General features: G+C 44.3%; 2 protein-coding genes and 1 non-coding gene across 6 annotated transcripts in view; 2 read left to right on the forward strand and 1 right to left on the reverse strand.

Annotated features, from left to right (window-relative positions):
• The first annotated feature begins 411 nt into the window (after positions 1 to 411).
• Limd1 (LIM domain containing 1) lies at positions 412 to 46674 on the forward strand. Of its 2 annotated transcripts, XM_087562548.1 has the most exons (9): positions 412 to 556; positions 644 to 2272; positions 21267 to 21368; positions 36095 to 36162; positions 36844 to 36906; positions 42230 to 42360; positions 42804 to 42855; positions 43396 to 43464; positions 44373 to 46674. In XM_087562548.1, the coding sequence occupies exons 2-9, from the start codon at positions 904 to 906 to the stop codon at positions 44508 to 44510; spliced, it is 1992 nt and encodes a 663-aa protein (XP_087418674.1). In that variant the 5' UTR covers positions 412 to 556; positions 644 to 903; the 3' UTR covers positions 44511 to 46674.
• A 7163-nt stretch (positions 46675 to 53837) lies between these two features.
• Trnar-acg2 (transfer RNA arginine (anticodon ACG) 2) lies at positions 53838 to 53910 on the reverse strand. The gene has a single exon. It is a non-coding gene; the product is annotated as a tRNA-Arg (tRNA).
• A 308-nt stretch (positions 53911 to 54218) lies between these two features.
• Positions 54219 to 71135, forward strand: part of Sacm1l (SAC1 like phosphatidylinositide phosphatase) — a 62745-nt gene continuing 45828 nt past the window's right edge. For 2 of the 3 annotated variants that reach the window (NM_001357497.1, NM_053798.3), the window contains 4 exon segments: positions 54224 to 54347; positions 65364 to 65461; positions 69045 to 69119; positions 70763 to 70890. In NM_001357497.1, coding sequence (NP_001344426.1) covers positions 54316 to 54347; positions 65364 to 65461; positions 69045 to 69119; positions 70763 to 70890 — 333 coding nt within the window. In that variant the 5' untranslated portion in view covers positions 54224 to 54315. 3 annotated transcript variants of the gene reach the window in all.

Here is a 71135-nt window from a genome sequence, read left to right on the forward strand (position 1 = left end):
CCTAGGTTTGCAGTGAGGCTCCTGAGAGTCTGAACTCGGCTCATTGGGGAAGCGGCGCTACAAGCAGCCAGGGGCCTGGACACCTTGTTCCCTCCCTGGAGAACCTCCCCCACACCCCAACACTGTCAGGGTTAGAGCCCGTGGGATATACTCGAGGGGACCCGAGGGAGGGTCGGCTCACCCTTGACTCCCCAGCAGCGGCGGGAAACTGAACAGTCGGGGCATGAGAACTGCAAGGACTCTCCGGGTGCCTAGCCCGAGACTCCAAAGCTGGGCGTGCGCGTCACTGGCCTGCAGGGGGCGCCCGCGCCCCGCCCCGTCCCGCCCTCCACGCCTCCGCCCGCGCCCCTGCGCGTCCCGGGGCGGACGCAGCCGGCCAGCCAGCTCCGGGGATTGACTACTCGCGCGCTCACTTCCGCGTCCCGCCGCCGGCCGCCGCCATCGGACAATGGGCCGCGCGCCGCGGCTGCAGTGAGCTCCGCTGGACCCTGCCGCCGGCCCCAGGCCAGCCAGGGGCTGTCCAGCGCGTTTGCAAGTTCGGTTGCCCGACGTGGATGTGAGTTTACTTTTTCTGTGTACATTCTCTGTCTTCTTTCGCCTGTTTTTGGTTTTGTGACTTAGAGGAGAGAACTTTTCTAAGCAGGCCGGGCACGACTGAAGGCTACTCTGCCCCCACGTGGACGCTCCCCTGGGGAAAAGAAGTCTGAAAGTAAACTTAGCCTCGCCGGCCTGAAGGCCTCAACTTTGGCTGGACTGTAAGTTTCGGAGTCATGACCTTCTCGCTGGGCAGGTGGGAATCTTTATCTATCTTGGGCTGGACCTGAAACCTCAGTCAGCACCCAAATCTCCCCCACCCCATTCACACTTTGTACCAGGGGTAGGCCCCGGACACTGATCTACAACATGGATAAATATGATGATCTGGGCCTTGAGGCCAGTAAGTTCATTGAGGACCTGAACATGTACGAGGCCTCCAAGGATGGGCTCTTCCGGGTGGACAAGGGTGCTAGCAACAACCCCGAATTTGAGGAAACTCGAAGGGTGTTCGCGACCAAGATGGCCAAAATCCACCTCCAGCAGCAGCAACAGCAGCAGCTCCTACAGGAGGAGGCCCTACCTAGGGCAGGCAGAAGCCCCATCAACGGTGGGAACCGTCAGGGTGTGAGCAGCAAGCTGGCTGCAGATGGGGCCGCTAAGCCTCCTCTTGCTGTGCCAACAGTAGCACCTGGACTAGCTACCACCACTATGGCGGTGCAGTCCTCATACCCAGCTCAGGAGCAGAGGACCAGGCCATCTGCCCACGGTGCAAGGCCTGGCAGTCAGAACTGTGGTTCCAGGGAGGGGCCTGTGAGTTCCCAGAGACCTGCTTTACACGGTCTGGGTCCCTGTGAAGACCCTTCCTGCCTCACTCACGGAGACTATTACGACAATTTCTCTTTGGCAAGCCCACAGTGGGGTGATAAACCAGAAGAGTCCCCTAGCATGAGTTTGAGTGTAGGGAGTGGATGGCCTGGTTGCCCAGGAAATGATTCCCTGTCGCACAGATCCTGTGGGGACAGTCATCCTTACCACCCACAGCTCTCCATGTGCTCTGGCAGGTCTTTTGAAAGTGGTCAGGACAGTGGCATTGGTGGCCATAGCAGTGAGAAGCCAACAGGCCTTTGGTCCACTGCCTCCTCTCAGAGAGTGAACCTGGGCTTTTCTTCCACGGGCTTGGAGAATGGGACCCCAGCTCAACCCAAGGGCACAACCGTTTCAGCACCAATGGTCCCTAGCAGCACTAGCCAAGGCGCTTGTCTGAGAAGAGATTCGAGTCTGGGATATGAGGCTCCAGGCAGGGTCTTCAAACCTCTTGTGGACACTCAGCCTTGGCTCCAGGATGGGCCCAAGTCGTACCTCTCTGTTTCTGCTCCACTATCCTCAACAACCAGCAAGGACAATGCCCAGACAGGTATGACCGCTGGACTGGATCCTAAGCTTGGATGTGTGGAGTCTGGCACTAGTCCCAAGCCCAGCCCCACCAGTAACGTCCATCCGGTAATGTCTGCTCCGTCTGAGTTATCTTGTAAAGAGAGTCCTCCCAGCTGGTCCACTGACAGTAGCCTGGGACCTGTGCTCCCAGAGAGCCCCACCCCCTCCAGGGTGAGGTTGCCCTGCCAGACCCTCACGCCAGGCCCCGAGCTTGGACCCTCCACTGCGGAATTGAAGTTGGAAGCCCTCACCCAGCGTCTGGAGCGAGAGATGGATGCTCACCCCAAAGCAGACTACTTCGGTAAGAAGTTCTGTAGCCGCCTGTGGTGAAGTGACGGTGTCCCCACGGGGTGCTCGGGCTGATCTCGAAGTGGCCTGCTATTATTTTTCTCCTTCCTCTTTCGGTTACTTCTGTTCCTTTAGAAACTTGAAAGCAGCCTTTGCATATGGGAGTTACCCGTGTGTGCAGGGTGAAGCAGGGTTGGATTGTTCACAACTGCCCTCAAAAAAGGGAAATGAACCTGGGAGGTGCTGATGCTTGCCTTTAATCCCTGAGGCAGAGGCAGGAGGAGCTCCCCAACCTGGCCTATAGCATGAGTTCCAGGACAGCCAGGGCTATACAGAGAAACCCTGACAAACCAAACCAACGTCCTCCCCACTCAACCCCCCCCCCCCCCAGAAAAAGAGGGAAATGCTGTGAGTTTGGGTTTCAAGAGTCTGAGGTACCACCTCAAGCCTTTTGCAGTGACTGGCTTGAGCTGGACTTGGAGTATTTTTCCCCAGGGCCAGGTTTGTGGTTGTTCTGCGTGGTGTAAGTGTGTGGAATGTGTGGCTTTTGGTTCTTGTCTTCTGTTCACTATGGTGGTTCTGCAGGTGGACCTGGACCAGTATCATATCTTTGCCTAATGCTGGTTACAAAAGGAATTTAGCCCCTCCTTGGATCTGCTGCAGCAGGAGCTCAGGGCAAGATCCAAGGAGGAGAGATGATTCTGCAGGATCACAAAAACAACTGGGCCAGGAGCCTCTTGACTCAGTCCACACCCAGGCACCAGCCAGCAGCAGGTGATACCCACAGGTGTGGCCTGAAATAAGAAGAAGAAGGTGCTTCTTGAGGCTTTTTTACCCAAAGTTGCAGATTTCATTCTCTCTTCTAAAAACAAAACAAAACAAAACAAAACCCACAAACTCTTTACAGACTATTGGCTTCAACTTTTATTTCTGCATGGGGTTTGGAAGCAGCAAGAAAGTAGCTGTATTCCTTTGTTGAAAACAGTGGCCTGTCTCATGGGAGGGTGGCTTGGAAAGACAGCCTGTGCTTAGGACTCTGTGGCTTTTTTCATCTTTTAATTTCTCTCTCTCTATTTTTGGCCTCTTGAGTAATGGGTTCATGATTTCTCCAAAGTCCAAGTCCTACCAAATAGTAGTTTCACCGGTAGTGGAGGGCTGGGTCAGGGAAGGCCCTCGAGGGAAAGTTGCAGGCTTCTCCCTAATATCCGAATGAACCAGTTTGTCCTGAGGCCTTAGGAGGGTCACAAGTCCAAGGAGACGGGCCATGGGCATATGCAGTCCACAGTAGTACTGGGGTCTGCTTATCATGAGCAGCTCAGCAATCGGAGGTCATGGTTGCTGTTAACTGGGTTTCCTCTTAGATTTATTTATTTTATTCTTTTATGTATATGAGCGTTTTGTCTGTGTGTATGTATGTGTACCACATGCATGTCTAATGTTTGTAGAAATCAGTGGAGGGCATCAGATTGTTTGTCATTGGAGTTGCAGATGGTTATGAGCCCCATGCGAGTGCTGGGAATTGAACCATGGTCCTCTGCAAGGGCAACAAATGCTCTTTTTTTTTTTTTTTTTTTGGTTCTTTTTTTTGGAGCTGGGGACCGAACCCAGGGCCTTGCGCTTCCTAGGCAAGGGCTCTACCACTGAGCTAAATCCCCAACCCCGCAACAAATGCTCTTAACTGCTGAGCTAACTCTCCGGCTCCTTGTTTATTTTTTAAAAGCACAAAGCACCCTCCTGCTGTGAACTGCCCCACCTTGTTTGCAAAGCACGGCCTTGAAAAATATTATTTAGCTGGATATGTGGTGGTTCCTTTAATTTAAACTTATTAAGTTTTTAATTTAAAGCTCATAGAAAAAAACATTTATTTATGTTCATCATCAGAGCAATGAGGTTGACCCATATTCTGTATGCATTCAGCCTCCAGCCACTGATCACCTGTCTGGGGCTGTGCTCTGGGCTGGGCCTTGGGGATACATAGTGGATAGACAGTCAATACAGTACAAGCAGTAGGAAATGATCAAGTACTAGGGAGAAAAATACTAGATAGAGTATATGGACGAAGCCTTGTCCTGTGGGTGACCTTACTTGTTTTGAACTGGGTCATAAAGTGAGGTCTCAACTGATTGCATTTGGGCAGAAGCTTGGAGGGCAAGGGATGACAGGACCACTGTGTACCTTTGGAGGGAAAGGGTGGAGTTTGCGGAGCTCATGCCAGGGGAGAGTCTGCCCTGTGGCTGCCTTGATGGTGGGGTGTCTATCTCTGACTGATCATGTGCAGGAAAATTCCTCCCTTTAAGGCCTCAGCAGGCAAGTTTTAACAGACCATGTGCTTTCCTAGGCAGCCCCTCCCTTGTCTGTAGAGCCAGTTGACTAGGCCTTTCCCCCTCCCTAGATCTCGTAGCCCTTGCATTAAGTCATGGTTTACTTCTAGGTAGAATGTTATTTCATGGCACTCTTGCCAAAGGGAGCTAAGGTCTTCTCCCACTATCAGTCAGTAGAACTCTAGTTAGAAGTAAAAAACAGACTGATGTTCAGCTGTTGGATTCTGAAGATACCCAGTTTCTGGTTATTTAATGGTTTCTACATTTTTATTAACGGGGGAGGGATGGGTGATTACCATGGTGATGGTGTATGTGTCAGAGGAAAGCTTGCAGGAGCCAGTTCTTTTTTTTTTTTTTTTTTTTTTTTTTTTTGGTTCTTTTTTTTTCGGAGCTGGGGACCGAACCCAGGGCCTTGCGCTTCCTAGGTAAGCGCTCTACCACTGAGCTAAATCCCCAGCCCCGCAGGAGCCAGTTGTTATTCTACCCTGTGGGCCATGGAGTCAGGTTTGGCAGCAAGTGCCCTTATCTTTTGAGCCATCTTGCTAGGACTGGCTTTTGATTATTTGTTAGCTCTGCACTTAGGGTAATTCTGGAACTTTGCAGGGAAGTCATGCGTGTGTGTGCATGTGTGTGTTCGTGTGTGTGTGTGTGGGTGCATGTGTGTGCATGTGTGTGTGTGTATGTGTGTGAGAGTGTGAGTGTGTGTGTGGAGTGTGTGTGTGTGTGTGTGTGTGTGTTGTTTTTGTTTTTAATTAATTAATTTGAGACAAGGTCTCACTCTATAGCTTAGGCTACAGCTCTCAATGACCTTCCTGTCTCGGCTTCCTGAGTGCTGTGACTGTGGATATCGGCTACTGCATCTGGCTCCTTTGTGTATCCAGGCAGTCCTTATTTCTTTCCACTCATCCCACTGTGCCTCTGTGTTCTCTGGGACTCTGCTGTGGTCCTTTCTTGTCCACAAGGAAATACGATTGTGCATATTTATGAAACAGTAGACAGCCTACCATTTCAGCGCAAAGGACAGGCCGCAGGTGGAGGCACTGGTGTTGTCATTCCTTAGACTTTTATCATTTCTTTGTGTTTCACAATCCTCACTATTAGGTCTCTGGAAACATTTAGTCATCTGTCCCCAGCTATTGTCATCAACCCCTCCTGTCCAGTCCTGGCCCATCCTTTCCCATCCTACCCAGTCCCTGCTCTACTCTGGTAACCACTGGTCTGTTCTCTTCCGTTTTGAAATCAACCCTTAAACCTTTATGTCTGCATGACAGTGTGTGGTGTTTGTCTTTCTCTGCCTGATTTACTTCATTTCGTATGGTGAAAGCTGCTGAGGCTCTGTCAGGGATGCTTTCGGGCTCCCTGGTGCTTGTTGCTCTTAGAAGACACTGTTCTTGCTTTACAGCTTCTGTTCTCATGATGCTGTTCATGCCGCAGAGAGGAGATGAAGATTCAGGGTGCCATGGCCTTGTTTTCCTCATCACTCTGGGTCCTCTCCTCCCTTGCTAAGGCCCAAGCAAAGCACCCATTCCAGTCTGGCTTTCTCGGAAGCTAACTCTGAGACTTTACTTTAGAGGGTGCTCACCGAGTGGTACTCTTGGGGTCCACATTTAGACCCATAGGGAGGCAGCAAAGTCCAATGTCGTCCTGACCTGGTTTTCACACACTTCCTCCAGGGATTAGCCACTAGATCTGAACTGCTCTGGGAGTTGGGTGACCTCTGGTTGAGTGATTTGTGTAGCTAGGGTAGTCCCCCTAGGGCTGATGACAGGTGAAAGCTACCTGCCAGTCCCACACTAGCATCTGGGTCACTGATCCATCAATGAAGCACCCATCACAACTCCACTTCTGGTGCTGGAAAGGACAGGTGACCTTGGGCACCCTGGTTCTGATAATAGCTACTGTCTGTTGAAGGCCAAGCATTGGGAGACACTGTTGCCAGCTAATCTTCACAGCTTGTCTTCCGTTATAAACAAGGAACTGTGGCAGAGGTTCAGTGACTTGCCCCCGGACCACCCAGATTTTTCCTCCTAGGTGGAACTAGCTGGTCTCCCAGGTCTGGCTTAGATATCCTCTGCCCATCTACTCAGGAGAATGCAAGCTCTTCCCTAGCTGGGAGAAGGCTCTGTCCCCCTCTGCTAGGTACATGAGCGAGGGTCTAAAGGTTGAAGAGTCTCTTTTCCCCAAAAGTAGAGAATGGACTCCTCCCCACCTACAAAAACACAGAGAGACTGACTCTATTTTCAGCTTTTCATGACTTGACCCTCTACTTAGGCACCAGAACACGGGATATGATTTCCCCTGGGAATGGCTCTGTCCCTGCCTTGGCCCAGCAAGCCCCACTGGTTTCATTTTAGTGTCTATGTAGGAGGTATGTTGACCAGCATAAACAAGAAGCAGTCACAAACTGCCCCGTCTGTTCCTCTGTGTAGCATTTTTATTGTCTTTCTTTTTACTTTTTTTTTTTTGAAACAGGGGTCTTATGTAGACCAGGCTAGCCTTGAGCTTTTTATGTAGTTGAGGATGACCTTGGCCTGCTGGTCTTCCAGCATCCATCTCCAGAGTACTAGAATTACAGATAACGCAGGCCAACCTCTCTGTCTTATGACCTTTTAAGCACATCTTATCTGACTTTGTTAGTATCGGTGTGAAGTGTGGGTCTGAATTCCAACCTGGGTGTAAATGACAGGCAAGATATGCAATAGAGGAGCACCTGCAGAACAGGGTAACCACGCACAGAACAAACACAATCTGTCCTTCAGAGCACTGCATTACCCCAGAAGCCTCTGGAGGCCTTAGAGTCATTGTTGTCCTCTGGGATTCAGAGCAGAAATCATGTGATTTGAGGTAGCAGATCATGACATGAGAAAATGTGAAAAACGTTGTCTGTGGTGGTTTTGGCAGAAGCGTTACGTGCAGGAAAAGTAGATCCAATACCAGAATAAGTATCTACTCCAGTAAGAACAAAACGTTGTCCTTTCCACAGAGGAGGTGGTTCAGTGTAGTCAACCTGTGTCCAGGTTGCTGGCTGGTCATCTTGGGGAGTGGTGCCATATCTGGGGCTCAGTGTTGGTCTCTGCTGATGTCAGATTGGCATTCAGCCACAGCTGTAGCCAGGTCAGCCTTGGTCAGTGGAAGTCCATGTTGTTGAACTCAGGAATAACTACACTCCTGGCACCAACCTCTGTGTTATTAGTCAGGGTTCTCTAGAGTCACAGAACTTATGGAATGAATCTCTCTCTCTTGAAATATAGATCAAATCATCCTCAGCACCAGTGTCACACACACGTGCACGTGCGCGCACACACACATATTTTTGGAATGATTTATTTATTGGAATGATTTATAGGGTGCAGTGCAACTAAGCCAACAATGGTCACCTGTGAATGGGGAGTCCCAGAATCTAGTAGTTGCTCAGTCCCACGAGGCTGAGTGGTCCAGCTGTCTTCTGTATAAAATCCACCCCTTGTCAACTTGACACAAATCATATCTCCTTATGAAAGAAATGAAAACAGTAGCCAGGTCATAATAATGCCTAGATATAACTAACCCTTGTTCAACTGCAAACATATCAACATTAAGCTAAGCTGGGTGGGATCTTGCGCTGAGGGTCACCACTCCCTAAATCCGTTTATCTCTTGTTCATAGGATTTAGCTCCATTCTACTTCCAGGTGTCCCTTTACTCTTTGTTCCACACATTTTCCTTTCTCAGCTTGCTATGCTTGAGCAAAACGATCCTCCTCATAAGAGTGAACCGTAGGACAAGGTCTAAAATAGGTAGTTCTGAGACTTCCTTTGTCACTGCAATTAGTCTGAATCTCTTCACCTTAGCCACAGGCAGACTCTTTGGATGAGGGCGAAAAGCAGCCACATTCTTCACAAAAAATATCACGAGAACGATCTTTAGGCAACATACTATAAAATTCTTCTCTGAACCCTCTTGAGCCCCCACAGTTCAAGTCATCCTCAGCAACAATGTCTTCCATGTTCCTACTAGGATGGCTCGTCAAGCACTGTTTGAAGCATTCCACCACTTTCAAAATCCAAAGTCCCCAAATCCACATTCTTCCAAACAAAGCATGGTCAGGCACATCACAGCAATACTTCAGTACCATTTTCTTTCTTAGGGTTATATTGTTGTGAAGAGACACCATAGCCAAGACAACTCTTATAAAGGACAACATTTAATGGGGCTGGCTTGCAGTTTCAGAGATTCAGTCCATTGTCCTAGTGGTGGTGAGCATGACAGCATTCAGGCAGATATGGTTGGTGCTCTAGAAGGAGCTGAGTGTTCTATACATCTTGATCCAAAGGCAGCCAGAAGGAGACTGTCTTCCGCAGGCAGCCAGGAGGGTCTCTTCTGCATTGGGTGGAGCTTAACCATAGGACCTCAAAGCCCACCCCGACAGAGATGCACTTCCTCCAACAAGGCCACAGCTCCTAATAGTGGCACTTCCCATAGGATAAGCATATTAAAAACAACCACAACATCACGGTGTATGTGGGAATGAGTGGAAATTCCATGGGTCATCTGAGTGAAATGAGGTCTAGGCATGGCCAAGAGTTGGTGACACTGGTACACAGAAAGCCCTACTGCAGGATACGACATGAGGAATTGACAGAGGTGCCTTCCGTGTGGTCAGTGGTTAGGACTCAGACAACATTTTGGTCCTCTGTGTCTTCCGAAAGACTGCTTCTCACCCACATTTCAGCTCTGTGCCTGCCCCTCAGGGCTTTCCTGACATTTCTCTTCAGAGATGTCAGGGGCACATGACCAGGTATGCTCGAGGCTTCATTCAGAGCTGCACACCCCTCAGTCAATCTCATAGTTGTACTGGGCATCTTGGGCAGTCTCTGTTGGGCCCTCTGCTCTTGGCTGAGATGGTAGGGAAGGACACAGGGATCAGAGTCTTGTCAGGCACCATGATAAAATCTGCACTTCCTCTAAGGTCTCTTGAGTACTTTGGCCTTGTTCATTCTGCAATCTCACCCCCACTGGTATTCTCCCAACTGCCTGGCTGTTCCCAACATATAGATGCCTGCCTACCGATCTCCCTCCAGGTATCCTCATTTTCTGGAAACAGAGCTGTAACTGACCTGGCTTCCTCACCAGCAGTCCTGTGTCCCATCATGCCTTCTCTCTGAGGTCCTCCCATCTTTGGGGAGGGTGTGTTCCTACTCTTTTCCTTTAACCCCACCCCCATCCCTCTTTTCAAAGCTGATCTTTTGATTAGCTAAAGCTTCTAGAAATTTTTGTTTCTTTTTGTTTGCTGCCTACTTGCTGCTAGAAGGCAGAACTAGAAGAAAGGACTCATCTGGAAGTCAGAAAGCCAGGTGTTCTGGCTTAATGATGCCAGCAGCCCAAGGATTCATGCTGAGAAGTCCATCTCTGCTGAGCCAGCAGAATCTTGTTCGGGAACCAGAAGTCTTAAGATGTGGCACTGGGTATGATCAACATCTGGATTTTAGCTGGTCAGCAACACCACTAGTCATTGTGAACACCTGGAGAAATCCAGGTCTGGTTTCCTAGACCTTTCCAAACTGCTACAGAATTAGTAAAAGCTTTGTTTTTAGTTACATTTTCAATGACAAATAGTAGCCACTTTTTCTTTGTATATTCTGGAAAACACATAATTATCATTGTATTTTTTTTGAGACAGGGTCTTACTATATAGCTCTGGCTGTCCTAGAATTTACTATATAGATCAGGCTGACCTTAAGCTCTCAGAGATCCACCTGCCTCTGCCTCTGCCTCTCTGCCTCTCTGCCTCTCTGCCTCTCTGCCTCTCTGCCTCTCTGCCTCTCTGCCTCTCTGCCTCTCTGCCTCTCTGCCTCTCTGCCTCTCTGCCTCTCTGCCTCTCTGCCTCTCTCTGCCTCTCTGCCTCTCTGCCTCTCTCTGCCTCTCTGCCTCTCTGCCTCTCTGCCTCTCTGCCTCTCTGCCTCTCTGCCTCTCTGCCTCTCTCTCTGCCTCTCTCTCTGCCTCTCTCTCTGCCTCTCTGCCTCTGCCTCTCTGCCTCTCTGCCTCTGCCTGTGCAAAATAGTGGTTCTTAACCTAATGCTTCGACCCTTTAATATAGTTCCTCATGTTGTAGTGACCCCAAGCCTTAAAATTATTTTATTGCTACTTCATAACTGTAATTTTGCTACTGTTGTGAATTGTAATGTAAATATTTGATATACAGGGTATCTGATACTAGATCCTTTTGGGAGTCTTGGCCCACAGGTTGAGAACTGCTGAATTATGCCCAGCTGGGACATATAATTAAAAAGACAAAGTGTGTGTGGGGGAATATTACACACCTATAATCCCAGTATTCTGTTGGAGGATTGCTGTAAGTTCAAGACCAGTCTGGGCTATGTCATGAGACCTTGTCTCAAAAAATAAATAAATAAAAAAAAACATAATTAAAAGTGTATTAAAGAGCCAGGAATATGATTTAGTCTATACAGATGCTTGCTGCCATGTCTTATGACCTGACTGAATTCAGTACCTGAAACTCACATAGTGGAAATGGAGAGTCGACTTCCATAACATGTCCTTGGACCTCCATAGGCAAGCTGTGATATGAGCAAATGTGCATGCCCGTGTGTGTGTGTGTGTGTGTGTGTGTGTGTGTGTGTGTGTGTACATTAAATAATTATAAAAAAAAACAAAAAAATTAAGTGTTTTAGAAAGAACTTAGAACTTAGAGTTTACCTTAAGAATAGTCATTGGTTTAAGAAGAGCTAGGGCCATGAGTTTGTGGTACTTGTCCTTTTTTACTGGCATGTCCCTGGGCACCACCCTGGATGCCTGTGGCACTCTAGACAATGCTGGACCTCCGCTGATCATCTGACACAGAATAATGGCCTGGGGCCTCACACAGTTTGCTTCTGGGTCCCAATGGTATGCTCTTTAGGATGGGAAGGCGTAAGGACTGGCTTTTTTTTTTTTTTTTTATTAACTTGAGTATTTCTTATATACATTTCGAGTGTTATTCCCTTTCCCAGTTTCCGGCCAAACATCCCCCTAATCCCTCCCCCTCCCCTTCTTTATGGATGTTCCCCTCCCCATCCTCTCCCCATTGCCGCCCTCCCCCCAACAATCTAGTTCACTGGGGGTTCAGTCTAAGGACTGGCTTTTTAACAGAGTTAGCACACTCGATAGTTGGGTAAAGTTTGTAAGGAACTTGCTTTTTAATCCACATGTATTTTTAATCCTCTCTGCAACCCTGTTACCTCCCCTTTTACAGATGGGTTCAGTAATCTGCTTAGCCCACTGAGCAAGTGCCTTTGCTGGGCCTCAATACTGAGCTGCAGACCATGACGTCCATCCAGGACTTCTGGAAGTTCAAGGGCTTCCTGACAAAGAGCTTACCGGAGCTTCATTCTTCTCTGAGATCCACATGATCTAGAGTAGCTGGGTCCTTATCTTGAAGCTCTGCCCAGCATCCATGCCTCCTTCTGCCCAGGAGCCTGTTCCCCTAGGCGTGCCTCCCTACCATACTGTGATGGGACTGTATGTGTGTCTGTATAGGGAATGTGGCTGCCCAGTGCCCAGCTTCTGACTCTTCATGTTCCTCTCAGGCATGCAGGTTATGATGAGCGGGCTACACCATTGGGAGTGCTTGTGGCATAGCTGGAGTGTGCTAGACCACACTTTTCTTGGAAACATTTTGTATACTTGTCCCCAGGCAGTGTCCAGAGGGACACGAACCAAACTTAGATGAAACTATTCCGAGTGTATCTGGCAAGCTGAACAGAAGCTCTATGCTGAAACAAAACAGGTCACCAGATTTTCCAAAACAGGGAGTATTGGCCAGAGAATATTTATATCTACTCTGGGGTTTGTTTTTCATTTTATCCCTCCTGGGGAAACCAGCTGGACATGGGATCTGGCAGTCATGCTGTAGGAGACTTTCTACTTGACCATTTCAAATAGATAACTTCAGGGTCTACAGCCGGGTTATTTTTTACGCTTTCTAAGCTCTGAGTGTGGACTTGCTTTGGTTCCTTCATCCTTCTTGCTCTGTGTGGTTTACCTCTGTGTCTTGGGAGAGGGAGAGCAGGTTACTCTTGGTTATTGGTGGTTTGAGGAGAACGTATCAGGCAGGAGCCTGTTGTACATAAAGTTAGGGAAGCCTGCTGGATGCTGCTTGTCTTTAAAGTTTTGGGAGCTATAATGACCAAGGTCCTTGGAGGGCCAAGTGGACAAGTTCCCCACCCCCCATCTTGCAGAACCCGAATCGGGTGATTACATTACAGCAACCTGGTGCTGGACAACAGGTGGCGGCCATTTCAGACGGTGTCAATAGCAGATTTGCTTCTGTTGCCTTCTGACCTTAACTGCAGCTTCCCCATTCTCCTGAGCCTCAGGGCTTTCCTTTTAGCAGGGTGGGACCACGTTGGCTCACATGAATGGTCAGGCCACACCCTGAGGTTTTTGAATCTGCTCAAGTGTCTTCTGCTCTCCTTCCACCACAGTTTGCAATGCTTCCTGATGACTCAGTACAGTGGCGATTATAGAAAGAGCTGGACCTCAGGGGCAGCTGTGGCTGGCTGGCTCTGACAGTGGAGCTGACAGAGTTGTCCCTGGTGTTAACCAACTACATGGGGAGCAGGACCCTAGTGTGCTGCTTTTGGACCGTGTGAGCTTGAGCATTTTATTTCAATTTTCTGCTCTTTGGGGACTGGATGACCTGTGTTTTCAGGCTGTGAGGGGTTTTCTTGCTGTTGACTAGGAGAACATTCCCATCTCTAGGAGTGACAGTGGTTCAGGCAGGGTGATGATGGTGATGGTGATGGTGATGATGAATGTATGTGTGTGAACATGTGTTGTTTAACTTGGATATCGTCTTCTTTAAACACTGTGTGCATTCATCACTTGAAAAGGAGGAACGAGTTTGTGCGTTGGTGAGCTTGAAAAGTTTTCACCTTCTGCTTGCAGAGAAGCCAGTGACAGTGGAGCAGCCTGAAAGGGAAGGTGTGGAAAACATGTGTGCACAGTGCCCTGACAAATTTGCTTATATCCATGAAATCACACAGGGCGTGGGTGTCTCTATGAGGTTTGTGCTGGGTTTGTTTTGGCTTACCCTGGACCAGGCTCAGGTCACTGGCTGAGTGAGACTTCCCTGAAGTACCAGGACCCAGCTCTTCCTTTTCTCTAGTTCCTTGGCTGGCATGTCCTTCGGATGATTGACATCTCAGTGAGGCATTGTGTTCCCTGGAGACTTAGGGGGCTACCCAAGAGTCGTACTGGGAGTCAGGGATAGGGTGAAGTGGAGAGGAGTTGAAGCCCCCCCCTGTAGCCCCCCAGTCTATCCCCCTCATCCCCCTACTACCCCAGGGTGCTTTTTGCATTACTTTCAAGTTCTCCAAGACTGTATGGGGATTGGCTATCCAGAAATGGATGTGTGACAGAAAGTAATTTCTGAAGACTGCTCTAGGGAGAGGAAAGAATGGCTCAGGATGTGGGGTGAGAGGACAAAGGAGGAAGTCAAGGAAGCTGCAGGCAGCTTAGGCATTCACACAGGATGGGGTTGGGGTAGCTTCCGCCTGATCCCTTAGAGAGCCCCGCAGAACCCCCAGGGACAAGTTCACCAAATCCCAGGCAGATTGGGATAAAGCAGAGCGACTTGCTGGCTGGAACATGTGGTCCTCTCTGAAGAGACATTCCTATTACACCAAGTCAGACTTGGAGCTGTTTGTGGGAATGCAGAGTCACACAAACGTGGGCCTCACATCTGTCTGCTCTGTGCCTCTGTTTTCCCACAAGTAAAACGAGCATCTGGTTGTGGTGAAACTGAGTTGGCTAATGGTGCTCTCTGAGCTATCCAGTGTGGGAGACTGAAGACATCACAAGGTGGGCCGTCTGAGCCGAGAAGTCTTTTAAGCATGAAATGGAGTTTGAAGATTTGGTGCAAAGAAAAAATGCTTTTTGTTATTGCTATACGAGCTGGGAGTGATGGCCAAACCTGTGATCCCAGCACTTTGGAGATAGAAGCAGGGAGATAGAAAAGTTCAAGGTCGATGACGAGGAGGACATTCCTATCTCCAAGAATGACAGCGGTTTAGGCATATGTGGTGTGTGTGTGTGTGTGTGTGTGTGTGTGTGTGTGTGTGTGTATCACATAGATTCTATGTTAAAATGAGACTTTTGGACTTTCTTTCCGCTCTTGAGTATGGCTGTTTGAAAATAGACCATACCTGCCTTGTCTCAGTTTTTTTTTTGGAAGCACTCAGGATGGAATATGGCAGATAGTGTGGGTCCCTTGCTGTTTAAAATACATTAACGTATTCTCAAAAGTACCAGAGCATCATTAGTTACTTTTTCCCATCTGAAAGTTGATGCCAGATGATGTGTTCAGAGACACAGAGTCTTAAAGACTTGGGATTGTTACCCACTTTACAACCAGGAAGGTTGTGCACCAGCAGCAAGGATGAGAGGAGTTCAGATGCTGCCTTGGAGTGCGTGATCCCTAGGCAGAAAGTATGGAGGGTCTGAAGCTGCTGCCTGCACAGAGCAGGCTGGAGCAGGTGGTGATTACAGCTGAGGTAACTTGCTGGTTCTCTAAACGTTCTCTTCTGTTTAGTGAGTGAAGGCAGAGTACTACGGCTGCTCATCCCACAGGGTCCAGGATGTCAAAGGGACTTCCTGTCCAGAAAAAGATGATTTGGGAATTGACTCCCTGGAGAGCGCAGGCTACCAGTCTGCCTGTCTATGCTCTGCCCTGCCATGGGGCTCTGTAGTTTTGCCTAGGCTTAAGCCTCCCTAGAGGCCTGTTGGGAGGGAAGGTGGCAGGCAGCCGAGTTGGGGCACAGGCTGGGAGGTGTTCCAGGCAGCTTCCATGCTCAGCCTGAAAGAGCTGGGGCTGTGTGCTCTGCTGGCAAGGGTTTAACAGAGGCTCCTTGTTGGCCAGCCAGAGGTCAGTGTGAGAAACTGAATAGACTGGAGCTGGCAGCAACTCCTCTTCTGCTTATGGCCCATGACCGAAACTCTCTGTCTGACCCATGTGTGGAGGTGGGTGTGCGGTGTGTGGAAGAGACGGCTCTGCCTAAGTTCGTAGCCAGAGGGCAAAGAATGAAGATGGTACTTTGGGAGGTTTTTGCCTGCACTGAATGCTCTGGGGCAAGTCTATACGTCTAGTTCTGTCCCTTTTCTGGCCCAGCTGCCGTTTAGTGCCAGCTCAGCTGATAAATGCTCTGTGACTCTTAGCAGTCACAGCCTTCCACACCCAGTCTCCACCGAAAGAGGGTGGAGGAATCTGTGACTGTAGCTACGGGATTTCTCTGTAGAGGTCCTGGAACTGGTTGTCCTACAACTAACTTTGTATACCAGGTTGGCCTCAAGCTCAGAGAGATCTGCCTGCCCCTGCTTCCCGAGTGCCAGGATTAAAGGTGTGTACCACCATGCCTGGCTGTGACTGGTTTTTAGGTGCCTTATTTCCATGAAGCAAAATGTGGAAGTTGGTATAACTGAACAGCTGCACACCTGACAGAGAATAGTTCTGTCCTTCAGAAAGTTACCTCTTCTAAGTTAGTGCCCACTCACAGGCAACCCTCTTCTGATTTTTTAAAAACATCATTTAAGCGTTAGTGCAATTTTAAAAGTGACAGTTTTTTCTTTATCCCGACTAGCTCCCAAATAAATGAGGCAGAGACGATAACATTTACTTAGTCAAGCTTTTTGGCACAGTAGCTGAGCAGAATTAATCTATTTTAATCCTCTAAAATAATCTGGTTATTATCTCTGAGATACTCGCATTTTAGTATTGATCTGACTGTCTCTGTTATAGGTTTGCTCCATGGTATTCCTCGACCTTCTCCTCGTTGCAAATCCTCTCTTCCTCTTTCTGTCCCCATCCACTGGCTGGGTTCAGATATCTAGCCCTATTTTCTTCTCTGCTCAGACAATGGCTGATCAGCTCTTATTGACAAATCAGAGAATAAATGGGAAGCAATGTTTGCACAAAATTAAGTCTAGGGAAATTTAGAATACAAATTGCAGTCCCATGTCCAGATTGCAGCCAGATACGAGGGCAGAGAAATCAGCATTTGAATAATACAAGGATAATCTTTACACAGTGCACAGTGACGTTATGCTTACATTTAAGAGTTAAAATTTTTAGAAATTATTTTGATCTATCTATCTATCTATCTATCTATCTATCTATCTATCTATCTGCATGTGGGTATATGCATGCAAATGCAAGTGCCAAAAGTCCAGAGGCCAAAAGCATTGGATTCCCTGGACCTGGTGTTATAGGTACTTGAGAGCACTTGATATAAGTGCTGGGAAATGGCCTTGGGTCCCCTGGAAACATGCTCTTAACTGTTGAGTCATCTCTCCAGCCCCCATTTAGTAGTTTTATTTCCATTCATTTATGTGTGTAGAGGCACATATATTACAGCATACACTTGGAGGCCACAGAACTTTCAGGATTCATTTCTTTCCTGTCATATGGGTTCTGGGGATCAAATTTGGGTTGTCAGGTATATCAGTCATCAGGGTTCTCTAGAGGAACAGAATTGATAGAATGGATCTATCTATCTATCTATCTATCTATCTATCTATCTATCTATCTATCTATCTATCATTTATTGCCTATCTAGAAAGGGGACTTTTTAGAATGGCTTACAGACTGTGGTTCAGTTAGTCCAACAATGGCTATCTACAAAACAGAAGGTCCAAGAACCCGGTAGTTGTTCAGTCCATGAGGCTGGATGTCTCAGTTGATCGTCAGTGCATGCTGGAACTCCCAAAGAAGTAGGTGCTAATGCCGTGAAGGAATGGACTTGGTAGTGAAAGCAAGCAAAGTGAGCATGCTTCCTTTTCCCATGTCCTTTATATATAGGCTGCCAGTAGAAGATATGGCCCAGATTAAAGGGGTATCTTCTTACTCCAGGAGATCTGGATTAAAGGTATATCTTTCCACCTCAAAGATCGGGTTAGAAGTAGATCTTCCCACTACAAATGATTTAATTAAGGAAAAGTCCCTTACAGATGTGCCCAGCCATTTGGGTTTTAAGTTAATTCTAGAAACAACCAACATGATAATCAAGAATAGCCATCACCTCTGGTTTAGGCAGTAAGCACTTTACCTTGTCAGGGCATTCTACTGGCCCTATTTAATAGTTTGCTTGTTCTAAACTGTAATATAAATGAATTGCATTTACATGTAGCCCAATGCTAACAAATCAATACTATTTATTAGATAAGGTATCTTTGAACAGAAAGCACAAGTCAGGGTGAAGCAAAGCTAGCAGCCTATTAAATTTGTAGACAGAGAGACATTAGACTGAAGAGATAGCAGTTTTGAATGTTTCCTGTTCTTACAGAGGACCAAAGTTTGACTTCTAGTCTCCACATTAGGTGGTTTACAACTTCCTGTAACTCTAGGTCCAGGGGATCCCAGCAACATCCTCTTCTGACCTAAGGGCACCTGATTCACACATCTAAATGTCCACACACATAATTAAAATAAATCTTAAAAAAAAATCTTTAGACCAGTAGTTTCAATCTGTGGGTCTCAACCCTTTTGGGTGTCAAATGACACTTCCTCATATCAGATATTTACATTATGATTCATGACAGTAGCAAAATTTCAGTTAGGAAGTAGCAATGAAATAATTTTATGGTAGGGGTCACCATAGCATGAGGAACTGTATTAAAAGTGTCTCAGCATTTAGGAAGGTTGAGAACACGGCTTTAGCAAAGAGACATCTAGGTAAAGGAGAGTGCACACTCCCAAAACATGTGTGTCAGCTTCTTCTTCTTTTTTTTTTTTGGAGATCAAAGGTAAATTTACAGTGATTGGGAAGTTGCTATCTGAACTTCCTTTCCCACTGAGTGAAGTGAGGTCATGTGTTTGGTGGCAGCTGAAGAAAGAGGTCTGATGCAATGGCTGTAGCACCAAGTGGCTTTAAGTACTTCCTTTGTGGGTTAGTGATGGCCTCACGGACTGGCTCAGGAACTGCAAAGTGTATGAGAGGATAGAAGCAGGGGCATCCTGAGAGTCAGGCAATGCTGTGTTGTGCTGTCTGGACACTCGGATCTCATCCTCATGTGCACATGAGGATCAGCTAGTAAACTTTGATTTTGGATACTCTGGAGGTAATATTGGGCATCCATCAGCACCCTGCCTCAATAGTGGGCCTAGAGGAAGTTATGTGCCCAATGGTAGGTAGATATCCAACACCAGCTGCCTCTGGGGATATTTCAGCTTTAGTATAGGAGGGATGGATTATTGCTAAGATCTTTGGTCTACCTTTGATACAATGGCATGGTCCATTTCTAGAGTCCATTGATACCCAGATCTCTTGAGAGCTGCCAGGACCACAGGCTGTATAACCTTTACCTGAGAAAAAGCCCCTCTCACTTTCCTTTTGGTTTAGTAATAGCTGTTGAATTTTTTTTTCTTTTGGCCTCAGCCTCAGGATTGTGTAAAGTCTAAAGATAGTCAGCAGCTTCTTTTTTTCTAATGTTGAGCCCCAGCCTGGGCCACTTTGTGAAGGCTCATGTGGGATCCAGGTAAGGTGGGGAGGAGCTCCTTAGGCCACTGTAGGAGAACAGTTTCCTCCAGGTAGGCTGAATCTAGTCACCTTTACTCTTCACCCCATTGCAGCATCTGGAAAGCACGTCTCCAAGTGATAGAGAAGTGTTTATAATTGGACAAATGCTGTGTAGGCAACTGGGCAAAGGGACAGGACACAGAGCTGCACTGTCACTTGCAGAAGGATGGCCTTTTTATGGGAGAGGCCTTGTGGTTGAGGTTTCAGGTAGAGATGGCCTTTGGCGTGGATGTGGTAGCAACAAGGCAAAATGGGAGGTAGACCAGTCCAGCAGTGGGAGGTCTGGGGCATGGCTATTCTGGGGTTTGACTTCTAAGCAGGACAAATGACCAAGGCAAGAAAGGAGCCACATCTCTTCATAAGGTGCCCCACATATATATGGTATGAATAGCTACTCAGAGGTACGATGGGCTCAGATTCTGTCTTTCAAACCTATGAGAGGTATGACCTTTCTAGAATTTGGCTTGTCGGGGAGAGATAGTAGCATCTCTTTTATGAAGGTCTGAGTGATAGGCACACGTTTCCCAGAGTGTGAACTGTGACTCACTTGTTTTTCTCCTACCTATTCTAAGAGGAACCTTTCTATCCCTCACACCAAATATTTATCCTAATAATGTGGTTTTATATGGGGTGTTCCTTACTTCGGGTACAACAGTTTGAACATGGGAGTTTTCTTCCTTGCTCTGTGTGTGTGCGTGTGTGTGTGTGTGTGTGTGTGTGTGTGTGTGTGTGTGTGTGTGTGCTTGGCAGTCCACCAAGGTCTAAGAGGAAGACATGAGTCTGGAGTCATAGGTAACAGGCCTCAGATAAAGAAGAACTAGAAGAGAACATTGCTGGGTAGGGTACAGAGAGTGGAGAAGGCTTGCTCCCCAGGTAGTTCTGGGAGACTGGTGGCTGTGAGGTTCCTCTTGGAGATGACATCCATTTCACCCTAAACAAGGTTTGATGACTACCTGACCTTCTCCCCACCAGTCTTAATGAGATGAGTTCACCTCTTAGGTCTAGGCAGGCAGATGTATGTATTGTGTATGTGTAATGTATGTGTGTAATGTATGTGTGTGTTCTGTATGAAGCAGAGGCAGGCCCATCTCTGTGAGTTCAAGGCCTGGTCTACACAGTGAGTTCCAGGACAGTGTGTTACATAGTGAAACCCTGTCTTGAGAAGGAAAAAAAAAAGGAACTCTGAGGCAGAGGCAGGTGGATCTCTTTGAGTTCAAGGTCAGCCTGGTTACATATCAAATTCCAGGACAGCCAGGGCTACATAGAGGGAATTTATCTCAGTCAGTCAATCAATCAAAATGGAAACTCTGAAACAATGCAATAAGTTGGTTACCTGCTGAGTTCTGGGAAAGCTCTGAAACACATATAAAAAATTCACATAAAATTAAATTTCAGCCAACAGTGCTGACATATACCTGTAGTCCCAGCACTCAGGAGGCTGAGGTAGGAGGATTGCCATGAGTTTGAGGCCATTGTGGGTTATATAATGAACTCCAGGCAAGGCTGGGCTACAGAGTAAGACCCTGTCTCAATTCTCAATACGTTTAAACCATATGCAAACACTTTTGAGCTATGTTGTAGTCATGGTTTGAGTAGGATTTGATTTTCTGAATGGTGGGAACCTTTGAAAGCTCTGGGCAGGTGTGGGGACTATGTGTGTGTGTGTGTGTGTGTGTGTGTGTGTGTGTGTGTGTCTGTGTGTGTGTGTCTGTGTGTATGCCTGTGTGTGTGTGTCTGTGTGTGTGTGTCTGTGTGTGTGTGTCTGTGTGTGTGTGTCTGTGTGTGTGTGTCTGTGTGTATGCCTGTGTGTGTGTGTGTGTGTGTGTGTGTCTGTGTGTGTGTGTCTGTGTGTATGCCTGTGTGTGTGTGTCTGTGTGTGTGTGTCTGTGTGTGTGTGTCTGTGTGTGTGTGTCTGTGTGTATGCCTGTGTGTGTGTGTGTGTGTGTGTGTGTGTGTGTGTGTGTGTGTGTGTGTAGGGTGTTGATGATAGCTGGTTCCTGCACTGGTAAGAACTGAGCCCTGAGAAATCCATGGTGTGGTGTTGTGGTAGGGGTGGTATTCTTTGTTGTTCGTTGGCTTTTTCAGGACTTTTTGAACATCCCAGTTTTCTCCTGACTTGGTGTCTTCTTGCCTTCTAGGAGCCTGTGTGAAATGCAGCAAAGGGGTGTTTGGAGCTGGCCAGGCCTGTCAGGCCATGGGGGATCTCTACCACGATGCCTGCTTCACCTGTGCAGCCTGCAGTAAGTGCACAGCAGCGGGGGTGGGAAGAGGAGCACCAGCTACGAGAGTGGGGAGATCGTAGGGATGGAAGCCTGAGCTTCCTACACCCTAGGCAGTTGCTCCACCATGGAGTCACACTCCACGTGGAGCATCCTCTAGAGTAAGGATTCGTAACCCCCGATACAAAGCTAATGAAGTGAGGTGGCTTATCTCTAAGTACTTAAGACAGTGATGGTAAGTCGAGTGGTTTCAAAGTAGTCCTTAATAACCGTGGGATTGTAATGTACCATGGAGGACTCAAGAAGAGAGGGACAAGATGCTCACTGCCCTGCCAGTTATCTCCGGTACCTCAGGGCCACACAGCTAGAGGACCATTGGTCAGTTGCATATCTTGTATAAGGTGATGAGTTTTGCTAATGGCAGCTGCTCGCTGTGGAGTCTGTCAGGCCTGATGTGTTAATGTCTGACTCATCATGGATTGATTCGGGCCTCTGCTGAAGATTAATGTAGAGGAGATTTTTTAAAAAGTTCCTCTTGCCTCCTTCCTTTTTCCTGCCCCTCCTTCCTCCTTTAAAAGTCATCTCTAGGCCTGGGCCCTAGTGGCACATAGCTTCAATCCCAGCAGTCAGCACTCGAGGTGGGTGGTGAGGGGTTGGGTCTCGGTTCAGCAGCCTGAGTTCCAGGACAGCCAGGCCTACACGGAAGAACCTTGACTCAAAGACAGAGAGTGGGAGAAAGGGAAAGAGGGAGACAGGGAGGGAGGAAAATAGAAAGGAAGAAAGTCAGTCATTTCTTCACTGGGTCATAGTGCCACACAAGGAACAATTCCTGTCATTTCTGTGTCTTAGTTCACATAATGAACCTTTCTCTAACAGTTCACTGTTTTCTCTGTGCATTCCACTCCATGAGTTTCATCATCGTTTTCAGGTGACTTGGCAAAGTGAGCCAACTCTGCTAGAGTGGAGAGTGGCAAGACACAGATGCATGTGAATGTATATCATAACATATACATTCTAGAGAAAAGTAAGGAACAGTATACAGACAACACAAACATGAAATATGATTGGTAGGGCTGGAGAGATGGCTCAGAGTAACCCATTGGTTACTCTTCTAGAGGACCTGGGTCTGTTTCTCAGTACCTACAGAGAGGCTCCTAACTGTCTCTTAAGTCCAGTTTCAGGGAATCCGATGCTCTCTTCTGGTCTCCACAGGGACTCACAGGGCATGCATACAGCACACAGATATATGTGCAGGCAAAACATCTGTCTATCTGTCTGTCTGTTTATCTATCTATCTATCTATCTATCTATCTATCTATGTGTATGTGTATGTATGAGTATATATGTACATATTATATATATGTTATATACATATATTATATAAAATAAAAATATTTTTGAAAATGTCATTAGTGGCAGGGAGATGTAGCCCTGGGGACTTCCACTCAGATAAATCCAGGGCCTTGACTATACCACATACAAAAAAGAAAATTTAAGATGTATCAGTGTGAAGTAAAGTTAGAGAATTTATTAAGGAGAGATGAAGATTAGTACATACTTCAAATTTAAACATGGGCGGGGGCAGAGGAAAAAAGGGAGGGAGGGAGGGATGGAGGAAGGGAGAGAGAGATGGAGGGAGGGAGGGAGGGAGGGAGGGAGGGAGGGAGGGAGGGAGGGAGGGAGGGAAAAAAGATATAGCTTAGTTGGTAGAGTTCTTGCCTAGCATGCATTCAAGCCGAGTTCAATCCCAGCACACAGATCAAGAGGTCCAGGTCATCCTTGGCTACATATTGAGTTCAAGAGTAACCTGACAACATGTTCAAAAGAAAAGTTATCTTTGGTCTTTGGCTCTTTCTGCTGTTTTTTTTTTTCTTCTTTAATTTTTGAGATTATACGTAATTACATCACTTCTCCTTTCTCTTTGCTCCTGACAAACACTTCCATATACCCCTCCCTGCCTTCTTTCAAGTCAGTAGCCTCTTTTTCTCATTAAATGCTGTTACACATGTGAGTGAGTATGTATTCCTAAGCACAGCCTGCTGCAGCCTGTATGATGTTACTTGTATGTTTGTTTTCAGGACTGACCGTTTGCTACGGGGTAACCAGTTGGTGTGCTCTTCCCTGGGAAGACTAGCAACTGTTTCTTAATTGTTGCTCTGTTTACCAGGGAACAAGTAGATATTTATTTTTTTCCTTTTTTGAAAAAAATTCAGGTAGTTATTATTTGAACTAGGCAAGTGTTAGCAGGCAGAAGCCTACCCAAGCCTGCTGTACCAAAGCATCATGGGCCAAGTGGCTGGTAAACAGGTGCATTGAATGCTCACAGCGGAGTCTGGGAAGCCTCGGTCAGGCACCATCATAGTTAGTGTTTTGTGTTTTAAGGGGGCTGCTTCCTGGTTCATAGGTGATCTTCCTGCCGTCCTCACAAAAGGGAGATGGAAGGTTTCAGAAGGAGGCTTCTCTCTGTCACCCCACGGCTCTGGCTTCCTTCACAAGGCTCTATCCCCCAACACCTGCCCCCGAGTATGAACACTTTGGACTCTGGCATCTCAGCATGAGAATTTTAGGGAAACACATTTAGTCCTGTGTAGATGTGTCGGCCATTTTTACCTGCAGTTGGTTGAATAACATCTATTCCTTAGTGCACTGCTTAGGTTGCCTCACACGGTGGCACACAGACACATGTAGACTAAGTTGGTACCTAGGCTTTTTAAAGTTTTGAATATAACTCACAGTGTATTCTGGTTTGAGTGTCTTTCCCCTCCAAGACTCATGTTGACATGTGATGGCCTACGACATAATTTCTGGTATTTGGAGGTGGGGGCACCTGGATGGTGGATGAGGTTAGTTAGGGTTGTCAGGATGGGGCTCCCCAACTGCTTTATAGTAAGAGGACAGATCTCTGTCAGCCTTGTGCTACCTTTGGCCTCTGTAAAGTCCCCTTTACCAAGAAGACCCTCATCAGATATGGCCTTTCCACCTGGGACATTTAGAATTGTGAATTGAATAACCTTTTTTTCTTATAATTTATTCGGACTGTGCTATTCGGTTATAGCATAGAAAACAGACTGGCAGCTGAAGATAATGTCAGAAGTGTACATTGCTGCATCTTTATCCTAACATTCAAGGAACGACACACGCAAAAGGAGTCAGAGGATCACAGTGCCAGTTGGAGGTCACTGAGAAGCAATCTTGGACTGTGACCAAGGAGCCTTAGCATGTTCTGAGCATTGGTCAGGAGGCCTCATATCTCTGTGGAAATGAGAGGCAGGCAGTAGGCTCTCTCTCACCTACAAACGAGGCATCTCAGCAAGACCAAGACAGACTTTGTCTTTCTAGGTGTGGGCACTGTGACAAGTTCTCATGCACAGATCTGCACACTCACCCACCCCTGACGAGTAGCCGTGTTTAGTTCATTTTTAGATGTGAGAATCACATGACCACCACAAAGAACAATTTAAGGGCAGAAGAAGCCCATTGCTTAGCCTTGTTGTGCATCTGTCTTCTTTTGGTATTTCCTTTCAGTTTTTATCCAAATCTGTACACATTTTAGGGTTGGGACCAGAATATATCCACAGCACATTCTCATTTATTTAGCAGCCGTAATTGCACCAGTACTCACATGGCAACCCATTTAGTCACTGCACAGTCTGCAGTCTGGCTTATGAGTTACTCAGTGTCTTTGTTCAGTTCCTTTTTTTCCCTCTTGGCGGGCGTTCCTTCCCAGAAATACGCTTTCAGGGAGTGGAAACGTGAGCATCTGTGTGGGTTGTTCAAGTTCTCTTGTTTCTTGATGAACTCCTCAGCCCTTGAGTGTTTGGTTGCCATGGAGACATGTGCTGTGGTCTTACTTCTCCTTGCTCATGCCCTACCCACCTGTGGTGGCTGTGTCCCCAACAGGATGCTCTTAGAGAGCTGTTGGTTCACCCTAAAGGAGAAGGCAGGAGTGGCCTAGGCAATGCTGGCTCACGCTGGCAAGAAACTTGGCTGAGCACTCAACTCTGGTGGTGCTGGGGTTGGAATGAGAAGAAAGGAGTGTGCTGACTTGTGGCGGTTGTGTGGAGTTGGTTCCCTTTGGCACATTCTGGAGTAGGCTAAAAGGGAGAAAGTAGGCAATGCCTTATATAACCACCCCAGACAGTTTGGATCCAAAAACATAAGATTTTTGTTGTTGTTGGGGTTTATATGGTTGGGGTTTTGTGAGAACAGACAGAGAGGCCAGGGGAGAACTCTAGGTGTTGTTTATTGGGAGCTGTCCACCTAGATTGTCTTCTCCTTTTAATGTGTATTTTGTGTGGGCAAATGGGTAGACTTGCACATGCTACAGTGTAGCTACTTGTAGAGTAACTTGTAGGGTTGTTCCTTTTTACCCTGTGACTTCTGGAGATCCAACTCAGGCCATCAGACTTGGGGGCCAGGATTGTTTACCCACTGAGCCATTTTGACGACCCATCTACCCTGTCTTTTGAGACAAGATTTCTTAATAGCCCAGGAATCGCCAATTAGGCTAGGCTGGCTGGCTGGCCAGTGAGCCCCTTGGACTGACTGTCCTCAACTCCCTATCACTGGGTTTATAACATTCCAAAGTGCCTGCTTTTTAATATACATTTGGGGATCAAACTCAGGTCTTCATGTTTACATGGCAAATACTTTCCCAACTGAATCATCTCCCCAGCCCAAGAAGGTTCTTGTCAGCCATTTTGTTTTCCTTACAAAGTCTCAGTCTGCCTCTGGGATCCAAGGCCCTTTTCCTGAACTTTGAAATTGACCTTGCCAACCCAGCTTTGGAAACACATATTCTGAGTTAGTGGAGCTTAAACTAACAAATTTGTGGCAAACTGGCTTTCTCAACAGAGGCACTGTAATATTCCTAGATAATTCCAAGGTGTCACTTCCAACTTACCATGCTGTGATGCTCAAAGTGCCTCACTGTGACCTTGACTCAGTTCAGGGAGTTCTGCTGTTGCCCTCACTTTAAAAAGCCAGCCTATCTTATTGAGTATATCATACCAAACAGCTTGATTAGCTCTTGATCAGAATCTTGTGGCTCCTCAGCCCTTCCTCCTCACCCCTGATCTCAATTTCCTTTGCTGAGCCACAGGAGGGAGCTGGCACTCCTCCTGTGACCATCTTGCCTTGTGACTGGTGACCATCTTGCCTTGACTTTTTTGACCAAGTTGCTGACTTGGGCAGGGCCTCGTGACCACAGGCTGGGTGCAGTCTCTTTCAAGTGACTATGGAAAGTAGACTGGATAGTGAGTCCCATTTGTCCCAGCATTCTTCACTGTGTTGACACCTAAGTGTGACCTGAGTCAGCTAGATCTGAGGACACTGAAGGTCAAGAAGGGAAGAAGGGAAGAGAGGCAGGAAGTGAGAGAGTGGGCCAGAAAGAACCCAAAATGGGCTGAAGCTGGGCAGAGTGCGCAGGTCAGGAGACCCAGGAGGGGTGAGCTCTCAAGGGTACACTAGGCTAGATGACCAGGCCTGGTTTCCCAGGCTACACCTGGCTGGCCCAGGGAACATGAAGTCTCCAGCTGTGAGAGATCATCAGATTCTTTGTGCTTGTTAAATGATTAGTCTGGGAAATATATCCAGGTGTCACCTCCACTTGCTGCTGCATATCCATTCTAAGCACCTCATGTTGCACAGTTGTATGGAAATTGTCATTTTTTTCCTTGTCAACTCAGAACAGAGAGAGGGGAGTCTCTTGTCTCAGATGTCACATCGGGTGCTGGAGTTCCACTCTTAGATATCCTTGGCTCTCTCTCAGTTGTCTAAGTGTCCTTCCCTGCCCTGTCTCTGAGATGTCTTCTTAAATAATTTGTTCTTCCTCTGCTTCTCTTCCTTCCTTGCTTCTCCTGGTCTCTTCACTAGTGTCTCTTGCACCTGTGTCTGTCTCGTTGTAATGTGTATCACCATGAAGCCCTCAACCCATCTTCTCACGCCTTTCTGTCACTTCCCAGCCATTTTCTTTTCATATGAGGGGATGTGGGGTCTTGGTGTGAGTAGGGAGTTAGAAAGTGCTCAAGTCATATTGTAAACTAGAAGGGAAAAATCTTACCATGTATGTGGCAGACAGCAGAAGGGCTAAGGTTGGATGTGGCCATGAGACTCAGCATCCAGGAACAAGGAGTGCTTTCAGGGCTCTGAACAGCCTGGGAGTATGGCAAATACAATTCCTGGACACAGGCCATAGACCCTTCCCAGTGGCTAGAGCAAAGCCATTCCACATCAACAACACTCCCTGTAGTGGTCACTGTCCAGCCTTGTGCCACGTGGACACCGAGAAGGAAGTAGCGATGTAGAGCATATAGAAAAAGAGGAAAATAGTGGTGGGTATAATTATTTTCCTCAGGTAGATTTCATTTAAGGAAACTTAAGGTCACTAAGGGGCCTGGCATTGGTAACTTATGACAGTAGCCTAACAGGAGCTGGTATGGTGCTGTCTGCCAGGATCCTTAATTTCATCTTTTTATATCTATCTATCTGTCTGTCTGTCTATCTATCTGTCTATCTATCATCTATCATCTATCTACTATCCACTAAGGAGTCCAGGGGCTAGGTAATGCCTAGTGACTTTCCTGGAGAGAGACAAGGACAGAGAAAGGTAACTCCAGGCAAGGCCCAAATGCTTCTACCTTCTATGTTTCTGCCCTGGACCTTGGTTTGCTACGCTTCATGGCTGACACCTGTTATCCCACCACTCATATGGCTGAGGCAGGAAGACAGAGTTCTAGGCTAGCTGAGCTAGAATAACATGCTATCTCCAACAGTAACAATGAAAAAAATGGTATTTTTCCCTGTCTTACCTTGTGGTTAGCAGTGTGCTTTAAGAGCTGACCTACTCTGCACAGAGCTGTTTGAAGAGGCAGATCAGACTGATTTTGTGGTGATGGAGCAGTCAACCTCTGAGTCACAGGAGACGTCAAGTCCATGGAATGAACTCGTTCAAGATCTAGAACTGAGCTAACTTAAGTTTTTAAAGGCAGGATCTTACTATAAGCCCACACTGGGCTTGAATTGAATTTGTTATGTGAAGCCATCCTCAAAGCTGTGGCAGTCCTTCTGTCTGCACTCCTTCTGTCTCAGCCTCCCGAATGTTAGGACTGTAGATGTGGACCACCACACTTGTCTCAGAACCAAGTTGTTCTGAAGATTTATTCATGTATTAGTTTTGTGCATGTGCGTGCGTGTGTGTCTGAGAGAGAGAGAGAGAGAGAGAGAGAGAGAGAGAGAGAGAGAGAGCGCGCGAGAGCACATATATGTGTGGGTACATGTACCTGTGCATGTATGGAGGCCAGAGAGGATATCAGATCCTTTGGAGCTGTGGTTAACAGGCCATTGTGAACTACCTGGCTTGTTATGTGGGCTCTGGGTTCTGAACTCTGGTCCTCATGATTGTATAGCAAGGAACTTTAAGCACTAAGCTGTCACAGCCCAGAACTGAACTTTTCATGTTACTTTATTTTAATTACATTTATATGTAAATGCTCCCATGTGTCTGTTAGCGGCTGTTGACAGCACAGACAAACTGATCTAGCTGACCACTATTTCCTTTTGATGAGAAACTCATCTCCTTGCTGGGAAACCTTTGCATTTTTTCACCCATCAAGAAAACATTTGTAGTGAAGTCTTAGCCAATGGCCAACTACTTTTTTAGACTTTGTTATATCATCCCTATTTCTAGAAGAAGAGAGTGCGGTTACTGGAAGCCTCGTCTTACTAGTCAGATTAAATGACTGGCCTCTGGGTGGCACCCTCATACTGTCCCTGTCACTCATCCACAGTGATTTCATCTGTCGGGGTCCTTACTGGGAGCCCAACTCTCCTACCCCCAGCACTGAGGAAAATGTCCTTAGCAAAGGCCACTTGAAGAAGTAGGATTAGGAATCATTTTGTGTGACAATATAGATGTCGTACAACCGTGATCTCAGTGGCCATCAATTACTTGGAATACACTTTGAACCATTAAAGTTTCTTTAGTTAAATTCACATGTAGATAACCACACATGGCAATATCTATGTGCTCCTCTGTCATGTTCCATACTCTGAGAATTCTTATGGAGCAGAAATGGAAAGAGATTGTGTATTGTGAAGAGACTTTTGACTTTGCCCTAGGAAGACCTCGTTGGATTCTCAACTCTAATAACTCCAGCCTTTAAGGTTGACTTCTTTAGTATTTATTTAATCCCCCAGGAAAGGAAGACTCAATGAAAAATAAAGTAAGTTAGGCTCAAATTCCTAAAGTGGAAGGTTGCATTATTACAAGATTAATGAAATAACCCGTGCTACCTACTTCCTGACACTCATGCCAGTTTGGGGCTCTCCTTGGGATGGAGTGCCTCAGTCTGTCCTACTCTTGCCTGGATTTAGCACCACCTAGTGGTAGCTCTGTGCTCAGCTGTGAGCATCTGTAGTCCTGGATCTCTCGGTGAGTTTTTCTAGCCTGCTCTGGAGTAACTGAGCCTGGATCAAGCATTCTTTGCTTTCCTGCTCTCCAGACTGGCTGCTTGGTGTTTCCTGGCTTGCTCCCTTCGTGCCTCCTTTCTTTAAACAGGTAGCAGTTTAGCTTGCCTCTAGGTCTGAGTTAGAGACAGTTTTGCTCTATCCAAGTATGTGCTATTAGAGAATTCTGATTACACTTACCTATGACAAAATGTAACAAGGTTTCATTTACCTTTACAGTGTGTAAAGGTTTCTGTAAATAGTGAAAGCTTCATTTGCATTCACTGAGGAATGGAGAATATAGGCTTGTGTCCTATAAAAATTAGGACTGTGGGGTGGCCTAAAGAAGCTGCTGGTTGCCTTCAGAATCAGATGAAGCTGTCCACTTACTACCTGGATGAGCCTAGGATTCCTCATTTATGATGTTTTTGATGGGATTATATCTCAGCAGTAGAGCACTTGCCTGTGATACAAAGCTCTGGGCTCCATACCATTACTGGGGAAGCATATGTTTTTATGGGAAGAAAGGAAACCCCCAGAGTTGAGAGGGTTTTTGAGATTTCATTTAAATCACAGGAATAGTCAATTCTGGTGTTTATGCTCTGTTCAAGGATAGTGACAGACACATGCTCTATTTCTGCTCTTTTCAGGGATAGTGATAGTCACGTGCTCTATTTCTGCTCTGCTCAGTGATAGTGACAGACATGTGCTCTATTTCTGCTCTGCTCAGTGATAGTGACAGACACGTGCTCTATTTCTGCTCTTTTCAGGGATAGTGATAGTCACGTGGTCTGTTTCTGCTCTTTTCAGGGATAGTGACAGACACGTGCTCTATTTCTGCCCTGTTCAGTGATGGTGATAGACACGTGCTCTATTTCTGCTCTGTTCAGGGATAGTGACAGACATGTGCTCTATTTCTGCTCTGTTCAGGGATAGTGATAGTTACGTGCTCTATTTCTGCTCTGCTCAGTGATGGTGATAGACACATGCTCTATTTCTGCTTTGCTCAGTGATGGTGATAGTCACGTGCTCTATTTCTCTATATTCACTCTAGTGAATCATTTCCCCAATCTCAGAACTGGAGAAGGAGATGACTTTTAGGAGAAATGACTGTTAAGTTCCTTGAAAGGCAGGTGACAAGACAGACTCAGCAGTGGACATGTGCAACAAGGCTGAAAATTCTTCCTTTAAAGACTCAAAGCCCAGGCTAAAAAGGTGTGTCAGGGGTTAGGAGTACTCAGTGCTCTTCCTACCTGAGTTCAGTCTTAGCACCCATGTTGGACAGCTCACAAGTGCCTGCACCTTCAGTTCTAGGGGATCTACATATGACATACATACACATACATGTACACATGAATTTAAAAAAAACCAAAATTTTAAACATTAGAAAGACACGTACCAAGGCCCCAGGACATGAAGAACAATTGGCATATGGTATTCTTACTCTGACAAGATGAAACAAGTAAATTTGAAGACTGTATACAGTTTCTAACCTGAAGCGAGGACTGAGGCTCAAGTTCTTTGGTGAAGACCCATTTCCACCCTCTTGGGTCTCTGGGGAGGGGGTTGCTTAATGTTTAAACTGAGAATAGAGAAAAACCAGACATGTCCTCCGAGCTCCTCCCTGAGCCTTCCTGTCTGGGCACAAGACTTCTCAGCTCAGGGCTGGCAGCAAGAACAGTTGCCTAGCCAACCTGTGGTTTTAAAGAGAGCAGTACTTAATATCCATGACCATCCAAGGCTGTGTAGTGAGTTCAGGACCAACCTGGGGTCCATGGCAAGATCTGGTCTTAAAAAAGGAATCATAGTATCACCTACTTGTTATTAAGCATTTGGTGAAGAATAGGAAAGAAGAAAAAGGCAAACCTGCCTCTATTCTACAGAGGCTGTGCATGTACATACATACACGTGCATGTACACATGAATTTAAAAAAATAAAACAAATCTTTAAACATTAGAAAGACTGTACCAAGACTCACCAAAGACTGTCTTCTTTACATGGGTGAGAATAAATCTTACTTTTTCCCTTTTCATTTATATTATTTTTTAAAAAAATTAATAACATAGCCTCTTAAAAGCTAAGTAAGTATTTTTCTATTATACATACTTTTAAAAAACAAAAAAGTGTACAAAGTGGAAAATGAAATTTTTAACTCCATTTGTCAAGTATGTTAGAAGAACATAAAGTACAAAGTGGCTTTCACCTTACATTTCCACACTGCTGGCCACTGTCCCCTTCCACCCTGTTATGTGCCAGTGGGGTGTGACATACTTACCAAAATGGAATTGTGCCAGGAATACACATGCCCAGCTTGCTTTCTTCACTCACTCATGTGTTCTGACTCTCTTTTTATAGCATAAGCGTTTTCTGGCACCATTAAAACATTATTTGTGCGGTATTTTAAAAAACTATGTAACAGTTCATCAGTTAGATGCACTCTGTTTTATGTAATCGCTTCTTTGAGTAAATATTTATTTTTTTATTCTGTCCCAAAGCCAAGTCAGCCTCCTGAAGTTAAGATAAACATCTTAAAAGTTTCCTTTCCAGGAAGACTTTGCAACTTTACTCCTAGCTTAGGAAACTATGCAGTGACAGGGATAGTAAACACGTCACAGTCCTTGGTGATGTTACACATGATCAGCCTCTACCTCCATTGTGTTTGTTTGCACGCTAGGAGGTTTAATACTTTTGCATAGTAATGGTCTTTGTAGGTTTTAGAGTAGAGCTATTCTTCCCCCATCTGTATGGGTGTTGGGCCAAATGCTTTATGTGTACCACCTTCATGCTTGGTGCACTTGGAGGCCAGAAGAGGCCGTTAGATCCTCTGAATCAGAGTTATTGCTCTCTGTGAACTGGCATATGAGTCCTGGGAGTGGAACCTAGGTCCTTTCTAAGAGTATCAAGTTCTCTTAACTGCTGAGTATAAATAGAATCTCTTATAAGCATCACTTTCAATAAAAGGGCTATGAGCTGAGGCAGCATTAGAAGGTGGACCATCTGGCAGAGAGAGAGAGAGACAGAGACAGAGGGGGAAAGAGAGAGAGTGAGAGAGAGAGACAGAGACAGACAGAGAGACAGAGACAGAGAGAGACAGTGACAAAGACAGAGAGAGACAGAGACAGAGAGACAGAGACAGACAGAGAGACAGAGAGAGACAGAGACAGAGAGAGACAGAGACACAGAGAGACAGAGACACAGAGAGACAGTGACAGAGACAGACAGAAACACACAGAGCTGGGGGGGGGTGTCTGGGAAAGATTCACACTGAACTCTGGAGAAGACAGTTGCATAAACCAGAGAAGAGGTAACCTGCCATGTGGCACTCATAGAATGGAATAAACAGGATCTATACGTTGTGGGCTAGTTGAGAAATAAGCCCTAGCTTCTGACCTAGGCAGTTATTCATAATAATTTAACTTCAGAGTCCTACCTAATACTGGAAACAAAGTGGCTGGGTAGAAATTTCATGGTTACAGCAGGGCCATCTCCCCAGCTTCTCTACTCCTAGTAAAACCAAGCATTGGTGTCCAGCTCAGGTTCTTTCTCACGTCCTAGACCAGACTCCTGGAAACAGAGCTGGTGTTTGTTGCAGATGGAATGAAGTCCCATTTCCTGGTGGCAGCACCCTTGCTCCCTCTAGTGCTCTACCTTTAACTACAGCTCCTGTGATCTTTGTTCCATCTCTAACTGGTTCATCCTCTGGGAAGTCTGAGGACAAATCAGGGAAATTTGGGTGCTCCATAGATGAGATTGGACCAGGACTCAGTGATCAGTGTGTGACTTGATCAAAGGACAAGTGTCAAACTCTGGACATGTTTAACTAATGTTCAGTTAATGATGTGGATAGACCCAGTGTTTTAATGTGGGTCAGTGAATACCATTGAATATTGATCTAGGTTCTTCTTTGGTTTACCAGTTCTTCTATCTCCAGGGCGTTGAAGATGCTTCTGTTTTCTGGAGACCATGCCATATTTTTGCACATGGATTTTAGTAACTATGGCTCCTGACAGATGATTCCTAGGGTGGTTACTTCTTTGAATACTCCTCCGGTGGTCACCCAATTTAGTAAAATTTCTTTTGTTGCTAGGTATGTTGGTCCACACCTTTAGTCCCAGCACCTTGGGAAGCAGAGGCTGGCAATCTCTGAGTATAAATAGAATCTCTTATAAGCATCACTTTCAATAAAAAGGCTATGAGCTGAGGCAGGATTAGAAGGTGGACCATCTGGCAGAGAGATTTCTCAGAGTTGGAGACCAACCTTGTCTACAAACTAAGTTTCAGGCTAGCCAGGGCTGCATGGTGTGACCTTTTCTTGAAACATACTTTTCCCTTTTTTGCTGTTGTTGTGATTTTGTTTTTTAAGATTTTACTGGGTAGCTCAGACTAAATTTGAACTCCAGATCCTTCTGCCTCTGCCTCATGTGTTGTTAAATATTTTTAACCCCAGTCTGGGGTTTTTTATCCCGTCTTTTGACTATTTAGTTCCTTGATAGAAGGTGCACACCACCTTTAGATTTATAACAAGCCTCCGTCAGCACAAGAGCTGGGCAGATATCCATCCTCTATGTTGTTATGCCTATCTCCCAGCCAATAATCTAGGCTGCTCTTAACTCCAGTTAGCCAGCCCACATGGCCATTATTTTAAGATTCTTACCCCATGGTGTCTTCTCCTTTTTCCTCACCTTCTTTTCTCTCCTTGAGGTCTCTCCTACCCCAAGCTAACCAAGACACCCCCCAACCCCCCACCCTTGCCTATCTCTCTTCTGCCTGACTATAGGCTGTAGGCATCTTTATTCACCAATCAGGGATAACTTGGGAGGCAAGGTTACATAGTGCCTTGGCTTTGGGGGCCAGTATTTAGCATTACAATATAAGCAAAAAAAACCAAACCTTAATATCCAGAGTGCTGGAATTACAGGTATGCTTCACTGTACCTAACCAGATTTACTACTCTGCTAATTTATGAAATGAAGATAGAATTTTATGTGGTTCTAATTTACCTAACCTTGATTACAGGTAGAATTGACATCTTTTATGTAATAGGTATTAGATTGCTATTAGTAACAAGATTATTGTGAAGATGATGTAACAGGCTGCTGCTTCTCCTTGGAACTCACGATCCTCCTTCCTTGGCCTTTTCAGTGCTGGGATGACAGGCCTGTGCCACCGTGCTTTGTCACGTTGGTGATTTTGGTGTCAGGGTAGGTCCTTGGTCCCAGGGTCTTGTTCATTAGGCTTTTTGGGACTCCAGGGGACTGTGGGTTGTCTGCAGTTGGATACCAGAAGTACATGGAGTTCTCAGCACTGTAGAGCCTCACCTGTATGCCCAATAGAGGTGCTGTGTTTGAACTTGCCCAAGCTTATGTCCTGGCTCTACACACATTGTGACTAAAGACATTGATTGAGGATGTTTTTCTTTTCTTTTTTTTTTTAAAAGATTTATTTTTATTTATTTATGTATGTGAGTACACTGTAGCCGTCTTCAGACACACCAGAAGAGGGCATCAGATCTCATTACAGATGGTTGTGAGCCACCATGTGGTTGCTGGGATTTGAACTCAGGACCTCTGGAAGAGCAGTCAGTGCTCTTAACCGCTGAGCCATCTCTCCGAGGATGTTTTTCTTTTCTCTCTTTTCTTTGTCCTTTGTTTCCTTTTCTTCGTTTCTTGTGTGTGTGTGTGTGTGTGTGTGTGTGTGTGTGTATGTGTGTGTGGTTTTTGAGACAGTGTTTCTCTCAAACCCTCAAACTCTCAGAGATCACCTGCCTCTGCGTACTGAGTGCTGGGCCTAACTTCATGTTCCATGTGAGAATGTTTCTAATCAGTGTTTCGGCCATTTAAAATCAGAAGTCTAATCTAAGAGTTCATGCTTTGAAGTCCCATATTCCAGACCTCACCATTTACATCAAGAAAAAATTCAACACATCCTTCCCTTGTGGCTTTCTGTAGTTACTATTTTATAGCATTCTGGTAGGTTGTCATGGGTGACTGTCCTTAGTGCCACAGGAGAGACTGCTGCCAGTGCCCTGTGCTGCTGTGTGCCTCCTCTAGCCTGTCACTAAGGTGCACAGACATTTTTCTAAGCAGTGGGCTCTAACTTGTGGTGATCCTTTTGGCTTTGCCTTCAAATGCTAGGATTATAGGTGCCTAGCACCACACCCATCTAATATTCTTTAATAAAAAACTCTCGTTCACAGTTGATATTTCCTATGTGTGGTTAGAGTTAGAGCCTCTTTCTTTAAAGCTATCTTATTAAATATTAACTTTTTTCCTTTTACCCCACCTTCCTGTTTTTACTTCAGGCAGGAAGTTAAGAGGAAAGGCCTTCTATTTTGTCAATGGCAAAGTATTCTGTGAGGAAGACTTTTTGGTGAGTATTATCACACAGACTGTGTAGGGTGAGGGTGGCTTAGGGCAGGAGCCTGAGAAGTCCAGATGGCAGGAGATGGTTTCTCTGCACTTCTGGTACTGATAGCAGAGGGCCATTCCGTCCTCAGGCCCTGCCTGAGTAATCTGAGTCCTGAAGCAGAAGACAAACCACAGGCCTTATTCATGTATACATGTGCCGCTTTCCCAACCCGTGTGTGTGTGTGTGTGTGTGTGTGTGTGTGTGTGTGTGTGTGTGTGTGCATGCGTGTCAGTGCTCATGTGTGTGTCAGCACACGTGTGTACACGCATGAACCCCACACACACACATGCACGCACACACATGCACGCACACAGGCACACAGATTCCAGGTCCCAGCTCTGTCTCAAACTTAGTATATCTGAGGTGGGGCCCATAAACTTACTTTTGTCTCAAGTTTCCAAGTGATTCCAAGGATCTTGTCTTTGGGAATCTTAGAGATGAGGAATTAAAGCCTCTCTGTGTCACAAGAGTTTAACATGGCGAGGGGCCCAGATACAGCTGCTAGGATGGGGGCCCCTGGACTACCCTGGACTCAGCACACAGTTTCACACCCTGAGGGGAATCACAGGCTTCTCAGGAATCCCTCCTTCCCTCTGCAGCTGGGGAGGTGGCTGACTCATCTTTCTTGTCTCTCCTCAACAGTACTCTGGCTTTCAGCAGTCTGCGGACAGATGTTTTCTTTGTGGACACCTGATTATGGACATGGTAAGTGAGCACTGGTGATCGAGCCCTGGGAAGGAGGCTAGAAAGACGTTAATAATTGAACACAATGTTCTCTTTCTGGTTCTGGTCACTGCTGGTTTTATTTAAAGAAGTCCTTTCCTGGTGCAGCCAGTTCCTCTCTAATAGACGCTTTTGTTGGCTTGGACCAATGCGATTTTAACCATGCACACAGCCGTGATTCAGCTCACACTGGCCTACATCTGGTTTCTCTGTGATCATTGGCTTTCCCGATGAGGTGCTAGGGGCAGCCTATTTTACTTGCAGAGGTCTCAGTCACTTGGGAGTCAGGTACAGTCAGATGAATGTGGTTGGTTTTTTTCTTCCAGCACAAGTTGTCCCTAAGAAAGCACCTGGCATTCATACGGACAGGGCCTAGGCTTTCCTATCCCATTTTATGCTAGGCCACTGGTTCTTCTAGGTTGTCTGAGTCTCAATTTTTGTTTCATAAGTGAGAATAATGTTCTCTGTGGAATCGGTGCTGAGGTCAACAAATTGTTTACAATTGGAAACTGGTAAAGTGAAAAACCAGAAACAGAAATGTAAGAGCAAGGGGTAGAGCTCAGTGTCAGAATATAAGAGTTAGGAGCATAACTCTGTCAACATGCTTGCCTAGCATGTATGTGCTCTATCCTTAATACTGGGAGGAACAAAGAATGGTCCTCATAGCTGGGTTTCTCAGAGGCTGGGTCCTTGTGTTGTTTCCTAGGAGCCACTTCCTGTTAGATGAGTTTTGTTTCATTCACTGAGCTCATCTTCACTTAAAGAACGTCTGAAGGGGCAGGAAAAGTTAATCCAAAGATCTGGGCCTGAGTGAATGGAGGGTTCCTCTGAGGAGTTCAGCAGCTTATAGAAGCTCCTTTCTTGGGCTGGGAAGAAACACAGTGGCCCATTGCTTGCAGAGCATGCTGAAGGCTCTGAGTTCAATCCAGTGGCAGCAAAAAGAAAACAGTCCTTAATATGTCAATCATGGTAAATGGTTAGTGAGCTGGAAACATTCATTCCATTTTGTGTTAATGCAGTGATCTCATTCTGGAGAGGGGAACTACCAATCATGATCATTTTTATTATTTTCTTTCATCTTTTTGTTAAGAAATAACTCAGAATAAAAGGCACAAGTCCTACTGATGAGTGAAGTTTTCCTTGTGCACCTACCCATGTAATCACATTCCAACTTAAAATGTAAGACATTGTTGAAGCCCAGAAAGTCCCTTTGTTTCCTCCTCTGAGATCCTTTCTCACAGAGGCCATAGCAGCTCCAGGCTCCATTGCTACCCTTTGTTTGCTGGTTTCAGAACATCACACAAGTGGAATTGTAGAACCTAGACTCTTAAGATACTCCTTTCCTCACTTAAAAATATGAGCTGGGTGGGGGTGGTGCACGCCTTTAATACCAGCACTTGGGAGGCAGAAGCAGGTAAATCTCTGAATTCAAAGCCAGCCTGGTCTACACAGTGAATTCTACTATAGCCAGGCTACACAGAGAAACCTGTCTCACGCAAGCAAACAACAAATAAAAACCAAAGAAAGAAAAAGAAGAAAAGAAACTGTCATTATATGATTTACATGCTTTGTTCACTATATAAGTAGTTCCATTGTTTTTGTTTCTAAGTAGATTTCATAGTAGATTTTGTTGTATAGTATATGAATTAGAGTGTTTGCCATTTTTGAACTACTTATGCACAGAGCTTCTGCTATTTCAGAGTATTCTTGTGCATGTGGTTTTTGTTTTTCCCTTTCTTTTGCTTTGTTTTGAGGTGGTCTCATGTAGCCCAGGCTGATCTCAAACTTGCCAAATGACTGAAATTACCTTAAACTTATGGTTTTCCTGCCTTTACCTCTGAAGGCTAGGACTACAGATACTCATCACCACTGGTTACATGTTGCTTGGTATGTTTATATATATATATATATATATATATATATATATATATATATATATATATATATTTAATTTTTTAAATATTTATTTATTATATATAAGTACACTGTAGCTGTCTTCAGACACACTAAAAGAGGGCATCAGATCTTATTACAGATGGTTGTGAGCTACCACGTGGTTGCTGGGATTTGAACTCAGGACCTCTGGAAGAGCAGTGCTCTTACCACTGAGTCATCTCTCCAGCCCTGTTTTAATTTTTTGAAATTGAAGAATGTTTAATTCTTTGCTATGTGGACCAAGATGACCTCAGACTTAGAGAGATACACCTGCCTCTGAGTCCTGAGATTAAAGGCAGGTTCCATCATGCCTGGCCTGGTACTGGGTGTTGAACTTTGGGCCTCTGGATGCTAGGCAAGCACTCTACCAACTGAGCTACATTCTCAGCCCTTGTACATGTCTTTGATAAATGTGCTTTCTTCCTGGTTATACACTAACATTTATAAAGCAACTGTGAACAGAACTCTCCCTGTTTATGTGGAGTCCCTGCTACCATTTAGGCCTTGTATACAACAGAGCTTAGCCCTGGAACAGCTGTAGCCTCATTACTAGCCAAAGCTTCCCTGAGTGTCTTAATTAATTAATTAGCTAATTAATTAATTCTATTGTTGTGAATAGATACCATTACTAAGCAAGCTTATAGAAGAAACAGTTTACTATGGCTCACCAGAGGGTGAATTCATGATTATCTTAGCAAGGAACATGGCAGGCAGGCATGGTACTGGAGCAGTAACTAAGATTTACATCCTTGTTCAAAAGTAGGAGGCAGAGAGAGCTAACTGGGAATGACCTGAGCTTTTGAATCCTCAAAGACCACATCTAATCCTTCTAAATAGTTCCACCACTAGGGATCAAGCATTCATATATGTGCCTATGGGACCCATTCTCATTCAGACTACCACACTGAAGAGTGTGTGTGTGTTTGTGTGTGTGTGTGTGTGTGTGTGTGTGTAGACAGGCAAGAGCCATACCCCTCTACCTGTCTAAGAGTGACTCCTAGCTTTAAGACAGAACTCTCATCTGCTGCCAAAAATTCCAATACAGAGTCCTTTAAAAAGACATTTAAAATTTTTTTTTACTTCTTAAACTTATGTGTATCTCTGTGTTAGTATGTGTACATGTATGTGAGTGACCACAGAGGCTAGAGGGTATCAGAACCCCTGGAGCTGGAGTTACAGGTAGATAGTGAGTCACCAGATGCCAGTGCTGGAAACCGAACCAGCCCTTGTCTTAACTGATGCACCATCTCTCTTGCCCCAGAAAGACTCTTGCAGACACCACTTAGCTCTGTAGCAGATCCCCAGCCATCCAACTCTGTATAAACTGTCTGAAAACACCGTGTTAGTAAAGGGGTATGTTCTGAAATAGATCCTGTTCCTCAATGCCAGAATGTTAGAAGCTAGCCAGGATGTAGCAAAGTGCATCTTCTTTTCATTTGACTGAAGGCAGTGAGAATTAAGCTAATCTAAGGATTTGCCTTTGAGAGGAAGTGCATTCCAGTTACCAAGTAGACTTTTGGAAGCCCTGCAGTTGTTCCTCTTCTTTGGCCCTTTGCCAAAGGGGTTTTAGGGGTAGTAAAGCCCAGTGGGTAATGAGGAAGTCTGAGATCCAAGGTGGGATAGCAGACTAGTTCTCCTGTGATCCCTGGCTGGGATGTGTGGTACCAGTTATCTAGTCAGACGTCCAGTGGAAGGACCTGGGTTGTAGCACATCTCTTCCAGTCTTACAGTGTCCTGCAGAACTTGCCTAAGTTTCAGGTCCCCCTCCTTAGGCCTGTTTGAAGGCTTTCTGCATGGCTTAATACCAGCTGTTGATGACTGCTCTGTGTGTTCCCTGCAGTCTGGTATTGGGTACTCCTGTACATGGTGATGTCATAGTTCTGTTATTTTTGCTGTTTCATGGCCCAGGTAATTGCAGAGGTAAATCTCCCACTGAATTACCAAATATGCTTTTAGCTACAAATTACAGAAATCTCTCGACTCTAATAGCATGCATCGGGTCATCCTAAAACAACAGGCGCTAGACATTACGCCTGGTGATTCTGGATGAGGAGGTCTGGGGTGGGGTCTGAGAACGCTCACTTCTTACCAAGCTCTCAGGTAGTGCTAAGGTTGCACATTCAGGGATCACACTTTGAGAATAGGACTTTACAGCCATTCCCAGTGAGTTCTGTTACTGACAATGACCTCACCAAGGATTTGCTTTCCTTCCTGTCTCCCTCCTTCCTTTCTTCTATTTTTTCTTTCTCTTCCCCTCCCTCCCTTTCTCCTCCCCTCTCCTCCCCCCTCCTTTCCTCTCTCCTCCCCCCTCCTTTCCCCTCTCCTCCCCTCCTTCCTCTCCTCTCAATCCCTTCTCTTCTTCCCTTCTGTCCTTTCTCTCAGTACCTTCCCTCTCCCTTCCCCTTTCCGCTTGCTCCCTACCCCTCCCCTCCCCTCTCCTCCCTTCCCCCTCTCCTATCTCTTCATTTCTGTTTGCCTCCTCTCTTTCCTCTGTGTCTTGGTTGTTTCTGTTTTGGATGGTGGTTCAAGTTATCACATCCAAATCAAATGACACTGAGAGAAAGGAGGCCTTTGGGGCTTTTCCTGAGTTGTGTTTTTAAAAAGAAGGACAACAAAGGGACTTCGTCTGTCACGCTTGGATTTGATTGATCAGGGCTCCAGCCAGCCTCTAGGTTGTCACACTGCAGAATTTAAGCTGCATGGAAGGGTACCTCGAGTCAATGTGGAGGCTTTGTCCAAGTTCTCCTAGCTCCATCTGGAATTTTCTTTCTTCTTTTAAAAATTAAATTACTTATTTATTTTATATATGTGAGTACACTGTAGCTGTCTTCAGACACACCAGAACGTGGCATCAGATCCCATTACAGATGGTCTCCAGCCATCAAGTGGTTATTGGGAATTGACCTGTGGGAGAGCAGTCAGTGCTCTTAACCTCTGAGCCATCTCTCCAACCCTGGAATTTTCTTTCATTTTTCCATATACTTACTGCATTCCATAGCAGGGGTGGATTCTTTTATGACCAGCTTTAACTGGTTTATTGCTGTTTCCCAATGTTCGGGTCCCAGGACAGGCTTAGCCCTACCTAGCATTGCTTCTTAGGAAAGAACAAGTTCCCTGCTATGAGGGAGGGATCAGACAGGAGTCTCTTATTTCCTCCAGTCAGCACTGAGAGTCTGCATAGGTTCCTCTTTGATCCTCTTCTGTCAAGCAGGCCAGCCCCCTCTTAGCCTTTGTCCATGGCAAGCTGTGGGCTAGGTGGAGTCTGTGCTATGGTACAGCTGTGCATTGGGCTCCTTAATCAACGTGTTCCTCTTTCTCCATGTCTCTCTTCCTTCCTTTCATCTCTGAGTTGTTTCCTTTGTGTCTTCAGATCCTACAGGCCCTAGGGAAGTCCTATCACCCTGGCTGTTTCCGCTGCGTCATCTGCAATGAGTGTCTAGATGGGGTTCCTTTCACCGTGGACTCTGAGAACAAGATCTACTGTGTCCGAGATTATCACAAGTAAGGGGAGAGGAAGGGAGTAGATGGTAACCTGTACACAGGCCCACTGAGCTCAGCAGAATGGAAAGTATGCAGAAACTGGTTTGAAATATGTTTGGTGGTAAAGCAGAACACAGAATGGTAATCAGAGGATTCAACAAGCCTGTAGCCCCAGCTTTACCCAACTTCACCAGGCGCCAAGTCAGGCTTAGCCTACCACTCTGTCAGACCAGCCCCGGTAGCTGTGCAGGAAGCAAACAACCAGCTTCCCCTTTATTCCTAAGGGAGCAAGAGGCAGCCAGATGCTCCTGTAGCAGCCAGGAGGAGTGTTACTATTCCAAAGAGTGAGCCTAGCTCCATATTACCTGAGTGCTGGCCATGAGGGCTTCCTGGCAGGTCCGGGTTACCGTTTATTCTCTGGTTACAACACAGTGTGCGCTGTGTTCCCTTTGTTTCTCCTACAGGGTGCTGGCCCCCAAGTGTGCAGCCTGTGGCCTTCCCATTCTTCCACCAGAGGTAAGATGCTTTTCTGGTTCTGCTCATAGGTCTTCAAAAGACTGGACTGTCTCCCTTGAGTCACTCAGACGATCTCTGACCTGTTCTTAGACCTTTCAGCATACTCCTCCAATGCCCAGTACTGTCCCTTTCTCCTGGCTGGCTTCCTAACCCCAGGTGTTTCTTGTGCCTGTTTGTCTGGATAGCCGGGCCAAACTCTTTTAATGAACAGAGGGACAGAAAACTTGTCTTTTCTTTGGCTTTAAAAAAATAAATATCCCTGAAACCCTGCCTCAGTAAATTAAATAGAGTGAAGGAAGAAGACACTAAACATAAACTTCTGGTCTTCACAGGCATGTGCACACAAGTGTGTGCTTGTGCAATGCAATCACTAATAAATACTTATGTAAACAATCAAATTCAATTAAGTTAAAAGAAATGTCCCCATTGGAAGACCACTATTACCCTACAATCTCTTCCCACCCCGTTGCTTTGTCAGTAGTATTCCATGAACTTACAACTGGCCTCTTTGCATGTCTTGCTTTTTTTTATTTGTCCCAGGGCTCAGATGAGACCATCAGAGTTGTGTCCATGGACCGAGACTACCATGTAGAGTGCTACCACTGTGAGGTAGGTCCCTTCCTGCCCAGCCCTAAAGCCTACCTTGCAAAGACCTCCTGGGTCATGGAACTGAAGTGGTCACCAAGATCAATCTGAAGTCTGTCTGGGGGCGTGATAACAGATGCATGTTAGGAAGTTCTATGCATTACAAATTCAAACTGAAGAAGTTCTGATGCTTGGAATTGCTACCCTGAAGTTACAGAGCTCAGAGGACTGTATGTAGTGTGGGGTTCAAGGTTACACTGTCACTCACATGTATGATGAGGATGGGGGGAAGAGATGTCTTTCCTCCTGGGTGCAGAATGTTCCATCAGAAACTTCTGTCTGAACTGAGCCCTGGAAATTGTGGAGAAACCCCTTTTGGAAATAGGTACATCAATTGGTGGGTATTAAGGTGAGGGGGTAGGGTGGGGCTTCTCTGACCTGTGGGATATCCTACATTGAAAAAAACTGTAAGTGCCTCATGACTGTCAGAAAAGCCAGAGGTCATAGCTGTACCAATCTTCAAGGTAGGAGGATCAAAAGTTCAAGGTCATCCTTGACTGCAGAGCATATCTAGCCTGGGCTACATGAGACATCATCTCAAAAGATGGGGGATGTGTGGGATTAATTAACCAGCCTAAAAGATGCATAGTATTATCATCTCAACCTGTAGTCCATAAAAACTACTCGTTGATAGTTTGCCATCTTCTTTGGGTCTTCTGTCTTGGAAGCCTGGTGTGTGTTTGTTCTGAAGCTTCATCTCAGTTCCAGCCAATCGCATTTGCAGAGCTCCATGGTGGCAGGTAGCCACTGGCTCTTTCTCCAGACAGGAGCTGCCTACAGCTGTCCTTTGGTGACTGGGACTGGGTGGACCGTGGTTTCACATCACTCTTGCAGTCTGCTTTGTTTTCATGGAACACTCTTCCTCCTTTCAGGACTGTGGTCTGGAGCTCAATGATGAGGATGGTCACCGCTGCTATCCACTGGAGGACCACCTGTTCTGTCACTCCTGCCATGTCAAGAGACTGGAGAAAGGACCCTCACCTGCATCCCTCCACCAGCACCACTTCTAGCAAAGAGACAGTGGGGATGTGGGGCCAGCCTGCCCAGGGAGGTGTCTGTGTAGCACTTCTGAGCTTCCCCACAGCTGGGGCACAGGAAGAGGAGGGACAGGAAGTTGAGTTCCTGTGTGTGTGAAGGGTATCATTCTTTTAACCACAGCAGTGTGCACTCCCCATCCTGTCCGTGTGTTTTCCAAGTGCTTTTCTCTATTGCCACACTCTCGCCAAATCACTCAGGAAGATGCTCCAGCTTGCACATGACACAAGATGGGGTCTGTGTAACTGGACACATCCTACTCCCTGGAAACAGGTTTTCAGATTGTGTTGGGCATATTCCACAGTGTCCCTAAAGAGAAACAATGGTGGAGGTGAGCAGGAGAATGCCTGCACCCAGATAACCCTCACACAGCCTGTGCTGTGACTTCACAGTTCTGTCCACTTCAGAGCTTTAGTTCTTCTGAGGATGCTTCAAACCCTTAACTGCATTACAGCAGGAAAGAAGTACTGCATATATTTGCTTTGTACCTTGGAGTTTGCTTGGTGAAAGAGAGCCAAGCTTAGACATCTGGGAGGCTGGGTCTCCCTGCTGTGCCTCTGCAGTTCCTGCTGCACCTAAGGCAGTGGAGCTGGGGCAGAGGCCTGCCCTGCCCTGCCCTGCCCTGCCCTGTCCTATATAGCTAGCTCAGAGAGAACTGGTGCAGGCACCAGGCTTCTTGTCCATGCTTGGTGCTGTGTTTTCATTGCTTCCTCCAGTCTGTGACATTGGAGTTGCTTCCTCAAGGCGAGTCTGAGGATCTCATGCCCTCAGATCCCTGTCAAAGGTTGGGAATCCTAGTCCATATCCTGGGAGAGAGCTCCTTCCAGAAGGAAAGTGTTGTGTGTGAGATCTCAAAGCTAGCACCAGAGGGAGTGCCTGAGCTTGTTTCACAGGCATCTCTCTCGGCCACCTCTCAGCACAGACATTCGTTTGGTTTGATGAAACCAATATAAGGTACACTGCTTTAGTCTGGTTTTTATTCCTTTGTTATTTCTCTCTACCTTTTCCCACACACAAAACATACCTCACAGATAGTTTTCACCAATCACAGATCAGAGAGGAATTCATCCATCATATGGAGACTGTTGGTGTATCAGCAGTGGCCAGCTCCAACTCTTCACTACAGCTGAGCAGTACAGCTGCAGCACGAGGCCTTCTGAGAGAAGAAGCAACTGAAATCAACTCTCTGCCTCGTGTGCCTCTGCATTACTGGTCCTGGGGTAGCCAGGCTAAGAGGGAGACCACATGCTGACAACATTAGGACCACCTCCGAGGTGGATCTGTGGGCATACCTGTCCTCCCAACATTTGAGAAGTTGAAGTTTGTGAAGTAGAAGTTTAAGGCTGTCCTCAAATACATGAGGCCATGACCTCACTCAGAAAAACTTAAAAGAGAAAGAAAAAAAAACCCACCCAGAACTGAAGAACATAATTAACTTTGCCTATCACTTCCTGAGGCCACAGGTCAGTGTCTCCTTGAACGTTCAAATGGGTAAAACTGGAAAAACAGAGTGAAATGGGTTTCCATCTGCTGTTTCATCTTCAGGGAGTGCCCCATGACTTGTGTCAGGAACACTGCAGTGTCTCACGTCAGCAGTCAGGCTGGGTACCCAGCAGCTAGCTTGGGTGCTGAAGCACGGTCCGTAGAGCCCCTGCCACATGTGAATGTGGACTCTTGACTAGGCCCAGCTACACCTGTAGGTTATTGCAGTCCTACTGGCCGCCATTGTCTGTCCTTTGGCCAGATGTTACTTGTTTCCTGTTCTAGACAGAGAGCGCCCCTTAAATAAAAGCGATGAATATATAGGGCCACAGAGGTAGACCCTGAGACTAGCCCTGGTTTTTCTCTTCTAGATAGCGAGGTTGGCTTTGGCAAGGCTGGCAGGGAAAGGAAATGAGACAATATGTCTTTGCCTTCATTGAGGTTCTGGTATAGTCTAATTTTGATTCAAGATGATTGATGAAAATTGCATTGGAATTAGTGTCAGAAATAGATGAGATTTTTTTGCAAATTGAATAATTTAAAATCTGTGATTAATTTTTAAATGAAATTCCTGATTGAGGCGGTTCAGATGTGTTTTCAAATACTATATTTTATATTATCAAAAAAGCAATAAAGGAATTTGCAATTTTCCCAGAAGCCCCAGGACTGTCTTCATTGCTTGCTGGAGAAGGCACCAGTAGGGATCTCATATTCTTTGTTTCTCTCAGGCCTGTGCACTAAACCATGAAGATATATCCACTTATCTGGGATTTTAAATGCTCTATAAATTTTGGCCAGATAGAGCTGTAAGGAGGTTATACTTATAGGTAAGTAGGAAGGGAACACCGTGAATTGGTAGGGAGGCTGTGCTTTGTGTTTGAAAGGGCAAATAGCTTTTTAAAGATCTCTGTACAACTCTTGTACCTTGGATAAAAACAAGGAGATGAGGCAGTCCCACATCCAGGACTCGTCTCTGTCGTCACGCTCCTTATTCTGACCCCTAGGTTTCAGAAGACCTTTCAGCCTTAACAGAGTCACTGGCTTCCTGTTAAGTATGACAAGACTTTACATTCTCCTTGCTAGTGCCTAAGTGAACTCCTCTCAGCTGAGTCCTGTGAGGGGCCAATGTTGAATCCCAGGTGGCTGGCAGAAAAATCAATGTTTTGAAACTTTCAGTATGGCCATGGTTTTGTATGGCCTTAAATCACACAAAATATGAAACAGGATTGTAAAGACTCAGGATTCACAATCCTTTGCAGGCATTACACACTGTTCCAAGTACCCTTTCTCACTCAGTGAGAGTGCGGTCTACCAGTTAGATCCCTTGCAAAGAACAGTGTGGGTGGGACTTGCCTTCAAACTCTGGTTGCAGAATACACTTGTAAAAACTCTCAGGTGGAGAGAGTTCTGTCAGTAAAGTGCTTGCATGAGGACTTGAGTTCAGTTCTCGTAATCCATGTAAGAATGCTGGATACAGTGGTGTAGGAAAGTGGGGGAGGGCATGTGACATACTGGTAGACTAGCTTCCTGAGAAGAAAAAAGTTCTGATATGAAGTTGTTTCAGTTAGGGTTTTACTGCTGTGAACAGACACTATGACATAGGCAACTCTTATAAGGACAACATTTTAATTGGGGATGGCTTATGGGTTCAGAGTTCAGTCTATTATCGTCAAGGGAAGAACATGGCAGGCATGGTACAGGAGGAGCTGAGAGTCCTGCATCTTCATCTGAAGGCTGCTCATGGAAGACTGGCTTCCAGGAAGCTAGGATGAGGGTCTTAACGCCCACACCCACAGTGACACACCCACTCCACAAGGCCACACTAATAGTGCCACTCCCTGGGCCAGCATATAGGAACCATCACAGAAGTGTATGCTGGTTTCCATCTCATAAACGCTTCTGCCACTGTCAATATCACTCTACCATTATGACACCCTGGAACTTGGAATGGGGAGTGGTATCATCATCAAATCCAACCACCTTCAGGCATTTGAACACCTTGGAGCCAAGACAGTGGAAGAAACCGTTTAGCCCCATGATTGAAACAGTAGCGACAGTGACTGTGTCTCTCCATCAGGCCTTATCCTGCACACCCTATGTTCTTTATTATTCTTCTTGTAGACAACTAAGGCATGGAATGGGAAGTAACCGTCCAAGATGAGTGGCCAGTAAACAGCAGGAACAAGACCAGGCCCATTCCAGACAGCCATCCAGAGAGAGGTCTTGACCCCTCTTGCTGCTGGAGATTGTCATCTTCTATGGTATTGTTCATTAAGGCCTGTCCATAAAACCTCATCATGAGGCTGTGAGGAGGACCTAGTCACTGCTCTCTGTTGGGGTTTGTATTGGTTTCTATTCAAATAAAATACTGTACAACCCACATGTATTATAGTTCTCCTACCTTAGGTTACCTTTCAGAGTGGTTAGGGAAGAAGCTCTGCCTTCAGTGTCCCTTTTCTCATTGCTGTGACAGAAAGCTTGGCAAGAGAAGCTTAAGGGAGGAGAGGTTTCTTTGGGTTCATGGTTTCAAGGGACGTAGAGAAGGCGTGATGATCAGTGACTCAGTAGCAGTAGAAGCACAAGGCAGAAGCCCTTTGCATCCTGGCCACCAGAAAGCAGTGTTAGGGAAGAACCTTCAAGGCCTGCCCCCAAGGACCCACTTCCATTAGCTAGATCACAGCCCCACTGGTTCCACAACTTCCCGCCCAAACAGTGCCACCTACTGGGGACCAAGTGTTCAAACAAGTTTTTCCGGCTCTTGGGGCTTTCATATTTGTGGCTGGGGTTGTACCACTCTGAGCCTCCTCCTTGTGAATGAATGACTTTTGGGATTACATTTGGGTGTGTCCATGTAATCTAGAATAATCTCCCTATCTCTGGATCCTTAATCTGAAATCTCCTTTTGCTTTGCATAATAACATAATCATAGATCCTGGGTATTAGGACATTTTGGAAGGGACCATTCTTCAGCCTCCTTTGGATTAAGTCAAGTTCCTTTGGGGGAGGGTTGCTGGGGGAGAGATGAAGTAGTATCCATGGGATGACATTTCTTCAGGCAGTGCTAAAAGTGAGGTTCCTGAAGTTGAGTGGGTAGGCACATGTACCGTGTGTTGAAAAAGGTCAGGGAGCATATACTGAAGGTCTCACTCAGAAGGGCTCGATCTGTGGTATTTACTAGAGAAGAGCAGGTAATGTGGTTTCCCACAAGTGTGCCAGATAGTCTAAGGATCTGTTACCACTAAGTTACATACATGTATCATCCGTTGAGAAAGTTTCAAAGACAAATGGCTAGGGCATAGTATGTCACGTAGAGCGGAAGGTCCACGAGTCTAGGGGCTCAGCAGGCAGATGCTGCAGTGCAAATTGGGCGGCAGCGATGCTAGTAATCTGCAAATTAGACTCTCCGGGAATGCAAAATTTCCAAAAAGCTGTGTGCACATAAGTCACACAGGTGCACTACAAGGAAATTAGGCTAAAGGTGCGAATTTGTATTTACTCACCTTTAAAGTATTTCCTTTTCTGAACATGCCTATTTGAGAACCTGAGTTTGGTCTTTAAAAATCGTAGAAGAGGGCTGGAGAGATGGCTCAGTTGGTAAAGTGCTTTGATATAAGATGAAGACCTGAGTCTGATCCCCAGAATTCATATAGAAAATACTAGGAATGGTGGTGCACACTTGTAAACGAGGCAGACAGAAACTGAGAAAAATCGCTTGATCTTTGACCTTTACATGCCTATGTTCATATGTGTACATGTGCACACACACACACACACACACACACACACACACACACACGCACACACACACTCCTAATTCTGTCTGAATTACTCTCCATCTTTCAATCTCATTGGATGTTCACAGAGGCCTCAATTAATGTAGAAAGGCCAAACTTCTGAGTTTTTAACCTGTTTAGAGAGCCTAAGGAGCCCTCTGCAGGCCAGTGGCTAATCAACTGGAAGTATTCTTTTACGAAAGCCTTATGAAGCAGGCTACAATTTAATACCATTTTATTAAAAGAGATGGGGTTGGAGAGATGGCTCAGCAGTTAAGAGCACTGGCTGCTCTTTCAGAAGTCAATTCCCAGCAACCGCCCGGTGCCTCACAACCATCTATAAGGGGATCTGGTGCCCTCTTCTGGCCTGAAGATGTATATGTAGCAGAACACTCAAATAAAGAGAGAGGGGTGTGGTGGCGGCGGGGAACTATCCAATGAACTGGGAGCTGGTGAGCTGAAGGATAATCAGGGATAGAAATGAACTGACATACCAAAACACATGTGACCACCTTCCTTCCCACTGTGGGGTCCTCTGGGAGTTCACTCAGCCCCTATCTGGCCTGCTTTAAAATTAAGAGCTCACGACCTTAAGCAAGTTTAGTTTCCTTTCCTGGAAAAATGGGGTCTGAGTGGGAACTTTGTAATTTTGGCTCTTTTAAAAGACACAGAAATATTATGGGTATATGTTTTTGTTTTAATCCCAGATGTGGGGATCTAGGGCTGCTTTACCCCAGGTGACTGTGTGTCTTGTACTCTCGCAGAGGCATGATTTTGACAGCAGCAGATCGCTTCTGCAGTTGTGTGATGTTTGGAATTCTGGGGACTTTTTGGGGGGCCCCAAGAGGTGGTGTAGGTTGCTATTTGGTGGTTGGATGGTGTTGTTTGCTGTTGTTTGTGGTTTGTTAAATAGGTGCAAAGAAGAAACAAGAATAAGTATAACTTTAATTTCTTAAAATCTTAATTTTAATGATGGCTTTTAAAGATTTTAACCTCCATTATAGCCCACCACCCACCAGAGATAGTAGGAAAAAAAGATATAAAAAAATTGGACCTATTTAGAAAGGTTCTTTAGGGCAACTCCTGTCTGTGTTGTCTGAAAATCGACAGTTCAGTTCACAGGTTAACAGACAAAGACGACTTGATCCACTCGTGAACATTTTATAGATAACACCAGTAGTCTAGTTCGATAGAATCAGGTTAACAATGGTGATACAACCTAACAGAGACATCTAGGCCTCAGAGTCAACAGGGGAGACCAACAAAAACACCAAGAGAAGTTCTCGGCTGTGCCTCTCAGAGAAGCAAAGATCAGCGAAGACAGGAGACACACATTCATTACACACCTAGCTGTACCTGCAAGCCAAGCTGTCTCTGTCATTCTGTCCTATTTACACCCGTCAAACATTGTGTGTCCTCCATGTGCCTTGCCTCAGCAAAGGTCTTGCCTCATCACGTGCCTCCAGTCAGCCCGAGTCCACAGAGTCCCAACAAATGGAGCTCAACTACACAATGTAAGACCAACCAATATGTGTGTGTGGTTAACAAAGAATCTTTCATTGCAAGTCCTTCTACATGTTTGCCTTAACAGAACATCCTCTCTCCTGTGTCTGATTTAGTGAAACATTCATTCTTTCTTGAGTCTGCTTTAGTCTTTGACTTGTGTCCACTTCCAAAACAAACAAACAAACAAACAAACAAACAAAAGACAACCCCCCCCACAAAAAAACCAAAAACACTCTTTTACAGGTTTCTCCAACAGAACACCATCTAACACAATTGACTCTCCAAAGAACCCTTAAGTTTCCACTTCAATGACATTAGACATCCTGCTGGCAAATATCAAACTTGCTCCAGGGAGCGGAACACCACTAATCAGCAGGAAGTAGTCTAACCCCCTTTCCCCTTTATCCCCTTTTCTCCTATCTAGTGTTAGGGGATTGAAAGGGTGGAAGAAAAGGAGTAGAGAAGGGTGGAAGAGAGAAAACCTACAAAGTAGCAAATGCCGTGTACAATGGGATAACAACTGAATTTACCTTATGAAGTTGTGTGGGTTGGTTAAATTTGTCTAAATAAAGTGCTTAGAGAAGCATGAAGTTACCGATCAGTTTGATAAGTTTTAAGAATTGTTAATTACGTCAGGGTGATCAACAAGATAAAATACAAGCAGACTAAGGTAAAAAAAAAAACTCAACTATAAACTTTAAAAAGCACATATGTACTAATTGTAAAATGGGAATGTAAGAGTGAGAATCTATTATAAGGAAAGGGTAAAGAATACACTGGCAGAAAGGCTAATATGTAATAACCAAAGAGCTGCTATGCTTTTGCAGAGGACATGCATTCTGTTACAAGCACCTGCCTTGTTGGGTGGCTGTACCCAGTTCCAAGGTGATCTCATACTTCTAGCCCGGTAGAGCCGTATGTGGATGCCTTATTTTATTTATAGATGGGGTCCCTAGATCAATGCCTCTCTGTCTCTAATTCTAGAATTTTAGGTATATGCCACCACATCAGACTTGGATATCTAATTTATATGTATACATACATGTCTAATGTTGATTAGCATGTGTGGAAACATATGGTGACAGAGGGTATATTGTTCTAATTTTTCCACAGAACAATTTGAAAATACATACCAAAAGCTAAATGCCTATGAGATGGACCTTTAAAATGTCCACTTATCCACCCAAATAGGACATCTTAAAACAAGAACTCTTAAACCAGGTGTGGTTGGTGGGGCTTATAATCTCAACACCTTGGGAGCTTGAATCAGAGTCCCAAGTCCATTTTCCATAGCCAAGTAAAGGCCCCCTGTCTTATATAAGTCGGCCTCAGTCTGTCAGTCTCTCTCTCTCTCTCTCTTCCCCTCCCCACTCCACCCCTGCTCGTCACAAACACACACCACACACCCCCTTCAAAACAAAACAAACTAAACAAAAAACTAAACCCTCATTTTTTTTTAAGCGTTAAAACTGGCAACAACTTAATGACCTTAAATTTCAGACAAAAAATTGAAGAGCAAACAAAAAAATAACTGTTAGCCGGGCAGTGGTGGTGCATGATTTTATCCCAGTACTCAGGGGGCAGAGGCAGGGATCTCTGAGTTGGAGCCCAGCCTGGGCTACAAAGCGAGTTCCATGATAGTCAAAGCTACACAGGGAAACCCGGTCTCGGAAAAACAACTCACCATAACGTCATTAACAGCAAACTAAAACCTCAGAAGTGTAGAAGCCTGGTGTGATGTCTTGTACCTTAAATTCCAGCACTCTGGAAAGCAGAGGCAGGTATCTGGCCTGTTCTATATCCAGCAGTCAGGACTCCAAGAGTGAGCCACGCCCCTTGGCCCCTGCTCTGATTCTGCCCCTAATAATTTCCTGTATTTGATACAGTTTTAATAAACTCTCGGGGAGTGGGGTATGTTATCTAGGGCAACTTAATCATCGAATGACTGGTTAACGAATAGCTGAGCCCCGCTCTCCCACCCACCTTCGTCACATCTGTTTCTGGCTCTCAGGTCTTACGTAAAGTGAATAGTCATGCGTTTTTCTGGGCCTCTTACTGCGAAATCCCCGAATTTTTAAGGTTTCCTTGTGCAATGGAGGCTAGGTTGGCTTTGCAAGCGGAGCTAGCCAAGGCCGCCGGTAGAGGTCCCAGGTCTGCGGAACTGTCTTGCAGAGCAGAATCGACGCCCTTCTCTTGTCGGTGCGGCCTGGGTTCTACCTGCTAGGAGCTTTCGGTGAGGTGGGAAGACATTGGCCACGCATATCCCTGATTGCAAACCTCCACTCTCAATCAGAATGTTTTCGTGTTAGCGGTATACAGACTCCTGCGTAATTTTAAGAACAGGGGCGCTAGAAATTTTGCAAGCCATTTTGGATAACTCCGGGTTTCAAATACAGCTAAGAAGGTATTATTTTGAGCAAAGCAACATTAAGACGCAACATATTTGATCTTGACACTATAGCTACGATCCTTTACAAGCAGGCCTTGCAACGTTCAACTCAAAACGTATACAGTATAGGAAGAAAAAAGGAACGCACATCTCGAGCCAGCCAGGAGTCGAACCTAGAATCTTCTGATCCGTAGTCAGACGCGTTATCCATTGCGCCACTGGCCCAGTGCTGAGGGGGCCTCTTCTATGATGACTGATCTCCAATTACACAGCTTCAATACGCTTCCTGCTTCTAACTCTCCAGTCTCGTCGGTTTGTTGAATGTCGCAACTCAGCGCAACGCTAACCGGACTCCGCCTTTCTCCGCAACGCGTTACACCAATCCCCAGAGGCGACGTCACTCCGTTCTTTGGTCTGCTCCAATCCGCTCATCGGAGGCGTACCTCGCAGATCCCGGCTGGCTCACTGGTTTGTCCGCCACCGGCTCCCGTGCTCGCCCGAGAGGTGGACCCGGGAGGGGGTGGGACCAGGCCGAGGCTCCTTGGCCACCGCACCTGGGGAGCGGTCGCACCGGCGCCGTGGTGGCATCGGGGTACACTGCGGGTGGAGCGAAGCGGAGGAAGGTGCACGATGGCGGCCACAGCCTACGAGCATCTGAAGCTGTAAGTCCCGTGTGCTGCGGCCGCTGACAGGAAGGGCGAGCGGGCGCTGAGGCCCGGGTGTGTGCGGCCCGCACTGGCCCAGCCCCGGGGCTGGGCTTTCTCCGTCCAGTCTGGCTGCAGCGTAGGCCGGTGTCCCGCAGTGTCAACCGCCTCTGGGCCTGGCGCGGTGAGCCGAGCTGGAATCCGTAGCCCCAGGAACTGCTGCAGACAACTTTCCCTGGGTGGCCTCCGGGAGAGGCCTTTTTGACTGGACGTCCGGGAGTGCTCTAGCGTTCGCAGGCAGAGCAAACCTTTCTCTTGGTTTCTGGCTTTCTGAGCCTGGGAGTCGCAATGACGGGTCCTTCTTAGGGCGCAGCAATAATTTAGTCAGACGTCCGAAGGGCCGGTCGAATTTACTGTGCTTTTTTCAGCAGAATGCGTTGACAGCTATAGACTCGCCTCTAGTTTTGGCGTAGCAATGTTGACTTTTAGCAATGCCAGATATTTGAGGTTTTGAAACCCAACCTCTGGTTGTATAGAGGTGCAGAAAATAGACATTTATAAGCTCTTTGGCTCGTCCTGGGTTAAATGGGTGGGGGACAATTTCTCTTGCTGTTACTCTCTGCACCCGTACTCTTGTTTATGAATAACTTTGCCCTAACCGCTTTAATAATTTACCACGGACCATAGTCTGGGAATGCCTTTAGTAGCGGAAGCAAATATAACGTGAAAAGCCAAGTTAAAATATCCTGTTAATTAGACAGAGGCATCCCAATTCGTTCGCAGGGAAATAAATGTAGTTTGAGTGTTCCTGATGAACAACTGAAAGTGTAAAGTTAGGAGTACAGAATTTGGAGGGAGGCCAGCTGCCCAACACTTTTCCTGTTTTTCTTCAGTTCACCCTTTGTGCCTCTTCTTCTGGCTGCAGTTCTCTTTGAAAACCACACTTCCCTCCACATTTCTTTTAATTAGTTTTCCTTTGTAAAGTGAATAATCACCTTTTTGGTGACAGTTGAAGCCAAGTATATTGGTCTTTGTCGGGCCAGAGTCACGTGGTACTTTACTGGCAAATTAGGTTATTGTCCACCTGATAGTTGTTGAAGGGCTGAACATGATCTTACACTAGGTCTCAGGTGTGTTTTAGCAATTTGGAGCCTTGCCTTGAAGCAGCTCAGCCTTGAGTTACAGGATATTGTTGAGTTTTCCTGCATCGAAGAATAGTTGAGATGGATAACATAAGAGTTAGGAAGATTGTTTTTAAACTGCCCAGGCACTAAGTCTCACTAGTCCAGACCTTAATATAGGCAGGCATCCTCTTTGTGTCCCAGGCAAGTTATTCAACCTCTGTGAATAATTGTTTTTTTTTTTTAATTTTGAAAATGTGAGTGTTTATACTCCATCCTTACCATCCTCTGCAGTCCAGACTTCAGTTCAGGCAGACACCATTTTACGTGTACATAGAAGGAAAATGTATTCTTTAGAAGTGGGAATGATGGTTTTGTATTGAAGTGGAAACTGAGTCTGGGGCTAGATGGACATGTCTATCAGTCTTTAGGGTTTGGATGTTTCATAAATGTGAAGATAGACCTTGAGGGCAAGTTTTTCTTAGGCCAGGAGTTCGTGAGTTGGAGTCTGTGTTCATCTCCTTTTTAACCATCCTATTTAAACTTTTAAATATAACCCATGGGCAAAGAATATCCTATTTTAGAGGTACTTGTAGCTGAATTAGTTGCTGACCTATCTAAGAATAATAGGACTTTTAACAAAATGTCTAAAAGAGCCTTGTGAGAAGTTACTTTGTTGGGTGATGGTGGGCCTTGCCTTTCATCTAAACCAGCACCCAGGAGACAGAGGCAGTGGGACTCAGGCAGCCTGGTCTTGAGTGAGTTTCAAGACCGCTATGGCTACACAGAGAAACCCTGTCTCAAAGAAAAGAAAAGAAAGTTACTGTATTGAGGACGTATTGGTATATAAGTTCCAGAAGTGTTATCGTGCTTGGATATTAAATAACTCTTTGCACAATGTCACACACTTTGCTCAGCTCATCTCTGCCTTGTTAAAGCCTCACCTTCTGCATGCACTCTGCTCATCCTCCAATCCCCAGTTGCAATTCCACGCCTACTCTATTGACTACAGTTTCAAGTCCACATTTTTTTAGCCACCTGAATTGTAAGTTCTTTATAATTTTGTAACTTTACTGCCTGTGAGCCATGCTTAAGGTTGCTGCTCCTTTGCTAACTCCAGTCTTGGGTTTGCATTTATCTTTCTGCCAGAAGGCTTTCTCTGTCTCTCCTGTCTACGTGCTGGTCAGTTACATCTGGAGTAAAGAAGAGAGGTCTCAGGTAGTTTAGTCAAAGCAGACATGGATTAACTTCTTAAACTCTCTACTGGCTTTGTGTCCTGGGCGGGTTGCTCAGCCTCTCTGAATAATTGTTTTATTTTGAGTGTTTATACTTCATGAGGTTTGTAGATAAAGTACTTAGGTACCTCATAGATACCTTCTCTGAGAATTTTGTTTCCCTTCATTGACTCCCTTATGGTTTTTGAAGCCAAAAAGTGAGGATTTATTGTGACACTGCTTAGGCACCAAATATTCATACAATTTATACATTTGTTTACTCTCTCTCTTAGACAAGAGGGCTAAAAGCTCGAACAGCCAATCCAGAGTACTGTTTGAACCAGAGATGCAATAGTTGCCTATACTTTGCTTGAATGTATCTAAAATGTGATCAGTAACTTAATGTTGATTTATGTCCAAATCTCTTCAATACTTGACAAGCATCTACTACATAGATCTCCAGAGTACATGAATTTTTCAGTATAGAACTGTTCGAGAAGAACCAAGTCTGGGATAATTTGGCGTGTGTTCTTTTGAAGCAGCTCAAGTGCTCTCCTATACATTATGTCAGTACTTCTGTGAATTCATAGGTTGGTTTATAGTCTGCCCTCACTGAAGAGTGTCACGTGGTGTCCTGGTCACATAAGTCACTCATTAAGCATAGCAGAGTCAACAGTTGGCCAAGAGTCTAGTGATCTTTCCATTACACTGCATTATTCAAATGACCTTTTTTTTTTTCTTATCAGATTGCTTTCTCCTTAGTCTATGGACAGCCAGGTGTAAAACTTGTAAGAGGAAATAGTTGATACATGGTTTTTTTGCATAGAAAACAGAATTTAGATTGTTTTGTTGTTTTAAAAGGCAGTACTACTACCCAGGCTAGCCTGGAATTCATGATTCTCCTACCTCACCATTTCTAAGTGCTAGGATTATAGATATTGGTCAACATGCCTAGCTTTTTAGGCTACTTGCATAAGCATTAATAATGTTAGACACGATCTGAAATTACAAAAGTAAAAAAGAAAAAAATGTACCACTCTTTCCTCCTTAAATGTCAGCCAAAACAAAATATAAGGCAAAGAATATTTTTAGGTGTATCTAGCTTTTTGACATTGTACAATGTCTTTGGGGTCTACAAAGTTCACACTTGAGAATGGTGCTGTCAAGTTGCACAAAAAGAAAAAGCACCAAACAAACAAAATAAGTACAAAAAATGTGCTAGGTAAGTTTATGATTGTATGTCAGGCCGCATTCATAGCTATTCTCAGCCACATGCAGGTCACAATGCTGGACATGTTTATTAGATACCGAATCAGGTGGTAGTTTACTTCTAAACAACAACAACAAAGAAAACCCCTCTTTTCTCAGCTGGAGAGATGGCCCCATGCTTAAGAGCACTTACTGCTTTTCTAGAGGACCTGAGTTCAATTCCCATCTCCCACATTGGGTAGCACACAACTGCCTTTATCTTCATTTTTAAGGGATCCAAAGCTGCCTTCCAGACTCTACAGGCACATTCGTTCATTTATTCACCCATTTACACACACTCTTTCTCTCTCCCTCTCCCTTTCTCCCTCCTTCTCCCCCTCCCCCACGTGTATGTGTGTGTGTGTGTGTGTGTGTGTGTGTGTGTGTGTGTGTGTGTGTGAGAGAGAGAGAGAGAGAGAGAGAGAGAAGGAGGAGGAGGAGGAGGAGGAAGAGGCGGAAGAGGAGGAGGAAAAGGGTATAAGGAGTTCAGAGATAGCCTCAGTTATTTACCCATCAGACTTCTCAAAACATCAACACCAAATGAATAAAACAAAAATGTTATGCAGTATGTAACTGCAGTGTACCATACTTTGTTTATCCAGTGTTGGGCATTTAGGTTGGTTCCATATTTTTTGGCTATTACAATTGAAGCTGTTTTGGGTATGTGGATATAGCAAATAATCTCATTTAGGTTCATCCATCCATCCGTCCGTCCTTCCTTCCTTCCTTTCTTCCTTCCTTTAGTTTTTTCTCAAGATAGGGTGTCTCTGTATATCCTTGGCTGTCCTGGAACTCTCTCTGTAGACCAGGCTTACCTGGAATTCACAGAGATCCTCTTGCCTCTGCCTCCCAAGTGCTGGGATTAAAAGTGTGTGCCACCACTGCCTGATTTCTTTTAGTTATTTTTTAACACATACACAAAAGTAGAATTGCTGCCCAGCATGGTGGCCATGCCTTTAACCCACAACTAGTGAGGCAAAGGCAGACATATCTTTATGAATTAGAGGCAAGCTTGGTCTACACAGCAAGTTCCAGGAAGCCAGAGCTCCCTAGTGAGACCCTGTCTGAAAATAAGTTAAGTAAGTAAATAAAATAATAAAATAAAAAATGTCAGGGGATTGCTAGGTCATATGACAGTTCTAATTTTAGATTTTTGAAAGACTAACATTGGCTTCACCATTTTACTGTCCCACTAGAAAAGCACCAGGGTTCTAATTTTGTGACATCTTTGTCAACACTTACTCTTTCTGTTTTTCTCTTCTTGGCAGTAACCATTTTAATGGGTGAGAAATTGGCTGGTAGTAATACATATAAAGTAGGTTAATTTTGCACATTTTTATTTTAAACCATGCAACAGAAAACTGAAGGGGCAGCAGGTGGGACAGTAAGGAAATAAGAATGTTTGGGGAACTTTAGAGTTCTTCCCACCATAGTTACTTTATGACTACTTTTTTCTATAAGACTATTATTCGTTTCTTACATTTTGTCTGTGATTTAATTGTTTGAGCTTTTAGTTGTAAAGATGACTGTCCCTCCAAAATAGCAAGATGATTGTCCCCCCCAAAATAGCAAGAGTGTAATCTCCATCTGCTGTCCTTTAAAAGCTCATCCTATGCTGCATTGTTAGAGCTAGAGGCCCTTTATTTTTCCTATACTCATAGTTTTATAAATGTCTGTTGTAAAAATATAAAAATAATATAAGTGTGGTTGTATTTTACCTCACTAGGTCTGCACCGCGGTGCCCCAAAATATCTGCTAGATATCTTGGCGGAAACACATTCCAACTCCTCGGCGGCCCAGAGTCTCCTGCTGCCACACACTTTCCTACACTCAAACCATCACATAAAAGAACACACAATTGATAAGATATAATTGCCCACTTAAACATACAAAGCTCGGTACCATCCATCCTTTAGGAACATTAATAACAACCTGTAAAATACACAGAGCAGAATCTTAACATCACCTGTCATGGCTTCTCACCCTCTCCTCTGTCCTGTCTCCTTTCTCCCCTAGTCTCCTCTTCCTTCAAACTTCTCTCCCGCCCATCCTTCCTTCTCTTTCAGTGACAGGCCTCTTTCTATCCTGTACCTGCCCTTCACCTGTACTTTACAAATTCAATGGGGAGGTTCTGGTGAAGTCACCCAATTCCTGAGTACATGACTAGGTAGCTGTCCTTGGGACAGTGAAATTAGCATCAAAATACAGATAACTTTAGGACAAACCACAACAAATATCAGAATTTTTAAAAATATTTATTTATTTTTATTTTGTGTGTATTGGTATTTTGCCCGAATACATGTCTGTGTGAAGTATCAGAGTCCCTGGAACTGGAGTTAAAGTTGAAAGCTGCCATGTGGATGCTGGGAATTGAACCTGGATCCTTTGAAAGAGCAACCAGTGCTCTTTTTTTTTTTTTTTTTTTTTTTTTCCATTTTCTTTTTTTTTCCGGAGCTGAGGACCAAACCCAGGGCCTTGCGCTTGCTAGGCAAGCGCTCTACCACTGAGCTAAATCCCCAACCCCACAGCCAGTGCTCTTAACTGCTGAACCGTCTCTCCAGCCCCAATTTCAGAATTTTTAAGCAGTTAATTTCTTAACATTTATTGATTGTGTGAATGCATATGCGTGCCATGATGAACATATAGAGGCCAGAGGACAACTCATAAGAGGTGGTTCTCTCCTTTCACCTTGTATATCCCAGAATTGGACCATCAGGTTTGGTGACAGGTGCTTTAACAGCTGAGCCATCTCACTGGCCAAACAATGTTTTAATTGTCTAGAATAGTGGTTCTCAACCAGTGAGTCATGAGCCCCTTGGGTGTTGTATATTAGATATTTACATTACAGTTCATAACAGTAGCAAAATTAATTATGAAGTGGCAACAAAATAATTTTGTGGTTGGGGACACCACAACATGAGGAACTGTATTAAAGGGTTGCAGCATTAGTAAGGTTCTGGCCTAGAACATTTGTCTTTAATAAATCAGAGCATTGTTTTATGTAACCTTGATATTTTAGATGGTTTTACTCCTAAGAAATCACTGTGGTTTCTTACTTTGAATTGTAAAATAGTCTGATTTTAAGAATGTTTTTTTGAAATATGTAGGTTTGTATTGGTAAAAGTTCTATCCAGATAAGTTGGAATACAGTATTTGGGGCCTTTCAATATTAAGCTTACTGTTAATGAAAATAAAACAGATTTTTTTTAACTCTAGGATTAAAGTGTAAAGTGTAGACTTTTTCCTTTAGAAATACCATTATTGGAGTGATTATATAAGCAATCATTTAAACACCACTGGGGTTTAAATGATTAAATTAAAGCTTAGCTATGCAGCCTGTTCCTGTTCTCATGTCTTAGCTACATGTTCAGATAAAGGACTGACATTTGAGGTTAGCCTCTTAGCTACACATGAGTGCTGTGGCACAGGTGTAACTAACTACACCCAAGATTTTACGAGGTATAGTAAGGATAGATGCTCCTCTAGCTGTAGGAGGATCACAAATTCAAGAGCATCTTGGCCTGTGCAGCATATTATCTCAAAGCAAAAGTACCATTCCTATGTGTCAGCTTTTATTACCCACAAAAATGCTCGTGTGACTCTTACTGTTCTGTGAGGTAGATGTGAGCATTGTCACCCCCAGGTTTAATTAAGAACACCAGATGTCTTTTCCTTGTGCCTAACAGCTTTTAAATGTTTCATTTAATCCTTAAAGAAGATTGGTATCCTGTATCACCAATTTCACCAACCTACCATTATTTTCTTCACAGTATTTTCCCCTGTCTAAAATTATTGAATTACTTCCCTGTGTAGTGTTTGTTTCCCACTAGAAAGCAAGTTCTGTGATCCAGAGACTTTTCAGATAAGCCCAAAACTGAGTAGACATTTATAACCGAGCCAGCACGGTGAAGCTAGTAACTAGCATAGTCATGATAAGAACATCTGTGTTTTCTGTTGTTGTTGCTGCTGTCGCTCGCCTTTTCAGGATGACTACTTCTAAAGTGATGTTCTTCGACATTGTTGAAGTGTTTTGATTAAATGCTATCTTAGTTTATTGCTGTGATGAAACACTATAACCAAAAGCAGTTTGGGGAGGGATGGATTTATTTCATTCACAGTTCCATATATAGCAATTCATCTTTAAAAGCAGTGAGGGCAGGAACTCAAGCAGGATAGGCACTTGGAGGCAAGAGGTGATGCAGAGGCCATGGAGTGCTGCTTACTGGCTGTGTTAAATCATTAGGACCAAAAACCAAGTTGGGGAGGAAAGGGTTTATTTGGCTTACTTCCAGATCATAATCCATCATTGGAGAAAGTCAGGACAGGAACTCAAACAGGGATGGAACCAGGAGGCAGGAGCTGATGCAGAGACCATCGAGAGTGCTGCTTACTGGTTTGCTCCCCGTGGCTTGCTCTGCCTGCTCCCATAGTAGGCGGGGTTCCTCCCCCATCAATCACTAATTAATAAAATGCCTTACAGCCAGACCTTTTGGAGGCTTTTTTAAAATTGAAGTTCCCTCCTTTAAGAGAACTCTAAATTATGTCAAGTTGAATAAAACTAGCCAGCACAGATGCCATTGATCAGTTTTTATAGCTTTGATTTCCCATATAAATAAAGCCTGTAAGCCTGCTTTGATTGACTGACTGTGGATGGTTGCTTTGCCAGTGCTGGGCTGGAATAAATAATTAATTGTTGGCTTTCTTCATACTAATGCAGCATAGGTAATGAACCATATCTTCTCACTGTTCTTGTTTAAAAGTCAGGTGAGAAGAGCATCTTTGTTAATTGATGTGAACCTTAATGTCATAGGACACTCAGAGAGAGAGGCAAGATGTTCAGTGATAGCATTGGCCACACATGAAAGCATTTCACATGGCTTTTGCAAGTTCTAAGTTTGCTTGTGCCTTAGAGAGTGCAGTAAGATGTTTGTTCCACAGCACATGTCTTTAAAAGCTTCAAAGACTTGTGGCATGGATGGACTCTCAATGATGAGGTTTTTCAAAATGCCATCATTGTAGAGAGAACACTTTTTTCAAAAACTTTATAAAGAAGTCTATTTTTCAGGTTTACTCAAAATTTCTTTTGTGTTATATATTTTATTACCTGTCTTCGAGTCCTTATGCTGGTGTAATGCTTAGCACATAATTTTTAAATGAACACTACTCAGGAAATCTTACCCTGGAATATAGTTATATACACATAAAATACTTTGTGCAGATGGGGCTAAAGTTGAGGGAGGTGAGCAGGATCTGACTGTGGCCTAAACTGGGTTTGAATGCAATGATGTTGTTGCCTCAGCCTCCATGTGTTAGAATCTCAGGCGTCTGCTCTTGCCCTGGCTCTGGAAAACTGTTGTTTGAAGTGACTTGGACCTAGATAAAGTTAACTATTTGTGTTGGTCAGTTTTATGTCAAATTGGCACAAGCTAGAGTGACTTGGAGAGAGGGGATTTCAATTAAGAAAATGCTTTCCTGGGTTTGACCTGTCATCAAGTCTGTAGTGCATTTTCTTAATTAGTAATTGATGTGGGAAAGCCCATCCATTGTATGTGATGCCCAGATTCTGGGCTGGTGGTCCTGAATGCTATAAGAATCTAGACTGGCCAGGCTAGGAGGGAAGACTCTTTCATCAGAGCAATAGAAACTGAAACTCGGACACTTTCCTATGATGAAATGGTCAGGAAGTCCTTTTTTTTTTTTTTTTTTTTTTGCTTCAGGACTTACTTTTTCTTTTTATTATGTTTCTTTTTATTGTAAATATTTATTGGATATTGATTTAGGTCACATGGCACATATTTAAGATATACAGTTTGGTAAACATGGAGATTTTTATGCTATCATCCCTGCTGGTATTACGAGGCAGAACACCTCCTCTACCCCACAGATTTTTCTTGTGCACACAATCTCCCATTTTTCTCCCTCTTCAGCACAAGTTAAACACACATATTCTGGTTTGGTGGGACATGACCAGGGTACTCTGGGTAGTTACTCAGTAGATAGGAGTACATTCACTGAATGTTTGTGCAAGATTGATTGTTGTGGGGTTTCTTCTCCTCCTTAGATCATTTAGTTCCTAAATAAAAGACACAGAACCTTTATTCTTATAATAGGCCTTAAAGCACTAGAGCTGGGCAGATAACAGTTCTCTGTACTATTATGTCTACTTCCCTTTCAGTAACCCTGAGATATCCCTTGCCATGCTCTACTCCAGCAGGCTGGCCCTCATGGCCATGTGCTCACGGTCCACCTATCCTATGGCACCTTCTTTCTTCTCTTCTCCCTCTTCGTTGTCTCTGCCTCAGACCTCAAACCTGGAAACTGAACTATTTTGCCTAGCCACAGGCTGTGGACATCTTTATTCAACCAATAGTTTTAAATTAAGGATCAAGGTTTGCACAACAAAAGCTGGCCTATATGAGAATTCACTCATTCTTAAGGCAACTAGACCTTGGGGATACAGAATTTAGCATTATAATTAGCAACAGATCAAACCTCAACAATTGTTTATGACACCTTCATTACTAATACAACTCTGAAGCCAAAAAACCAGCTCAAATACTTGTCAACCAAGGGATGAAGAAATGATGATGTGTGTGTTTAATGAAATGTATCTGGCAATAAAAGGAAGTGAACTACTGAATATTGTAATTTGAAACAGATTTGCCTTCTTTGTTGTATAATATTTTAATTTTTTAACATTCTCCTTAAAATGAAGGAATATATTCTATTGATCTCCTCTAATATTAACTGATAAATGAATGTTAGCTATATTTGAGTAGTTAGTGATTGGCTGTTTCTCAGAAAACTCAGTCAGAACAGTAACTATAAAAATTCTGCTATAGGACACATTTCTGTAACAACAGATAACATTCTAGGTAAGTAGGAAATGATGTCAGTGATAGCAGTGTGGATTTGTGTAAGATTTTTCAGACAAAATGAAGCAGAATCATGGGAGTGAGAAAACTAAGTGGGACGAGAAGGGTAAGGCCTGAGATTGTTATCACACACACAGCTTTGAAGTCTGGTAAATCAGCAGTAAAGACTGGTGGGGGTTTTTGGGCGCATGTGTGTCTGGGGAGGACACTTGAACTCTGCCTGCAGTGGCAGCAACCTCACTTCTCCAGGTAAGGTTTGCTTCATCCGCACTGTTTGTCACCTTTTTACCTCCTGTTTGCTAATCCTTCATATTTCTTGAACTAGTCCGTAACTACGCTGAGCTGTTTGGCAGGGCCTTGCACAGACAAGGCAAGTACTAGTCTGTTGAACTGTCTCCCTAACACTTTATATAACATCGTGTGGACAGTGTAATAAGCACTGGGTAATTCACAGGAGAATGAAGTTAGTGGTGCCACCTATTTAGAAGTAGGAAATTATGCAACACTAAAGTCCTGTTATAATAATTTTTTAAGTCTTGATTTTATTTGACTTATTTATGCCTACCATTTTTTTAGGCATATTACACCTGAAAAGTTTTATGTGGAAGCTTGTGATGATGGAGCAGATGATGTACTCATCATTGACCGCGTGTCTACAGAGGTCACCCTTGCAGGTATGTCTAGCTACTTTCAGAGCATTCCAGAAAGACTTAGTACTGAGATCCCAGTGATCAAACGTCAGTGGTGCGTCATTATGAGGCTCTTTGAGTGTCTTATTAGAAAGCTTAATTCTTGCTGCCTCCATTTGTTTTAGGGGGAGGTGTTTTTTGAGAAAGGGTTCGCTGTGTCATCCAGGCTGTCCTAGAATTCATTGTGTAGCTCGGGCTGACCCAGAGCTCTGGATCCTCTTGCATCTGCCTCCCAAGTGCCGAGACTATAGGTGTGTGTCACCGTGTCTAGGCCAGATTATTCCTGTTTCTTTATCTGTATTGTGATAGGTTTGATTTCAGAATCTAAACTCATTCTAGAGCTGACATTTGAATGAGTGTGAAGATGTTTTTGCTTAAGTGTCATGAGCTTTCACAACTGCTTTTGGTCTTGTTTTGAAAAGTTTCATAACTATGAGGGTATTTTTAACATGAAAAATAAAATGAAATTCATTGGCTACAACTTCTGAGTATTGCAAGCGATGCTGACTTTTTAATCTAGTTTTATTTTTTGCTTCCATTGGGTGTGAAAAATATTTTCCCCAGTTGTGTTTATGGAACAATCTGAGTTTTGAAGAAATTAATGTTAATTTTGATGATAATATGCCAGGTAATAGCATATTAGAATCTCTTTTTTCATTTATTAAACACCAAGAAATAGCATATTAGAATTTTATATTTCATTGGTTTAGTACCAGGATATTCACAACGCACATTAGAATGTTATATTTTATTGATTTAACATTTCCAGTTCACTTCTAGACAGTTACATGTTTCTTTTTTTTTTAAAGATTTATATTATTTGTATGAGTACACTGTAGCTGTCTTCAGACACACCAGAAGAGGGCATCAGCTCTCATTACAGATGCTTGTGAGCCACCATAAAGTTGCTGAGAATTGTAGAGGAAGAGTAGTCAGTGCTCTTAACTGCTGAGCCACCTCTCCAACCCTATGTTTTTTTATTTATTTTTAAGAAAATCTTTGAAGGTGCACTTTTCTTTCTTTGTTGTTGTTATTGTTGTTTGAAACAGTTTTTCTGTATAGACCTGGCTATTTTGTAACTTGCTCTATAGACCAGGCTGGCCTTGAACTCACAAAGATCCTCCTCTTCCTCCCAAGTGCTAGGATTAAAGGAGCGTACCAGTACATCCTGACTGAAGGTCCACTCTTAATCCTAGCACTTATGAGACAAGGCAGGCAGATCTCTGTGCATTCAAGATCATCCTGGTCTACCTATCAAGTTCTAGACCAGCCAGCATTATCTATTGAAACCTGTTCTGAGTAATGGCATGGGGACCTTTATTAATAAGCTTCTAGCACTAATTATTTGCACTAGTAATTGAGCAGATTCTGAGCCATTCTAACCGAATAATGTTGGCCTGGTTACTTACCAGGCATGTGGCCCATTACCTTTCATCTTAGTCCTGGCCTGGCACCTCCTCCTTCACCCATGTCCTAATGATGACACCCAGGGTCCCATCTCGACATTTGAGACACTTTCACTTCTCTGGGCATGGAAGTCCTGCCTTATTCTCTCCTGCCCAGCTATTGGCTGTTCAGCTCTTTATTTAACCAATCAGAAGGTATTGGAGACCATTGTTTACAAAAAGCTAAGACAGGAGATGCTTAACAATATCAAAATCTGGCCTGTAATCAGATCTCTGCCAGTTCAGAAACCAGCATTTGACTAGTACAAGCATAATCTTTACACAGTGTACAAAAACATCACTCCAACAGAGACCCTATCTCAAAATATTTGAATAGCTAGAGTATGCATTTAGTAGTAATGTTTCTATAGGTAAAGTAAAATATAAAAATATTTTCAGTAGATTAATAAGGTGTAAGAAAAATATAACTAAACTTACCATATGCACAGGTAACTGGTTATTTCTACAAGCATCTTAGTTTTTCTTTGATAAATGTCATTAGAGTTCTGTTTTAGGTTGATAATTAACATATTCTGTCTCTTGCTTGATAGTTTCTCTTCGAGGTAGCAGATTAATTTTAACTATTATTAGTATACTTGCAGAGATAGGCTATACCACTCAGCATCATTGCGCCTTTACTCACTAGTTAGCGACAGGAACTGCTGCTTTGTAAGTGTTTTAGTAAGGTGTATTCTCAGTTATTTTTGGACTAGCAATGATTTTACTTGTAGGTAGAGATTACAGCTCCATTTTAGTGGACTGAAGTGTTATGATCAAGGCAGATTTGATGTAAGGTGATAGTACCAACAGTCCTTGATGGAGTGAAATAACTTTGATACAAAGTGATAGTGAGGGGCTAACTCACTGGCTGTTTCTCATCCAGATTCTCTTTACTAATAGGAATGCAGACTGTGGCCATAGGAAGTAGATTATTTTTTCTTCCATGAAAAAGTAACATATATCCCGAGAATTTCTACAGTTTTGTTACTTTGCTCTGGTCAATAAATCTTACCATTCTACCAGTAGTACATTTGAGTTTGCCAAATAATTCTGTATATTCAGAACCAAATATTCTCTTGGGCTGTTTATTGCTCAGGCTCTCTTTTTTTCCTTCTTTTTCTTCGTTTGTAGATACCATCTTGCCATGCATCCTAGTAGGCTATCCTTGAACTTGACATGTGACTCATCCTAGTTTTCAGACTGGGTAATTATAGAATTATTGTTAAGTCAGTTGAATAATTGAGGACAAGCATGAATGGATCTTGACCATTTTTAGTATTTTATATAGAATTAGTTAATTAGAATTAGAGAATTACTACTCTCACTGAATTTAAGGACCAAGATATTTGTGTTTACAGTAGTGAGATTCTAGGTGATAATAAGTTGAAAGAAAACTGGGGAAAAAAAGCTTAATAAAATAAAGTTTTTCAGCAACATAGCTTAGAACACCTTGTGTTAGAGAGTGACTGCTTTCTTTTACTGTCCCTCACAGTTCTGTTCTCATATGAGTGAGAGATGAATAGTGGTATTTGAATTTGAATCAACCAAAACAAGCTTGTTTGATAAGGAATTCTTCCATCTGCCTTTGGGGCATTGTTTTTTAAACAAAATTACTACAAAATATGTTCTGTGAAACTTACTGGCTGAAAGTTTAACAATTCTGAAATGCATTCTCTAAGATACAATTATATTGAAAAAAGATCAAGGTTAGTATATTGCCCTGTTGCCTGCCTGTGAACACTGCTGCTAGACACGGAGGAGGAAGCCCTTGCTTCCTTTCTTCACTTGACTCTCCAGACGTGGATGGGCCGCTCTACTTCTATGTGAAGGTGGACTCTTGTCTCAAATCCTTACTTCTACTTACTGTTAAAGGGATTGATAGTGCTCAGAGTCTGGCAACATTAGAAATTACCCACAACTTCCCTGATGAGGAAACTCAAGTATGTTGTTTTTATACCATCTTCTTTTAATATCACATAAACTTCTTTATGTTCTGCAAAAATGGGGGTCTGATATTAATGAAAAAAATGCTAGTTTTGCTTTTAGAATAAATTGTTTAAATTGATTTATTTGACTTTAGATTTCTATTTTGTTGTTGAACTTTTCTATTCTTTTTTTTTAAGTCAAAAAAGATGTTCCCCCTTCTGCTGTTACAAGACCAATATATGGGATAATGGGCACAATCCATCTGGTGGCAGGTAAGAGGAAATAAGCCATGATGAGCAAAGAAAGTAATTAAATGAATAACATTAGATAATGAAAAAGTGTTCCTGTCATTCTTTAGCTAAATCTCCAGGTTAAGTATTTGTCATTAGTTTCTAGAAAATAATATTCTCTAAACAGTTAAATTTATCATCCTGAAGTATTCTTTTTAAAAGAAAGGTTTCACATTCGATTTTATTCTACAGTTGAAAGTTCATAAATTTTCATAAATTTTGAGAACATTTAATGTTTGTTTGTTTGTTCATTTGTTTGAGACAGGGTTTCTCTGTGTAGTCCTGGCTATCCTGGAAGTTGCTATATAGATTATGCTGATCTGGAATTCGCAGAGATCCTACCTCTGCCTCCCAAGTGCTTGGAGTAAAAGCATACACCACCATGGCTGGCCCATCTAAAATTTTTAATGCATTGATTTGTGAGAGTATGCTAACCCCTCAGCCTTATACTGACGGGACAGCATATGTTATACTGTAGTATTTGGTATGCATTATTAAGAAGGTATTGTTTGACACGTGGTCTTAATCTATAACTGTAGCTGGGTTTGAACTCACTCTATTTTCAAGGCTGGCCTCCAACTCACTATCCTGCCTCTGCCTCCCACATGCTGGGATTATAGGCATGTGCAACAAGGTGCATTTCCATTTGAATTTCATTTTATTGAACTTTTAAAAAGTTTCTCTTTTTTTAATTTCAGTCACGATGTTAGGTGCTGTTACAAAAGATTTCAAATGTTCCTTTTTTTAGTTCACAGTCTAGCGATGGAGGTATACAAGTAATAAGATAATGTAGCAAAGTTTGACAGCTTCTAGGAAAGATTTATATATAGTAAATCTCTGGGCAGGGCGGTTGGAGGTAGAACATGGAACCCAAAGATTATTAAAATCAGTGTGAGAGCTGGGGTTATAGGTTGGTAGTGTTTGCCTGTCATGTGCAAGACCTCAGCTTCTGTTTTCTGTCTCACACAGGAAGGGTGAGGGAACCATGTTAATGATCAGGGTAAGGAGTGGCATATTGTGTTGGGCTGCTGTGATGCTGCTTTCTAACTACTGTTCTTTGTAGGTTCACAGGACCTAGGTAGGTATTCTGCCCCAGCACATTTGCCCACCACTTAGAGTAATGAGGACAAAGGAACGGTGTAGACGGGAGGGGATTGCCCTGCACTAGTCAGCTCTTGTGAATTCTAGTGTTTCAAGGTGCAGGCTGGGAAAACAGTGACGAGCAGAGTCCTCTGTGCCTTGAGAGTGACAGGAGAGGAAAAATATTTTCTCTCTACTCTCTACCAGCTACACTCAATTCTTTGGCTATCAAAAGGTTTGCTTTTATTTTGAGAAAAAGAATTGTCTTTTTAATAGGATTTCTTTTAGAAATGTATATTACTCTATTCATAACCTTTAAGAATGCTTTAAAAAATGGGGCCTTTTATTGGAGGAGCTCAATGCAGTCTTATTTTTCCAGGCTTTAAAGTTTACATACAAGGACTATTTGTTGTTTTTATGATTGCAGGACTCAAACTCAGGGTCTCACATGCTGAGCCTTAGGCTCTACCAGCTGACCTTAATCCCCAGCCCCATTCTGCATCTTTTTTTTTAAACATTTGGCCTTTTCTTTTTCTTTTATTCAGGCAATTATCTTGTTGTCATTACCAAAAAGATGAAAGTAGGTGAATTTTTTAATCATGTAATCTGGAAAGCCACAGATTTTGATGTTCTTTCTTATAAGAAGACAATGTTACACTTAACTGATATTCAGGTAAGACTTTAGTAGTTTCTAATTGCAAAGCTCAAAAATGCCATGCAGTAGGGGGTTGTAAAATGTAGATGGATTTCTTATAAGCCTAGTCATTAAACAACTTGTAAATGAAGTTGTTCTACTATGTTTCTACCTATCCACAAAAATATTCTCTTTAAGGGGCTGGAGAGATGACTCGGTGGTTAAGAGCACTGGGTGCTCTTCCAAAGGACTCTGGGTGATGATGCACATCTTTTTTTTTTTTT

The sequence above is a fragment of the Rattus norvegicus genome, chromosome 8 (assembly GCF_021556685.1).
Source record: "Rattus norvegicus strain SHRSP/BbbUtx chromosome 8, alternate assembly SHRSP_T2T, whole genome shotgun sequence".
In the NCBI taxonomy this organism is placed as follows: Eukaryota; Metazoa; Chordata; class Mammalia; order Rodentia; family Muridae; genus Rattus; species Rattus norvegicus.

What these genes read in the sequence shown, in the direction of transcription:
- Limd1 (XM_087562548.1), top strand. Translation starts at nt 904, where the DNA reads ATGGATAAATATGATGATCTGGGCCTTGAGGCCAGTAAGTTCATTGAG. An exon ending in CTTCACCTGTGCAGCCTGCA is followed by an intron (nt 21,369 to 36,094) that starts GTAAGTGCACAG and finishes TTTTTACTTCAG; the next exon opens with GCAGGAAGTTAAGAGGAAAG. An exon ending in TGTGTCCGAGATTATCACAA is followed by an intron (nt 42,361 to 42,803) that starts GTAAGGGGAGAG and finishes TTTCTCCTACAG; the next exon opens with GGTGCTGGCCCCCAAGTGTG.